A 71,889-nucleotide genomic window follows, 5' to 3' on the forward strand; every position below is an offset into this window, starting at 1 on the left:
AAAACTCTGAGGAACAGACTCCCTCAGGCCAGACCCCATCCCACCCCCAAACTGGCCCCAAATAAAATCAAACCTTCTTCCTACTCTCTTAGATAGTTTATAGTCTCATCTCCTCTGGGAGGCAGCTCATCTCATCAAACTGGTAGAAACCAGAGCGGCCGTTGATAGGGGATCTTTGAAGAAGAAAGTCAGGTCACTAAAACATCAAAGACAGTTTGGCTTCCTAGGGAACAACAAATAATGGTGACAGTGTCTCGATTCCGCTCCAGCAAGGCAGAGCTTTGGAGGTCCCCAGTGGAGGTGAAGAAGCTGCTCTTCTGGAATATAATCAGGAAAAGCATCCTCACATGACCCCATGTGATGGATCCTGTCTCTGGGATGGACCAGGAAACCGGAGTGTGGTAAGCCAGCCTCCCCGCCCCCACCTGAGGACTCCAGCCACACACACCTCACCTCTCCGCTCTCTGGACACATACCAGCAGGATCCGGGAATATCAGGATCTGGAAGACCTGAGTTTGAATTCTGGCTTATAGAGTCCTGTGAAACTGGGATAAAAATAGCTCATGGTTTCATTGTAGGGGGTTAAAGGGCAAATGTCTGTATACGTGGAACACGAGGTCTTGCAAAGAAAAACATATCCTCAGTGAATACTGCCCTCTTCTTTCCTTTTCCTGTTTATAGATGAGGCAACAAAGCCCTGAGTATTATTAAAGATGATGTTTGCTGCTCTGAAAACCAAAGCCTAGCATATAAGGGTCCCATATGACACAAGTTGATGTATTTCTCGTGTAAAGAATAAATCTCACTGATGGGTGGGTGACTCCCCCAGAGGGTGAAACTGGACCCAGGCCCCTGTCATCTTATGACTCCACCATTTTCAGCACCTGGCTTTTGAAACTGAAGTCTTCCTGCTCCTCTGTGTCAGGCTGGCAGAAAAGTTAAGAAGCTTGAACAAGGTTCTCAAGGACCTGGCATGGAAGCAGCACCTGTCTCTTCTACTCATATTCTATTGGCTAGAATGCAGTCACATGATCCCACTTACCGCAAAGGAGTCTGGGAGATGTAATATTGCTGTATACCCAGAGAGAAGAAGAACTCTATTTGATGAACACGTGGACAGTCTCTTCCACCCCGGAAAAGGTGAAATGATGTCCCAGGAGACCCAGTGGGTTAATAGCAGAACTGAAGCCCCTAAGCGTGCACCAGGGCCCCTGGATCTTCCTTTTACATGTCACACTAGAGTGAGACAGGATCACAGGACTGGCCAGTGGACCCGAGACAAAGGCCTACCCAAGCAAGGAGAAGGGAGGCCACCTTCCCTTCTTCCCAAATGGTCAACAGTTGTCTCAGTCTCCTTGCAGGAATCATGGGTGGAGGGCAGGGAGCCACAGCTCCAGGCTCTTGGCTGTGAAGTTGGTCCAGATGTAGAGTGGGCCTCAGGGCCCCCTTGGAACCCCTTTATTCAGGGACTTGGGGTTGTTGGCTTTACACATCCTTTCTGAGCCCTAAATGCATAATCCTTAATCCATGTCTCTGGCACTTTCCACACTTTGACATCCTCATAACTTGCGTTTCCCTCTCAGGGTCCTGCTCTTCAGCTGGGAAGATCTGATATAGTCAAGCTATCTTACTTGGGATGGTGCTGATTCAAGGGGTACTTTGTGTCAGGAGCTGGACTCAACAGGAAGCCCGTGAGTGGAGAGATGATCATGCAGGTCACTAGTTTCAAACCTTCCCACCAGATGGAAAAAGACACACTCAGAGACAAGATGCTTTATAAATACACATAACCTAACCCAGTGATCCACCTCTAAGAATTTAACCCTCAGGAACAATCAGAGATGTACACTGATGTCAAATATATAGAAAGTTGTTTATGATAGTGAACAACTGGGTATAAACCGCACATGTTACCACAGGAGTTAGGTGAAGTTATTTATGACACACCCATTCAATGGACAACGAGGCAATAATTCCACCATTAGAAGTGATTCTGCAGAAGATATGAGATAGCAAGGGAAGACATTTATGATATAGCAGATCAAATGAAAGATTTTAGAAGAGAAGGTAAGGATGCTCTCCTTTTCATGAGAAAAATGTAAAATATGCATGTATATACACCAATGTTTGACAGAGGTTTGACAGTACTTTGGTGATAGGATTAAGAGTGATTTTTTTTCTTTCCTTTGTATTTTCTATACTGGACATTTATAATTTTTCTAAGAGGAAAAAAATGTACTCTTATATTGAGAATCTTGGAAGTTTTCATTTTGGTACCCCTGGGAATTTATAATACCTCAGAATAAGGACTTTCCATTCTGTGACTTTAGCTCTTAGTCACCAGGAGTGTGTGAAATGGAGCCAAGTCTCCTGAGGGTCTGGTCTGGGCTTCTTTTGCCTTGGAGATCCTTAAGGTGTTTTTTTATTTCTTTATTTTTTAAAGAGTTGTTGATTTTGGCTTTCTAATGTATAATTCCATCAAGATTTGTCTTCCTGGTTATATTTGAGCACATGTGAAGCAGTTCAACAGCACTGCATTAGTCAGCTAGAACCTTGTAACAAACAGTCCCAAATCTATGGGATGTTCTGCAGCAAGCATGCATTTCTCACACATCTACAAATTGACAGCTCTAACCTACAGAGTGGGCACAGGTCTGGTCCGTGTGCCCTTCTCCCTCCTGGGACCAGTGGGCTGGACAGGACATCAGCTTTTCATGGCAATGACAGAGGTGCAGGAGGGCACACAAGACCACATGATCCCTCTATGGCCTTGACTCAGAACCGACACTATCACTTCCACATAAACCAGAAGACATGGGCTGACCCCAATGTCAAGAGGCCGAAGCTTGCTCTGCCTTCTGTGAGAGAAAGCTTGTCACGTGGCAAGTGCATGGATATATAACGCAGGACTGGAACCAGTCCCCTCACCCAGCACCACATACCCACAAATGATCACTGAAGCCAGGTTGTGGCACAAGATGGCAGGACACACCCTGAACTCTTTTAAAATAAGATAATTTCCCCACTGACTCTAAAAGTAACACATGCTTACACTGAACAAATATAAGCAGGGGAAATTAAGTTTGCCATAATTCCTTATCCTTGGATGGTCCCTGTTAGGATTTTGCTTCAATTGCCTTGCAGTAGGCACATCAGTTTACACACTCAAATAAACATATGCATATTTTTATATATAACAACAGTGGGCTCAGATTTTATTTGGTTTCGTACGCTATCTTTTTCACTTTCATTTTCTGAGCTTTGCCTTGTGTGACTGAATATTATTTTCAAACATGTTTTTCTGTTACTGTACAATATTTTAAATTGAGAGATTCTCTATCCTGCGCTATCTGCTATGGGAGCCACTAGCCACAAGTGCCTGTTGGACATTTGACACATAGCTGGGCTGAACCTGAACATGTAAGTGTAAAATATACATGGAGTTTGAACACAGAGGTACCAAAAAGAGAATGTTCCTGAGCAAACTGGAGCCCAGTGAATGTTCAGTTGACGATGTTCCTCACTCACAGTGCTGCCCCCAGCCAGGAACTTGGAAAGGGCCCCTGCCACGTGACAGGTGCCAAAGTTAAAGCCACAGGTGAACCCGTCTCTAAGTGAAGGGGATTCAGAGGTGGGGGACCACCTCTGGCTGCTGACCACTTTGGCTGCTGTGTAGGAAATGGACTATAGGGGACAGAGGAGGCAGCTGGACCATGGCTGGGTTGTCCAGGTTGTCTCCTGGTTGAGGACAGAGACGGGGATGCATGGACCCCGTGGGATGGCTGTGCAGATGGTAGAGGCAGACAGATGTCAGGAACGCTGTGTATGTGCTGACTTGGGGGAGGGGAGTTGGAGCTTCAGGGATGACGACCCAAGTGGACAGATCTTCCTTGACTTACGACGGGGTCATGTCCCAACAACCCTATCATGAAGTTGAAAATATTATAAGTGGAAAATGCACTTAATGCGCCTGACCTACTGAAGTCAAGGCTTAGACTGGCTGACCCTACACATGCTCAGAACACTCACAGTGGCCATCGGTTGGGCAACATCACCTCACAGCAAGCCTGTTTTAGAATAAAGTGCTCAATAGTACATGTAACTTAGTGGATGCTGCACCCAGTGGGATAGACAGACAGCAGGGATGTGTGGGTGCAGGATGGAAGTACCAGCTCCAGTGGTCCACCCTCAGGATAGCTGGTGCGGTGGCTCAGCATCGGGAGAGCCCCACGCTGCAGATGGCCTGCCCGGGGAAGAAAGCAACATGCAAAATTCAAAGGACAGTTTCTACCAAATACCTATCACTTTTGCAAGACAGTAAAGTTAAAAAACTGTAAGTCAAATGATCATAAGTCAGGGACCATCCGCACTAGAGTGGGTTACACAACAACGCACACTAGACTGGTTGCTCGATTCTTGTCTTTCTTCCTGGATTTTGGGAGCCAGGGCCTGCCTCGCTTCCCCTTCTTCCCCTTCACTGCCTGGATTCATCATTATGCAACTGGAGCCAGTGCCTCACCTGGGAGAGAAGAGTAAGAGCCAATGGGGACGGGGGGCGGGTAACAGACCTGTGATGTAATCACGCTTTTGCGAGATGATTGGGTGCCCAGCATTGGGAGCCAACTGGCTCCGGGAAGGACCACAAGAGACTGGGGATCCAGGAAGAGAGCCAGGCCCTGGGGACTCAGAGAAGACCTGGAGGGAGGGGAGGCACGGCCGCCCCAGAGATCAAGAGACATGGGCAACCTCACGGCTGCCAGTCATGGTTCACACCAGTCGCAGATTCCCAGCCGGAGGAGTAAGTGGCTTGGAAGCGGGCCCGCTGGTGGCAGAGAAAAAGCATCTCTTATGTGCCAGGGAATGGAGACAAGTCCTTTGTGCCCACTCATCCCATTGTTTGTGGGAGGAACAAGAAGTTTGCAAAGTTGATGTAGTGGATGTGCTGACATCTTAGAGCCGGGACTAGGAGATGGCAGCTTCTGGTGGACACTTCTGCGAGATTTGATCCTGCTGCCCTTCTCTCCTGAGCCCCTCAGCCAGGAGCACTTGGTCCCCGTGCCCATCCCGCAAGCTCCTCATCAGCTGGGTGGGATCAAGGTGGACACAGGCCCCATGACAAGAGGGGCTCTGAGCTGCCAATGATTGTCCTGAGCTGTCTGGACGATGAACTTTGGTTTGGTTAATGACGGAGGAGGGGGCCATGGAAACGCACTGCAAACAACAGTCAAGATGAAAAATAGGAGGAAATAGTCTCCCTCTTCCATCAGACAAGGGGATCCTTGAGCACCAGCCTCTGCCCTCTGCCAGGAGCCTGAAATACTCTGAAGTCAGTATGAGGGCTCTGAGAACAGGCTTTGACCGTGAGAAGGACCTGGATGTCTCTGCACTCACACATTAATCTGCTCCTTCGTTTATTCCACAGATGTTAATGAGGGCCTACTGTGTGACAGGCTTGGTTCTAGGCCCCAGTGATACTGCAATAGACAAGACAATTTTCCTGTCCTGAGGCTTAAGTTCTAAGAGGGAGAACAGATCATAAGCAAACAGAATAAAGAAGTAAACTTTATAAGCACAGGGAAGAGGAGCAAGTAAAACTAAGACATGGGGTTGAGAATACACAGGCTGAGGGCGAGACCCACGGTATTAAGTGATGTAGGAAAAGGAGGCCTGACGAGAAGGAGGCATGGAAGGAAAGACATGAAAAGTTAAGGAGGTCCGCTGTGCAGAGAGGGGATATGCCTTCCAGGCAGCAGAAACAGCCGGTGCCCGGGCCAGGGAAGAGAAAGGATGCCTCGTGGGTGAAGCGGAGGGAGCTGGGGAAGGGAGGGGAGGGGTAAGGAGGGCGATGATGCACTGATGGTCCAGAGCGGATAGCGCCTCAGGGGCCTGAGGAGTGTCCTTCTAAGGTTTTGATGCAGAGGGATGGCATCGGGTGACTTATTTAGCGGGACCACCCTTCATACTGCATTGAGTGTGGGGACAAAGAAGGAGGAAGACCAGGTATCCAGGCAAGAGGCGGTGGTGGCGTGGGCCACGGGGGTGGCAAGGCAGGTGCAGGGTGACCAATTCCAGACATGTGTTGAAATGGAGCCAGGAAGGTCTGTTGATGGGTTCCCGGTGGGATATGAGAGGAACACAGGAGTCAGGCGTGACCTTCAAGTACGAAGGATCAAATTGTCATTCACTGAGATGCAGAGGCTAACTTCTGCATGTAAATGTCCTCGAAAGGTTGGGCAGTGACCTTTTGTTAGGAACGGTTTGGGGTGGAGGTATGGACAAGGGTGTCAGTGTGCCCCAGTTCGACACGGCAGGAGCGATGGGTGAAAAAGACCCCAGGCTGAAAAGCCATGGCCACGGTCCTCCGGTCTCCTGGACACAAGCAAGACAGAGAGAGTGGGCCGGACCGCTGGGTCACAGCGCACACAGAGCCTGTGACCTGCTGTGATTTGCCGAGAACCACGCTAAATTCTTGATCCCTGAAACCTGAGAGGATGTCATGTTCTGCCTTTGGCAAAGGAAATGACATACTCGGGGTGAGGATGTTTGCAATGACAAACTCAAATTGAAGCGAAGGGGCCTCTTCTACTCAAACACGATTGGTCATCTCTTGTTCAAAAATGGGTGAGGGGGGATGGCCTAAATAGGAGATGGGCATTAAGGAGAGTTGGGATGAGCATGGGGTGTTCTATGTAAGTGATGAATCACTAAATTCTAGTCCTGAAACCATTATTACACCATATGTTAACTAGCTTGGATTTAAATAGAATTTTTAGGGGTGCCTGGGTGGCTTAGTCGGTTAAGTGTCCGACTTCGGCTCAGGTCATGATCTCATGGCTCATGAGTTCGAGCCCCGTGTCGGGCACTATGCTGACAGCTCAGAGCCTAGAGCCTGCTTTAGATTCTGTATCTCCCTCTCTCTCTGACCCTCCCCCACGCTCTCTCTCTTTTTCTCACTCTCTGTCTCACAAAAATCAATAAACATTAAAAAAACATTTTTAAATAAATACAGTTTTAAAAAAACTAAAAAGGTTACTTAAAAAAAAATCACCCAAGATTCCGAAGAAAAGTTCATATATAAGCTAGGGTAACAAAACACAAAACAAAAGAGTCAAAGAGCCAAGGGTTCCAAGAATAGTAATGATGAGAATTACAAACAGAGGCAGCTAAAAAATGAGCAGGTTTATCTTAAGGAAGAGATGGAGGGAATTAATGAAAACAGGACAAAGATGAATGCCACAAAAATCAATAAAGATGAGTAAGCACGAATGGAGATTCCATCAGGGACGCAGAAAATCAGTTTCAGGAAATTCCTCAAATCAAAATGGAAAAGAACACAGTTGTAGAAATGAATGTAGACAGTCTCCTCTCCCACCCTGCGGTGCCCAGGTTCAGGGAGGTTTCAGGGGGTCCATGCAGCAGGTCCCGCCAGGCCGTGGTGACCGTGGTGACTGCAGCAGGTTGGCCATGCTCGGACTGTCACCTGTGTGGGCTGTTACACCCCTGCGGTATTGGCTTGGGTCACTTGCAGACCCTCCTCCTCACGGCCCCTCACCCACTGACCAGATCATTTCATAGCTGGGGTGCCTGGCTCACTCAGTCGGTGGAACACGCAACTCTTGATCTCGGGGTTGTGAGTTTGAGCCCCACATTGGGTGTAGGGTTACTTAAAAATAAAATCTTTTAAGTGTTTTGTTTTGTTTTTAAAGAGTATTTCACAGCAGCACCGGGTGGCAGGTTTAACAGTCTCTGTAGCTATGGAGGCACGGCACACGCACTTCGCAGCTTTTTCGGTTGTTCTGGAACGTCTGTGCCTTGGTTTGGCTGCTCACCTAATGGAATTCTTAGAGGACATTTCAAAAGAAATGGGCCGGTTTGTTTGTTTGTTTTTAAATTGATCTCTTTGTAAGAGCTTCCAATCAAATTGCAGCCCACGTGTACAAGAAATTGACCTAACAGCACACACGTGACCGTCACTGCGTACCGCTTACCCTGCAGCAAAGATGCCTGCCGGGTGAGAAAGCTATCTCCCGGGGGCACAGAGAAGAAATCCAACACACGACTGCCTCAGCCTGAGAGGCCTGCAGACACTGAGTACCTATGGGCTGCGGTCCTTGGGGAGATGTTCCAGGTCCTTTACGGATAATCTCATTTTCCCTGGGCAATCTTTGGATGAAATAATCCTTGGATCTTAAAGTCTTCAAGAAAATGAAAATACAGGGTTGTGGGGTTTTTTTTTAATTTGCTTTTTTTTTTTTTTTTTTTTTTTTGAGAGAGAGAGACAGAGTGTGCAAGCTGGGGAAGGCAGAGAGAGGGAGAGAAAGAGAATCCCAAGCAGGCTCCTCACCACCAGCACAGAGCCTGACTCAGGGCTTGAAGTCACAAACTGCGAGACCATGACCTGAGCCGAAACCAGATGCTTAACCCACTGAGCCACCCAGATGTCCCAAGAAAATACAGGTTTTAAAATTACTCTCATTGTTTTGGGGATGGCTGAGTCAGTTAAGCATTTGACTTTGGCTCAGGTCACGATATTGCAGTTTGTGGATTCAAGCCACACGTCAGGCTCTGTGCTGATAGCTCAGAGCCTGGAGCCTGCTTCTGATTCTGTGTCTCCCTCTCTCTCTGCCCCTCCCCCACTTGCATTCTGTCTCTCTCTATCTCAAACATAAATAAACATTAAAGTTATTCTCATTGGGGCACCTTGGTGCCTCAGTTGGTTAAGTATCCAACTTCAGCTCAGGTCATGATTACACAGTTTGTGGGTTCAAGCTCTGCATCAGGCTCTGTGTTGACAGCTTGGAGCCTGGAGCCTGTTTCAGATTCTGTGTCTGCCTCTCCTCTGCTTACACTCTGTCTCTCTCTGTCTCACTCTCAAAAATAAATAAACATTAAAAAAAATAAAGTTATTCTTGGGGCGCCTGGGTGGCTTAGTCGGTTAAGCGTCCGACTTTCGCTTAGGTCATGATCTCGTGGTTCGTGGGTTCGAGCCCCACGTCGGGCTCTGTGCTGACTGCCATCTCGGAGCCTGGAGCCTGTTTCAGAGTCTGCGACTCCTTCTCTCTCTGACCCTCTCCTGCTCGCGCTGTCTCTCTCTCTCTCTCTCGTAGAAATAAATAAAACATTAAAATAAAATAAAATAAAGTTATTCTCATTGTTTCCAATTAGCAATATTGAATCTGCTAAAGCTGTTTGCTGTGATGAAAGGCAATAAAAAGGCAACTGGTTCAAAAGAAGACACTCCACTGTCATGGTTCATTAACTACACGCTAGGTGAAAAACTATATATATACACACATACTCCATATGGTTCATACACGATAATATGTACTATATATTATTATATGTACTATATACATACTATAGTATGTATATTATAGTATGTATATATATAGTATGTATATTATATATAGCATATATGTACTATATATACACTATATTATATACTATATGTGGTATGTACTATACGTACACAACATGTATATACTATACATACATGTATACACATATATATTAATGTATATATTATGTATATACAATATAGTATGTAGACCATATAGTATGTATATTATAAAGACTATATACTATATATAATTTTTTCATTGAACTATTAATTGGAGTTTTAAGATAATACATGAAATGGAATTTAAAAAATAATAACATGAAATGTATAAATCTAAGATGTATAATAAAACACACTGTGACTCTAAGGAAAAATGAATATAGACATGGAAGAAAGACTAAGGAAATCTGACACATGCCTAGTGCTGCCGAGGAGAGAACAAGGTTGGGGCAAAGCAGTGCTCAGAGAACTCCACTGTGTTCCTCTAAGTCGGGCTGCATTTACTGGCACCTGCTATATGGCAGGCACTGGGCTTGAAGCTAAGGGCACAGGATATGATTCCTGCCCTCAAGGAGATCTGGAGCCTGTGCAGACGAGAGGCAAATAAATAGATGATTAAAATACAGGGGAGAAGTTCTAGGGGCACCTGGGTGGCTCAGTCAGTTAGGCGTCTGACTTCGGCTCAGGTCATGATCTCATGGTTCGTGAGTTTGAGTCCCACATCGGGCTCTGTGCTGACAGCTCAGAGCCTGGAGCCTGCTTCATAGTCTGTGTCTCCCTCTCTCTCTGCCCCTCCCCTGCTCATGCTCTGTCTCTCAAAAATAAATAAACATTAAAAATTTTTTTTTAAAAAGCAAGGGGAGAAATTCTAGAAAAGAGGTTAGCACTGGCTGTTTGGGGGCAGGGACAGACCCTGGTTTGTTGTGGCAGGTGTCAGATCCTGGGCTTTGCCTTGCGGTCACCCTGCAGGTGGCTGGCATGGAGGAATATGTGATCACGGGGTTGAGTGTGACTTGCCCAAGGTCACAGGACTGGCAAATGATAGAACCAGGATCTGAACCCAGGAGTGCCTGCTGCCAAGTTCATCCTCTTTCACTTTGAACTTGCTGACTCCAGCCACACATCACTTCTGCACGGGAGGTAGTGGCGACGATAAATCCTGGGTGTCTCATCATAAGGGCTCGTCAAGGAGTCTGGGTCTTACTGGGGCGGGGAGGGGACCAGACTCATACCCGTGGGATGGGCACAGGTGTGTAAAGACCCTCAAGAGGTGGTTTCCAAGTCCAGGAGGCGAGGCTTAGAGGAGCCGTGAGCACAGTCTTCAGGCAAACTCTCGCTTCCACAGGCAAATGCTATTTGCAGGTTGAACACGGGAGCATCTCTCACACCACAGGCAGGGGGCCAGGATGTGCGGCAGACAGGACCACAGCCGTGGGGGCAGGCAGTGGTGAGAGGGGACAAGAGCTGGAGAAGAGGGGGAGAAATAGGTCGACCGCAGAAAGGGCAGTTTTAAGACCATCGTGTGCTGAACAGGAGGGCCCACAGACTCCGCCTCTGCCTGAAGTTGGCATGAGGGCTCCGGGCTCCTGCTCAGATGGTCTGTTGTAGCCGTGAGCAAGGAGTAGATGGTGTTGGAATGATCGTGCTGGAGCTGTGAGTGGACGTGGAGATACAATAGCTCTCTGAGTCCAGTACTGGGACCCTGGGACCCTAAGGTCTCCCTTTAGGGCTTCGTATTATTATTATTATTATTATTATTATTATTATTATTATTATTTTTAAGGCAGTTAATGTCAGTATCGTCCTGGTCTGACTTGCTTCTATGCCAGTGCCCTTGCCTGTGATCCTGACCTACAGGCTCCTAAGTCTCCTTGTCCACATCCCTGAAGCCCAGACCTGCTAGAAGGTCAAGGTGAGGGGCTATGGAACACGGTTTGGGGGCATCTTCATAGAAAAAGCAATGAAGGGAATGGAGGAGCAAAGACAGAGCAGACAGAGGGGGCCAGGGAGCACAGGGCTACGAAGGCCAAGGAGAAGGCTGGGGGCGGGGAGACCCCAGGAGCCAAAGGCACAGCCAAGGATTTGCTGATGTGGCCTCATCTCGGGGAGAGTTGCAACAGTGAAGTGGGCCGGGAGCCAATATGCAGTTAGGAAGCTTGTGGGTTGCCAAGTGAGAGTTTTGGGGATCCCAGGCCCCAGAGTTCATGGGTCAGCCCTCAAAGCCCCACTGCATGTCTCAGAGCCCCTATTCCAGTGGGACCGACCTGCTCCCGCTCCCCTGCCTCCCAGCCTTCCTTCTACCTCTGCGCTGGGCTTCCCTCCTGGGTTATGCCCCCCACCCCCATATCCCCATCTCACCACCACACCCCGCCATGGTTTTATTTTTTGAAACAATAAGGAGGTTTGGCTAGGAGTTCATTGAAATTTCTCCATCATCAGTTTACACTGAATATTGCATGTCTCATGCTTTCCTTGTTTTTTTTTTTTTTCCCTCCCAAAAATGTCAAGGTGCTCTTTTTTTAGAAGCACTGCACGGAGTAAAGGGGACTAGAGTATAATTTCATCCTATCTAAAGGCAACTTGGAACAAATGGGAGTAGAGGCCCATTTGGAGTCCGCCATCCCATCTCCCTTCTCCCTCCTGGCTCCAGCTCTCCTGCTCCTCCTTCCCACCCCTCCGAGGCTCCCCAGGCATCCCCAAACTGGAGGCGAGGTGAGGGTCTGCCTTTGGGAAGTCCTGTAAGTCTAGAATGGCCTGGGAGAGGTGGGCGTGACCTGGAAGGGCTTACAGCAACAGGGGAGTAGAAGCCTCCAGAGAACAGGACACAGGGTGGGGCCCGCTGCCCTCAGGAGGCCCAGAGTACAAGCACGTGGTCTCTGCTGCTGGGGAAGGAAGGGTCCCGGGAGAGGCTGGGTCTGACCATGTCCCCTCCCCTGAATGGGGCAAGAAGGCCTCACCCCCAGCACCCCCGACCTTTGTATCTGAGCCAGGCAGAGTACCTCACTCTTCCCCTACCAGATCCAGGGCTGGAAGCCGCAAGAGCTCATCTAATCCCACCTGCTAGCTCTTTGTCTGTGCAGGAAACTGAAGCCAGAGGTGGGGTGGGGGGGAGTTCCCAGGTAGAATAGACTTGGGGTTCAGCACCTGAACAGCGCCCCATCCACCCTTCTTCTTTGACAGTTCCTGGGAGCTTTCCCAGAAGTCTGAAATCTAGAAACAGCCTTTTGATATTGATCCTGCATCTCAGTTCTGGGACAGACATTTTAAACTTTTCAGAACAAGATGCCTCTTTCAATCAATTTAGACATTTTATGGCATCCCTCTCTTTGCTTCCTTCCCCCCTCAAAAGCTGTGGTTCAACTGTTGGGTACCTTTGGATACACAGCATCTTAGAATAAAGCAAATAGGTAAATGGGTTAATGGTGAAGAATAATTCTATTGTGAATAATGATTATTTTAGTTGGTTTCCATGTTTCCAACCCTGTGCTAAATGCTGAACTTGCTTTTTTTTTTTTTCAGTTAATCCTCTCAACACTGCAGTGAGGTGCCTCCTAGTGTACCCCATTTCACAGCTGAGAAAATTAAGTCTCAGAGTCAGAAACTGAGTCCAGTTACTTATCCATGGTCACACAGTGCGTGGTAGAGATGCCATTCTATTTAAACCCAGGCCGCATGGTTCCAGAGCCTGCACTGGACACATTACATCATTGTGTACATGTATACTCACTACCTCATTCATTCATTTATCCACTCATTCACAGATCCTTGCTGGACAATGGTGTTTTCAAGATGAATTTTGGCTTTAAAGGAGCTCACTCCTACCTTTAAGGAGCTCACTGTCTAGTGAGGGACATCAGTGTCCACTTCCTGCCCCCAAGTGTCTGCATGGCCTTCGAACAAGTAGCCTTTCCCCTGTAGGGCTCAGGGACCACCTGTTGAATGAAGGCCGGACCCTCAAAGCCTTCCCTACCCAGGTCTACTATCCACCCAGCCAGAGAGGCACCTGCTTTGAAGCAGCAGGCTTTCTTCTCCCCTCTGGTTTCCTGGAAAGGTCCAGTTCCCCGGGGACGGGCTGTGAGACAAAAAAAACACTGGACTCTTCCTGCCCACTTTGCCCGGGAGAGGCCTTTGCTATTCAAGGATGGCGTTCTCTTTCTTTGAGGCTCTGCCCCCCTCCCACTGCTGCTGCCTCTTGAGCCACTTACCCTGGGTACCAGATGGAGAGTTCCAGAAAAGGAGCACCAAGCCACCACCCCCCCATGATTTGCTGCCATGCAAATAACCAGGTGCTAACTCACTGTGTGAGGCCAAAATTCCTCATAAGGAGCTTGCACGTCACTGAAAATATCTCTGACACCGTATTGCTGGCTTCCTCCTCCATGGCTCTGTGACAAAGTAGAGACAGTAAAAGGCATTAATTTCCAGGTCTGATCTGTGAGCCCAAGATCAAGGCAGGGCAAGGGGTAGGGGCCACAATGCCAGAGGGCGGGTTCTGCGATGCCATCGTGGTCCTTGCTCTCCTGGTAACATTTCTTCTGTGCCTCCATGGCAGATGGCTCCACGTGACAGCAGATTTGTATTTCATGAGGACACTTTCGTCAAAAGATCAATGATGCTCTCGGAACCGCTCGGCTGTCCACAGGGGCAGGTGAGCCTGGTAAGAAGCCTGCAAAGGTCCAGCTAAAATTAGACAGCTGCCCACAGAGGCTGGGTTCACAATCACAGCGCATTGATTTCCAGAGTGAAGCTAAAACCAAGTGACTTTAATTGGTCTCCTTGTTCTGTCTTTGCTAAGAGAGACCTTTTGTAATGAAGTGGTTCTTCTTTTGTAATGAAGTGATTCCGTCTCTGGGGAGATGGAATTATTCGAAGGCAGGCTCTGGATTTACTAAGGTGCAGGGTGGGTGAGAGAGCAGATCACGGGGCAGTTGGCTTTGCCATTAGGTGTGTGACTGTGGGCACATTATTTCACCTCTGGGAGTCTTGTGTCCGCATTTGTGAGCTCTTGGGAGCAGCACTGAAATAGAATTATTTCATATATGCACAACATATATTATATGTGCCGTAAAGTTTATTTCTGAGATAGATAGATATATGTATGACATAAAGCCTGGCACACAGTAAGTTATCAATATATTTTTGAGTTATTCTTATAATGAGCTACAGAACCCTAGACTGAAAGGAAACAGGAGGCCAGCCCTTCTCTTAATGAAGAAGAAACCAAGTCCCAGGGAGGTTAAGTGGCTTGACCATGGTCACACAGCTCTGCAGGACTCAGGGCCTGACAGGTCAAGGCCATTTCAGGCTCTACCTCCCCACCACGTTAGGAGGGTCTACAGTGCCAAGTCCATATCTACAGATGCCTGTGGTGTTGCAGGAACTTGTCTGGACAGTAAGACACTCGTGTTCCAGGCTCATGTCCACCAACAATTTGCTATGTGACCTTGGTCAAGCCAACTGTCTTAATGTCCAGCCTGGTTCCACATGGCCGTGCTCTCGCAGGGCCAAGACACTACTCTGTCCATCTGGCTGAGCTTGGGCAAAGCCCTCTGAGGCTGCTCAGAGCAACTTCACTTCGTGCTGCCGGCAGGCACCCTGGGATCCCTGCAAGAAGGAAAGAGCTGTGGGGGTCTGGCAGAGAAGGGATCACTGAGTAATTGAGGGAAGGTGGGGGCTGGCGGTGAGCTGCAGAATACAACATGGGGAGCAAGTTCATGGTGCTGGGGGCCTTGGGGCAGGAGAAAACGATGTGTAATATGTTGTTGGAGCACCGGCTCCAGTCCCCCTTCATCCACCGGAAAACTGGGCACAGAGAGGTCAAGTGGGCTGCCTTGGTCTCCCAGGCAGTGCACAGCTTGTGACAGCTGCCTTTGCAGAGGACAAATATCAAGATGCCAGAGGAACAGGGACATCAGCACAGAGTAGATGCCGGATGAAGGCATGAGCTTAGGTCTTGTGACATCCAGTTACAGAGGGAGGAGGCAGCTTCGTGCTGACTACACACCCACCCGATGCCTCCCAGAGAGAATTTCCCTGGGATGCTTTCTCCCGCTTTCTCCTGGCCTGGGGGGAAGCGGGGACCTGGGCATCTATTTCCGCTCTCTGTAGAGCTGCTTTGGGAACAGATAAGCAGCCACCATCAGTACCCAGGGAGTCAGGAGGCCTGGTTCGCTGAGGCAGGGGTGTTAAGGCTCCTGGCACCGTGTCTGCCACAGCCTGGATAGAGCATCTCTGCATGTGGCCATCGATCTGAGACAGCGGAGTTTACAGAGGGAAAGAGCACAGGCGAGGCAGTATCACTCCCTTCTTCTGTATATCTGCAAACAGCATGTGCACACACACACACATACACACGCGCACACACACACACTCACACTGCCCAGCCCCAACCTCCCTCGGCCGTCAGTGGACTCGATGGGCAGTAGGTGACAAGCATGTGTGGTCACGGATTCTCGTTTCCGGGACCTGCAAACAGGTCTCCACAGGCCCTACGCCGCTCCCTCCTCTTCCCCTTCACACTCATCAACCTTGTCATCTGAAATGATGCCCATCGATCGCCCCGTCCACTGCGGTTTTTATCAGCGAAATTTCTTCCCACAGTTGGAGAATTCCCGATTTCGGGACACGGAGCTGGAAGCGCCATCCACGCTCTCTCCTCGCCTCCTTGGGGTGAGGTCATGTGACGACGCTCCTCCAATCAGATCCCCCAGCTCCGCGCCTGCGCTTTGGGCAGGAAGCTCAACAGGACGTGCTTCTCCCGGCCAAGCAGGTTCTGGAACACTTACCCCCTCCACACCCCGCCGTGGTCTGTGGCCGGGTGCGGCAGCAGCCCGCCCCGTCGGACGGTGGGGGTGAAGGCGGTACGAGCTGGGGGCGGGGAGGTCCGGCCTCCGTGGACTGAGCCGCTGTCCCCGGTAGGATGATGGGGGTTCTGCTTCTAGGAGCACAGCACCCGAGCCGGCTCTCCAGCTCTCTCAGCGACTCTGCAGATCACAGCTATCTATTTCATAAACTCCTGTTCTGCCTAAATCACCCAGAACTCTTGCTCGCACTAATTACCCTGGTTGAGAGGTTGCCACTGTGCGGCTCAAATACCCCCCATGGCTTAAGGGCCAAGCTGGGTGCTACCCTCTCCTGGAGGCCTCCTTTGATCCCTACAGCTACAGGTGATCACCCCACGCCTGCTTTGCTGGTGGTTTCTTCCCGTGTCGTTGTAACTCCCAAGGGCGGTGGCACAGCGTGGCCGTCTCCTCCAGCCCATGTAGAATGAAGGTTAAAGCATGAACTCAGGAACTACTGCCTGGATTTGAGTCCTTGCTTTGCTGCTACCTTGTTATGTGACCTTCGGCAAGTTACTCAAGCTCTCTGTGTCTCCTTGGTAAAACAGAGGGTGGTGGGGATAACAGCCTCAACCTTGGGGCTTCAATGAGGCTCATTCCACACGTTTATGCAGAGCACTGGGGACAGTGCCTGGCTCTTCATAAATACCACGCAGGTGTTTCTGTCACCTCCAATCGCATCGTCACCACCTTCCCCTGCGGTCGCTGGGCTGGTGACGTGCTGCCACCTCGTGTCACTCATGCCCTGCACAGACCCATCTGTCATCCCTGCTGGTGGCCTGCAGAGCACTTGACCAGTGTTACCAGCTTTTCAGCAGCACCTGAGCCCTCTGGCTGTAATCAGCTCAAGGACCCCAAGGTGTCTCAGCCCTCTGGAGGCTACCCATGCCGGCCCACTCCCTGCCGTCTCCACTGGCCATCCTGTATCCATCTGCTCCTGGACCTCCCCGAGGCCTCTCAAGTAATCTCTTTGTGACCCTCTTTGTGACCGAGTCCAGATACTTCTAAAGACCCTACTGTGGGCGAGAGAGACACACCCGCTGCACTGTGCTCGGCTCCTCCCAAACCAGCCCCATTCGCTCTTCAGCGAGGAGCCTTGGGAGTGTCCACACGGGCCTCAGGCTGGGCCCCAGCCGCCTGGTCATGAACTCTCAGCCCTCCTGTCCTCAGCAGACACGGTGGCCACAGTCTTCTGTCCTCAGCAGACATGGCGGCCGGTCATCAGAGCCTCTCGCGCCCCTGCCGGCTCCTTTCCACGGTGAAGGATGTGGAGCAGTTGGGAGAGCAAACGGGGTGGGCCTGACCCTGCGGGGAGGGCCCGGGGCGGAGGCTGATGGAGCGGCCGATGCCTGGGCCACAGGTCCACGGGCGGCATGGGCGGGGCAGGGCTTTGAGGCCATGAGCAGTGCGGGACCCCGAGACACAGGTGAGGGGAGGAAGCATCTTTGCCGACTGTGACGAGGCCCCCTGGTGGGCGCAGGCGGCCCGGAGGCAGCGGTCCTGGATGGGGTGCCAGGGAAGGGTGCGGGGCGCAGGGACTTGCAGAATCCGGGTTTGAGTCCTGCTCGGCGATCTCTCCAGATGGTCAGCCTGGGCAGGGCTCGTGGCCTCTCTGAGCCTCAGTTTCCACGCCTGGGCCGGTGTGGGAGGGGCTGCAGAAGGCAGGGCAGGAGCTGGGCTCCCAGGGCCTCAAACCCGCTCAGGTGGGCTCTTGGCTTTGGGAGCAGCTGGAGGACAGGAGGCCCCTGCCTTTCGGACAAGCCACGCAGGCCCTGTGGGCTGTGAGAACAAGAAGGGGAGACGCTGCTGGAAGCTCACCCCCCGACAGCTCAGCGCCTGCCCAGTACCGACAGCACAGGTCAGGGGGCTGTCAGCGGCTGACAGCACAGGTCAGGTCAGCGGAGACAGTGGAGCCGGACAGGCCAGCGGCTGCGGCGTCCAGATGCACCCGCCTCCCACCCATCAGAGCAGCAGCGGCTCCCGTGCGGGTGCGGAACCCGGACCTGGCACCTCACAGCCACCTCCCCACTGCGTCCTTACCATCCCTTTTCACAGAAGGAGAAACTGAGGCTCAGAAGAACCGTAGATTGGGAAGGACCTGGGAGAACTGCCCTCCAGGCCCACACCCATTTCATGGAGGGGGAAACTGAGGCTCAGAGAGCAGAGGCTTACTCACAGTGAACTGTCTGTTTGGTTCCACTCAAGAGCACTTACAAAGAAAACTACAGGCCCAAAATGGCGACACTTAGGCCAAGTCACCAAACTGGGCCTTAACGCCTAATCTAATCGCACTTTCAGCCTCCCTCACAAATGCAGTCACAGTCGGGAGTTCCCCGCTCACACCAGGGCGTCACATGCTTCCCGTCCACTCCCACAGTGGCAGATGAGGTTGTCAGGGCAAGACTTCCTGCCTTTCTCCCCAAGGGAAAGTGAGCTTGTCCAGAATAATTATTTCTTTTCTTTTACTAGTTCCTTTCTCGCCCCACTCCCCTGCCTCTAAAAACCTTCCATTTTGTCCACCTCAGAGCCGCTCTGTCCTGGCTGGGCTGGACGCCGCCCGATTCATGGATCATTTAATTAGGTCAATTAGATCTTCAAATTTACTCTGCAAGATTTTGTTTTTCTTATCAGGGCCAAACCATCCCTGGGGGTTGGGGCACCGAAATGAATCAGATAGGGCCTCTGCCCTGAAGAAGTTCCCGGCTAGCAAGGAAGGCTTCTATAACAAATTATACTTTGACACTTTACCATGAAAAGAGCAAAAAAGGAAAATGTGTGGAAGGCATGGACAATGGGGAGGAAGCAGGGGTGAGCTCCATGGAGGTTGGGGTAATCAGGGAAGGCTTCTGGGAGAAGGAGGCAGTGTCGAGAAAAAGATGGGATCCCCTCCCTGCCCACCCATGGCTCCAACCACCTCTCAGCTGACAGGTGGGGGCGGTGGCTGGGAAGGTAAACTTAGTGTGCTTTTTCTAGAGTGAAGAGGTGGGGTTTGCCCAGGTGGGCTGAGAGTACAGCACCCGTTATCCCTGTCTCTGTCCCCTGCCAGGTCCTCCCTCATCACCCCCTGCCATCTCCTCCTTCCCTTGAGTCTTTGCACGGGCACTGCCCCATGAGCTACAGTTTGGGGGCACGCCTGGCATTTCTTCACTCATTCACTTACTCCTTCATTCATCCCATATGCACAGTGTGCCAGGCCCCACGCCGGACACGGAGCAGGGCAGGAAGAAGGACTCAGCCCCTGCCCTCACGTGGCTCACAGCCGAGCCAGGGAAACGTGTCTTATAGACTCAACACTAACATCCATGTGATTTCATTTGTGGGCTTTTTTTTTTTTTTCAGAGTTTATTTATTTTTGAGAGAGAGAGACAGAGACAGAGCACGAGCAGGGGAGGGGCAGAGAGAGAGGGAGACACAGAATCTGAAGCAGGCTCCAGGGTCCGAGCTGTCAGCACAGAGCCCGACGCAGGGCTCGAACTCGGGAACAGAGAGATCACGACCTGAGCTGAAGCTGGACGCCCACCCCACTGAGCCACCCAGGCGCCCGTGTGTATTTGTGACCAAGAATGCTAGAGAGAACTCTGTGTAGCCATGAGGCACCGTCCCCGTAGACGCGGGGAGTTGAGCTAGATGAGAAGTCAGGGAGGGCTTCCCTGGAGCGGAGACCCACAGGATGAGAGAAACTGGAGCATAGGCTGCGAGGGGAAGCGTTGATGAGCAGGAAGGGACAGGCCTTACGGGCTCTAGCCAGGCCGATCGTGTCCATCCCAAGGGTGAGCCACGCGCGGCATGGTGTGGTCAGATCTGCCCTTCACGTAGGTCCCGTGGGAGCTGTCTCTCCTCCTATCTGTCCCCTGCTCCCCGGCCGGGTCTTCCCTCCATTCCAGAGAGCACAGTGGGGAACGGGGCCGAGCACACCCCAGCTGCTGCCGGGACGTGGGCTTTCCGCGGTGTATGTGTGGGTGACAATATGCAAGTAAACTAATACGAATGAGGGAAAATGAAATGGGGTAGGAGGGATGGAGAGGGATGGGGGCTGCTACATTGGGTGTGGGGGTTGGGAAAGGCATCTGAGGGGGTCAGCAAGGTGACATCTGAGCAGAGATTTCGTGAGAGATTTGAAGAAGGTGGCGGATCATCCCCACATTCTGTTCAGTGACACCAGAGTCTTGTCATCAGGGGCTGGTCCAGCGCCCCACCCTGAGAGTGCCCAGAGGTTGGCTGAATCCCTACCCAAGGTCGCAAGGAGGCACCTTGCAGAGCAGCCCCACCCCCACCCTCTCCCCTTGTCCTTGCCAGGCTTGGCATCTCATCTCTACCCCCCACTCCTCCCCCCTTCTTTGCCGGCTTTATTTTCAGAACCACAGAATCCTCCCCAAGCCTCTGACATTTACTCTTTGGAATCAGAATATTTTCCATTTCTCTTTCCCAGAGCGAGGCTGCCAGGCAAGATTTCTCTGGGGTTCCTGCCTGTCCCCCTGGAGGTGAAGTGCGGGGGGCGGAGATGGCTCATGTCAGCCCTGCATGGACTGTATCAACCAGCAATTACTAGGCACCCACTGTGTCACAGGCCCTTCCCGTGAGCTACCATACTCAGTGTTTTAAGAACCCTGTGGGGTTGGCGTTACCATCTGCGCATGTCAGGTGAATGGGGCAGGTGGGTAACAAGTCTAAGGTCACCCGGCAAGTGAGAAGAGCACGAATGAAACCACACCTCTCGGGCTCCAAAGTCCATTTCTTTTCTCTGTGCTCTGACTTCAAGGTCCACAGGTATTGGGGCCCTGAATGATGTGCCGCATTTGGGGGGACCAATAGTTTAGGGTACACACCACCTGGGCAGAGGGAACAGCAAGAGTAAAGCACAGAAGCAGAAACATTGCAGGCATGTTTGAGGGGCCCATAGGTGGGGCCGGGGCCATGCAGGTGTGGGAGAGGACAGTTCCAGAGTCAGTCTTGACCTGTGTAGTGGCAAGTGTCAGAAAATCCAGTTCGTTCTGGCTGAGCCTGGAAACGCATCGGCTCATCTGAGCGGTCAGTCCAAGGATGAAGTGGGCAGGGGGGAGGGGAGGGTCTGATCCAGAAGGAAGAAGAGCTGACCAGACAGAGAGAACACCAGACCTCCAGAATGAGCACACGCCGCGAGCTTCAGGCTCCAGGGTTCTAAGTGTTTTGCCCGTTTTCCCCTTTACCCTCACAACAATGCTATGGGTTGGACATTCTTTCTAGTTTGTACATGAGGCTATACTAAGGCTCAGAGAGGTTAAGTAACATGCTCAGCGTCGCACAGCTAGTCGGGATAGGAGGCCTGAGTTGGACTTTGGCTCCAGAGTTTGGGTGCTAACCTGGGGTGGGAAGCTTGGTTCCTGGGCCTGTTCTGAGACCCTAAGCAGATCCACTGTTGTATGAGCTGCATTACTAACTTAGCCCCATATTCTGTTTTGTTCCCTTCTTAATTATGTTTCCCGCACTTCTTTTTTTTTTTTTTTAAGATTTTTATTTATTTCTAGGAGAGAGAGAGAGATACAGCGTGAGCAGGGGAGGGTCAGAGAGAGAGGGAGTCACAGACTCTGAAACAGGCTCCAGGCTCTGAGCTGGCAGTCAGCACAGAGCCCGACGCGCGGCCCGAACCCACGAACCGCGAGATCATGACCTAAGCAAAAGTTGGACGCTTAACCGACTAAGCCACCCAGGTGCCCGTTTCCTGCACCTCTTAACCCCATGCATGACTGGTCGCTAACTCTGTCTGCCTTTTACCCCTACTCCTGTGTACCTGCAGATCGTAGGGACCTCATGGGGACCGGGCAGTAACATCTGCCTTGCGCTGTCTGATCTCACCAGGCCACAGACAGAGCCTCCTGGTCCACAAGAATGCCCACCTCCAGGCTGTTTCAAGCAGCCCCACTCAAGGGTTCCAGAAACCCCTCACCCTCCTCTCTTGTATACAAACTGCTGCGTGGCTCAGCAGGGCCCGGCAGTTCTGGGAATGACCTTCTCATTGGCCTGCCCTTCTGATAACCAAGCTTTCTTTGCTTCAGAACCGGCATCTCAGATGTCAGCTTGCTGTGACCTGGGTGCACGAACCAGCTGGAGTTTGGTAACACGCCCTCCGCACGGCTGTTATAGGCCTGGTCCTGGTGGCCTGCTCTGCGAGGCTGAGCGGCTTCCCCCAGTAAGAAATGAGGAGCCATCTGATGTCTCAGGGGTGAGGGGATACCGTCAGAGCTGGGCTCTGGAAACACACGGGGAGGGGCGTCAGGGCGGCTCAGTCAGTGGCACATCCGACTCTTGACCCTGGCTCAGGTCACCATCTCACGGTTTGTGAGATCGACCCCCGCCTCGGGCTCTGCGCTGACAGTGTGAATCTGTTTGGGATTCTCTCTCTCTCTCTCTCTGCCCCTCTCCTGCACATAGGGCGTGCATGCTTTCTCTCAAAATAAATAAACATAAAAAAGAAGATGAAGCCCACAAGGAGTCAGTGCGGGGGCAGGTAGGGGGGATGGGGGCAGGGCCCTGGTAGCAGCCAGAAAGGGCTTTACTTGGCAGAGCAGTGAGGAAGGAGAGGGGGACCCAAGTGAGACGCTCCGTGTGGTTCCCTCCGCCACTCAGCTCGCCTGGGGGAACCAGAGGTGGGTGCGGGGCAGTGGCTGGCAGAGGACCACTGGCCCGGCTCCGAAGCTGCCTCTGGGTTTGCATCCTTTTCTGGTGCCTCCCTCCCATGCCAGGCAAGAGGCAGCCAGGGTGGCCGAACACTGCCTGCTGTCAGCTCGCGGGAGTGTGCCCAGGGCCCAGCTGCTGCGAGTACATCCCCGCGGGCTCACGCCTCAGGAGCATCCCAGGTACCCAGGGCCCAGCTGCATCATGTCCCTCCCTCTCCCCCCCCCGGGGAGGAACAGGGCAGAGTACGGGTGAGGCCTGGGATTCTCTGAGGGGCTGGGACATGTCAGGGGCACAGCCTGCCTCCGCTGGGCCGGATGAGTGGACATGCTCTTCACAGAGGGAGAAGGAAACCAGAGCTGCTGCCCGGTGCCTCGCGGGGGAAGGGCAGGGCCCGGCCCCAGCGAGCAGAGGACGTTCCGTCCAGGGCCAGCGCGCAGTGCGGTGGGGTGGGCCCACTGTCCCGGTCCCTCCTCGCTGTCCCGCAGGGATTCTGTTCCTGGGAACTCCACGGGCCGACAACGCCCCTCTCCTCGGTCCCACGCGGCTCCGAGTACCTGGCTCAGCGGCGATGCAGGACTTGCTGCCTTTCCCATCATGCCTTGCTTGCCTTAGATCAGACCCATCACTGGCTTTCATCAAGTCCAGCACTGCCCGGCAGGGGGCGTCCTCCCTGCGGTGACGCCCCGGGCCCCTTCCGCCTCAGGGCTCCGCCACCCCAAGGCCTCAGGTGGCCCTGCTTCCAGCTGCAGAGGGGACAGGGAGGAGCGCGACTGCTTCCTAAGCACCTGGGCCAGGAAGTGACGCTCACATCACTTCTCCCAGCGCGCTGCCGCGAGCCCGTCACGTGTCCCGCGCCGACGCGAGGGGGGCTGGGAAGTGTCACCCCGCCTGGCGGACCCCCAGCAACCTCTGCCTGCCCCTCGCACTCAGCGCCCGCTTGTCCTCAGCACCGTCAGCGCCACAAACCTGGCGACGCCACCGCCAAGGTCACCGCCGCGGCCACCTCGGCACGGGGCTGAGGGCCTCGAGGAGCGGGAGGGTGGTTAGCGGTCCAGGCGGCTGTGGGTTCGTGTTCCGGGCCTGCTGCTCCGCTGCCGTGTGGGCCAGGCAGGTCCCGTCAGCCCAGCCTCGGGCTGTGTGTCCGTGAGCGGGGTCCTGAGGCCCAGCTCGCAGGGCTGCCGTGAGGCTGTGTCGCGGCGCCTGCTGGAAGGGGATCAGAGCAGCGCCTGGACCTCAGTGACCTTCCACCAGTGGGAGCCGCTGCCCGAGGGGACGGGGACCGACCCCCCGCGGGGAGGGGGCAAGGGGGCGCTGAGGAAGGGCGGGCGCTCAACACACGGCCTTTCCAGCCTGCCTGCCACACTGCAGGCTTTGAAATCGGATCCAAAAGCAAGCAGAAAGGCCCCCTGAGAGGGGAACGCACTAGGACAGGTGACTCGGGAGAGAACAGGCCCTGTGCGTCCTGGGAAGACATGGTTCTTGTCTGTCCCAGAAGGAAGTCCCCTCATGAAAGCAGCCCCGACGCCAACTGGGACGGAGCAGAGGAGGGAGCACCGGGCTCCCGGGTGGAAAGATGCCAGAGGTGATATGTCCGGTCGCTGTGAGTCCCAGCCGCTTGGGGACACCACCTGGGGAAGAGGGGCTCACGGTGATCACGGGGAGCCTGGGAGGAGCCGGGAGTCCTCCGACACCGACTTGCTGAGCGACCCTGGGGACGTCACTCAAGGACTCCGAGCCTCCTTCCTCACCTGCCTCCAGCAGCCACACTCACGCCCAACCTCCCTCCAGGGCACAAGGTCAAGGGCCATGGGCAGCCACTTCCCGGTGCAGAGGAAGAAGGGGCATTGGGATTGAGTGACGTGGCGAGCACCTGGGAGGTGGCTGGATGGTTCACGTCCACAGGTGTTAGCTACAGGTGCACCGCGCCCCTGCGGGAGGCCCCAGCACCCAGGGCTCTCCTCCGACATTGCCCCCTACAGGCAGCCTTCCTCCCGGCAGTGACCCAGGGCGCAGGGCTCAGGGTGGCCCCTTCCTGCCTCTTCCGGTCGGGAGTCTCACTAGGCAGACAAGAAATATTCGGCCTGCAGGGAATTTGGGGTCTCCTTTGAAGGTGCCCCCTCCTAGACAACACCCCAGAGAATTCCCTGCCCTGGCTGCCACAACCTTCAAACAGGTCTGGGCCTCAGGTTTGGGCACAAGGATCTGAAGAACAGAGGAAAGGGAAGGAAGGGAAACTTCTGGTACTGCTAATGAGGGCACGCTCGGCCCTCGGCACCAGCCTGGCGGAGTCATCAAACAAATGCAACATTTAGCAAAGAGGGTGTGGAGGGGACTTCAGCAGACACTTCCCTGAAATGCAATGGTAATAAAAGGAAAAATGGACCTGCTTGCTCCAGACACCGAGTGCCACAGAAGTAATTACATGGCTCCTTTCCTCAGCGAGGATGCCGGTGGCCGAGGCACCTGCCAGGTAATTCATCAGCCTCAGATTAATGGACTCCTCAGAGACGCCTGCACCTGTCTGTGTCCAGGGTTTTCGGGACACATCTATTTAGATGACATCAAGACTATTTTTTCTCTGTCATCCCGAGTGGGGAGGTGGGGCACCACACCAGGTGGCCCAATTGAATATTGACTGGCTGACACTTGCCCAGCAGAAAAACAGTCCACTTATGGGAACCAGTTGTTTCCAGTGGCTCAGGACCTCCTCGGGGTCTTGGTTTCCCTTGTAGCCCAGTGAGTTGCTGGTATCATATCAGGTGAGCTGAGAGTCCTGCTTATTGCAGATAAGGCTTGATCATACAGAAAAGCGCTGCAAGCCTCAGTTTTCTCATCTGAAAAATGGGAATTCTGGTAAGGGGAGCATGTAGACTGTCACTTTCTAGTATTTATATTTCTCAAACATTGGAGTTCTTTAAAATAAGCATATATTTCCCTTTAAGATGAGAAAATAAAATGCAATGGAAATGTAAATAAGTAAAATTAAGAAATGTAAATAAATAAAGTGGGGTGCCTCACTGAGGTGCTGTGATTATTTGAGGAGATGATACAGGGTCCATGGCATGCGGCCGAGTGTGTCCCGAGCACATGATGCCCGTGGCCGCCATGCCGCTCAAATCATTGTGGATAATGATAGTTACGGCTGTCGGAAATCAAGGTTTGTGTTGTGGGTGTTTGCTGTGTGACACTGGGCAAGGGTGTCTACCTCTCTGGCTTTGGCAAATTTAACTCTTAAAATTAAAATGTCGGGAACCTTCCTCAACCTAGTAAAGACATAACGAGGGAAAAACCCACAGCTAACGTCATCCTTAATGGTCAAGATTGAATGCTTCTCCCTCAACGTCAAGAACAAGGTGAGGATATACACTCTCTCCATGTCTATTCACTGCTGTCCCTCCCAGGGGCTTCAGCCAGAGGAAGTAAGCCAGAAAAAGGAATAAAAGGCATACATATTGGAAACAGAGATGTAAAATCATCCCTTTGTAAAACCACATTATCTTGAATATAGAAGATCCTAAGAAATTGTCAGAAAACCACTCTTAGAACTCATAAATGAGCTTAGCAAGATTTCAGGATAGAAGGTAAGTACACAAAAATCAGTTGTATTTCTACACGTGAGCCATGAGAAACCTGGAAATGAAATTAAGAAAAAGATTCCAGGGGCGCCTGGGTGACTCAGTCAGTTAAGCATCTGACTCTTGATTTCAGTCCTGGTCATGATCTCATGGTCATGAGATTTGAGCCCGTCAGTTGGGTTCCTCACTGAGCATGGAGTCTGCTTGGGATTCTCTCTCTCTCTCTCTCTGCCCCTCCCATTCTCTCTCTCTCTCTCTCTCAGAATAAATAAATAAACTTTAAAAAAAAGAAAAAAGAAAAAGTTTCCATTCACAACTACAACAAAAACAATAACATCTCTACAAATTAAAGTGTTTGTGATCAAGTGATTTCAACAGGGCACCAAGACAATTCAATGGACAAAGAATAGTAGTTGCCACAAATGACACTGTTACAACTGAGTAAACACATGAATGAAATTGGACGCTCACCTCACATCATGCACAAAATTTAACTCAACATCAGTAGAGGCCAAGTATAAGAGTTAAAATTATAAAACTCCTAGAAGAAAAGACAGGAGTAAATCTTTATTTATTTGTTTATTTTTGAGAGAGAGAGAGAGAGAGCACAAGTGGGGAAGGGGCAGAGAGAGAGGGGTACAGAAGATCTGAAGTGGGCTCCATGCCGAGAGCAGTGAGCCCAACGTGGGGCTTGAACTCATGAACCATGAGATCATGACCTGAGCCAAAGTTGGCCACTCAACCAACGGAGCCACCCAGTTTTAAAACTTTTTTTTTAAATGTTGACTTATTTATTTTGAGAGAGAGAGACAGTGGAGAGTACAAGTGAGGGAGAGGCAAGAAACAGAGGGAGAGAGAGAATCCCAAGCAGGCTCCACACTCAGCACAGAGCCTGACTTGGGGCTCCATTTCACCCACGATGAGATCATGACCTGAGCCAGAATCAGAAGTCAGACACTTAAACGACTGAACCACTCAGGTGCCCTAAGAATTCTTATTTATGACACAAAAAAACCCCACAAATAACCAAAAAAATAGATAAATTGACCTCACCCAAATTAAAAATATTTGTACTTCAAAGAACTCCATCAAGAAAATGAAGACAACCTACACTGTGGAAGAAAATATTATATATATCTGATAAAGAGTCATCAATCTGATGAAGCCTACTTTCTAGAATATGTAAAGAAATTTTACAAATCAAAACTAAAAAGACAAATAACCCAATTTTTCTAAAGGGCAAAGGATTTGAATCGACATTTCTCCAAAGAAGATCTATCAGTGGCCAATAATCACATGAAAAAATGTTCACCATCATTAAACATCAGGGCAATGCAAACTGAGCTAAAATGAGGTCCCCCCTCGTAACCAGGAAGGTGGCTGCCATCAAGAAGATGGATAATAACAAGTATTGGCAAAGATGTAGACCAATTGGAACCCTCACTCATTGCTAGTGGGAATGTAAAGCAGTGTGTCGCTAGTTTGAAAAGTTGTTTGGCAGGTCCTTGAGGAGTTAAACACAGAGTAACATAATGACCCAGCACTTCCACTTCTAGGTGTGTGCCCAAGAGAAGTGAAGTGTTCCTTCAAAAACATGCACATGGAAGATTTATTCATACTAGTGAAGATCTGGAAGAGACAACACCTGATGAATGGATAAACAAAATATAGCATATCCATGCAATGGAAGAGTATTCAACAAAAAAGAAAGGGAATCAACTACTAATACAGGCTGCCACGTGAATTAACTTTGAAAACTGTGCGGAAGAAACCATTCACAAGTGAGCACACTGTGTTCGGAACCTATAGTCTGAATGTTTCCCCAGCAATTCCTATGTTGAAACCGAATCCTCAAAAGGATGTTATTTCGAGGTGGAGCCCACATGATGGGGGTGGTGCCCTTATAAGAAGGGATGTGAGAGTGGCAGTGGTCTCTCTGCTCTGTGAGGACACAGCAAGAAGGTGACTGCCTGCATACCAGAAAGGGGGCTCTCCCCGGAACCAGACCGTCTGGTACCCTGACCTTGGACTTCCTGCCTCAGGAAGTGTGGGAAGTCAGCATCTGCCTTTTAAGCCCCCAGGCTGTGATATTTGTTGCAGTCAGAGCTAAAACAGTTCTTTTTTTTTAATATTTTAAATGTTTTTTTCTATTTTGTCCAGTATTTTTTTTTTAATTTTAGAGAGAGAGCACAAGTTGGGGAGAAGGACAGAGAGAGAGAGGGAGAGAATCTCAGCACGTTCCATGCTCATCATTGAGCCCAGCTTGGGACTTGATCCCGTGACCCTGGGATCATGGCCTGAGCCAAAATCAAGAGTTGGACGCTCGACTGACTGAGCCACCCAGGCGCCCTGAGACAATTCATTTATATGCAATGTGGAGAACAGACAGGTCGAGGGACAGGGGTGAAGTAGGTGAGTGGTTGCCAGGGCCTGAGGAGATAATGGGGAGTGACTGCTAAGGGGCACCTGGTTTCTTCTGAGGCAATGAAAATTCTGGAATTAGATAGCAGTGGTGGTCGTACAACTCTGCAGAAATGCTCAAAACCACTGACAGGTCCCCATTAAAAGAGTGAATTTTATGCAACTTCTGTCTCAATAAAGCTGTCTTTAAGAGTCACAGCGACAATGTCTTCCTGTCTCGGGAGAGAGGCATGGACTGAAAGACCTTTTCCTGCCATTTCCAGCCCCAGAAACCTCTTTCATGTGACAGCAGGGTTGGTGGCCTTTGATGTGAGCACTTCAGGGGGACGGGAGGTGCTGCGAGGGCCCCCCCACTCCTCCGTGGCCCCACACTGCACTCACACGTTCGTCATTCAAGCGCCCAGGAGCATTTATTTAGCACTTAACAAGCTGTGGCCCCGTCTCCTGGGAGCTCTAAGCCTGGTGGGTGAGGAACACGGGGGAGATGGGAGGTGCCGGCTGGCCTGGGGGACATGCAGGGGTGAGGGGTCTCTGAGCAGGGCTCATCTGCATGGCCTGGGGAGGGCGGCAAGCTTCCCAGAAGGGGTGACATGGAACCGAGAAGGTGGAGGGGGTGTCAGGAGGTCATGGGGAAGGGCACTCCAGTCAGGGGGAACAGCCTGTGCGGTGGCCCAGAGGCTCGAAGCATTTGGCCTGTTCAAGGAAGAGCACCTGGCCCGGAATGGCTGGTGGATGGATGTGTGTTCAAGGGGTGGAGCAGGAGGTGAGAAGGGAGGCGGGGAGCCCAGTGCCTGGGGTCCTTCTCCCTGTCCCCACGACTGACAGCCACTGCACTGCTTTCCGCATGTGAATTACAAGGGGTACTTCGATGGAACACCTGCCGCTCCCTCCATTGGGATCCCAGCTCCCTGCTGTGAGACAGAAATTCTACTAATCTTCCTCCACAGCCCTGCCCTCATCAACCTGACCCCTTCCTCCCCCCAGCCATCAGGCTAGGTGGGCCCCTCCCTCTTTGGGGTGGCTATAACCCCAATACACATCTCTGACTCATTCCTCAAGTCAACTAGCAGTTCCAAAATGGGGTAGGTGACGCTGCTATGGGGTGCAGGCCTGGTTGGTGGGGAACCAAGACTCTGAAAGGGGGCTGCTCACTCCTCCTCCGCCTTCTCTGGGTGTAAACTAGGATGTACTTTCACAAGCTTTTCCCAACTCTTTTTTACCATAGTTTCAGACCATCTTGTCAACAAGTAACCTAAAAAGCTTTATAAGAAGCTGCTTTTGTGCAGTATGTACGCTGATGGGGAGGGAGGCAGAGGAGATATTTCTTCCCCCACCCCCTGCCCCCCTTGAGCTCTCTGGAACACTCCGAAAGTCTGTAATCTGGCTTCTAAGTGGATTTGGGAACAGTGGGGAGGGGGTTTGCTAAATTACCCCTGGTCAAGCTTCTGAGAAGTTCTTTAAGAGCCTCCTCTGTGAGGGGGCTGACAGGGTCAGTTTCTCTTTGGATACCGATCTTGCCTGAGTCACTTGTGTGTCCCCACAGTGCCAAGCACAGTACCAGTGGGGACGGAGAAAATCTCTGGCTGAATTGGAAGGAACTTGAAACAAATTGAACGAGCTCTCAAGGGTGGCCTCAGAGCATGGAAAGAAACTGTTGGTAAACCCAAATCCTTCTGTTGACCTCTGGAGAGCACAGCACACAAGGAAGTCCTGGGCAAATCCGTTGGTAAAGAGCAGAATTTCTTTCTACTGCAAATAGTCCTCACTCTGGAAGCTGGATGCAGCCCTCACAAATACCTCCCCCTATCTCTCTCTCTCTGTCTGTCTCTCTCTCTCTCTGTCTTTCTGGATATCTACCTGTCTGTCTATCTATCTATCTATCTATCTATCTATCTATCTATCTATCTATCATCTCTCTACCTACCTACCTACCTACCATCCATTTCTATTCATCTATCTATCTATCTATCTATTTATCTATCTATCTATCTATCTATCTATCATCTATCTATCATCTCTCTACCTACTACCTACCTACCTGCCTACCTACTTACCTAACATCCATTTCTATTCATCTATTTATCTGTCTGTCTGTCTGTCTGTCTATGACCTATATATCCATCTATCCCTGTCTATCTATCTGTCTATTCATCTATCATCTTCATTATCTATCTATCTATCTATCTATCTATCTATCTATCTATCTATCTATCTGTCATCTTCATTATTCATAGATCCCATATTTGAAAATTTGCCTACTAGCCAAAAGTTATTCATAACCCCAACATCAATACTCAAGTTACTTTTGCAGTCATTCATGGACATGCACAAAACAGTGAAAACTTTGGGCCCCTCCAAAGGATTGTACTTTGGTATAAAGTCTAAGAACCATTCACTTAGCCTTGGATCCGTAAGTTTTCTTCCACGTTTTTTTCCTACTTTTGTCATTTCATGTTTTACATTTAAGTTGATGCTCCATTTTTCAGGTAATTTTGAGACTTGAGGTTGAGGTTCTTTTTTGTTTGTTTGTTGTTGTTTTTGTTTGTGTGTCTTGGATGTCCAATTGCTCTAGCATAATTCACTGAAAACACTGTCTTTCCTCCATTGAATTACTTATGTGCCTTTGTAAAAAACCAGTTGGTCATATATATATGCATGGGTCTATTTCTCAGTTCTCTCTTCTGTCCCACTGATATGTCCATCTGTCTACATGACACTGCTGTGATTACTGTAGGCATATGGTAAACCTTCATGTTAGGTAGAGTGATTCCTCATCCTTCATTCTTTTTAAGACTTGTTTTAGATTCACTGTGCCCCATGCTTTTCCATACAAAGTTTGGAGTGAGCTTGCCTATGCCTACAAGAAGCCTTCTTGAGAACTTATTTTATTATCTGTTTTCCTTCTTGAGATTTTAATAAGAATTGCATTAAACCTATAGATCAATTTGAGGATAACTGACATCTTGACTGTGTTGAATCTACCAGTCTGAACATTATATGTCTTTCCATTTATTTTGGTCTTTGATTTCTTTCATCCGCAGCATTTTTAATTGCCAGGATACAGAGCATATACATGTTTTGTTACATCAATACCTGAGAATCCAATTTTCTTTTGGGCAATTGTAAATTGTGTTGTGTTTTCAATTTTGGTTTCTACATTTTCATCCTTAGTATATAGAAATGTGATAGACTTTTGCGTGTTGATCTTGTTTGTATGCTGTGACCTTGTTGAACTCACTTATTAGCTATAGCAGTTGTTTTATTTTTTTAAACAACTTGTTTTTTAGAAAAGTTTTAGATTCACAGCAAAATTGGGCACAAAGTGTACAGATTTCCCATATATTCCATGTCCATATATGTGCATAGTCTCTCCAATATCAACATCCCTCACCAGTGTGGTACATTTTTTATAACTGATTAACCTGCTTCACATCAGTATCACCCAGAGTCCATTGTTTATATTTCTGTTTGCTCTTGGTCTTACACATCCTATGAGTTTGGACAAATGGTATCCGCCATTACAATGACACTGCTCCAGAAACCTTTTGTGTTCCCCTTATTCACCCTTACTCCCATCTAAACCTTGGAAATAACCCATTTTTTTTACTGTCTCCACAGTTTTACCTTTTCTGGAATATCCTATAGCTGGATCCATATTGTACATAGGCTTTTCACATTGACTTCTTTCACTCAGTAAGATGGATTCAAGTTTACTCCATGTCTTTTCATGGCTTGATAACTCATTTCTTTTTAGTGCTAAATAATAATGCCACCGTTTATTTAACCATTCACCTACTGGAGGGTATATTGCTCACTTCTAAGTTTTGGCAATAATGGATAAAGCTGCTATAAACATCTGTGTGCAGGTTTTTATGCGGACATAAATTTTCAATTACTTTGGGTAAATACCAAAGTAAATAACAAAGAGTGTGATTGTTGGATCATATGGTAGGAGCATGTTTAGTTTTGTAGAAAACTGCAAACTATCTTCCAAAGTGGCTGTGCCATTTGCATTCCACCCGCAGTGAAGGAGAGTTCCTGTTGATCCGCATTCTCATCAGCATTTGGTGTTCTTAGTGCTCTGGATTTTGGCCATTCTAACAGGTGTGTAGTGGTATCTTATTGTTGTAATGGTATCTCATTATCTCCCTGATGGCATAAGATGTGAAGTATGTTTTCATATACTTGTTTGCATCTATATATCTTCTTTGGTAAGGTCTTTGGCCTTTTTTTTTTTTAAATTGGGTTATTTGTTTTCTTATTGTTGAATTTTAAGAACTGTTTGTATATATTTGTTTAACAATACTTTATCAAATATGTCTTTTGCACAATATTTCTTCCAAGTCTATGGGCTGTATTTTCACTTTCTTAACAATATCGTTCCCAGATCTAAAAGTTTGAAATAAATTTTTTTAAAAAATTTTCAAAAATTTTAAAGAATTCCAGTTGAGGCTCCTGGGTAGTTCAGTCAGTTTTGCATCTGACTTTGGCTCAGGTCATGATCTCATGGTTCATGAGTTCGAGCCCCACACCAGGCTCTGCTGTCAGCCCAGAGCCCATTTCAGATCCCCTGTGACCTCCCTACCCTCACTACCACTCCCTCTCTTTCTCTCTCTCTAATATAAATAAACTGAAAGAAAGAAAGAAAGAAAGAAAGAAAGAAAGAAAGAAAGAAAGAAAGGAAGAAAGCTATCCATCCAAAATGGTTAGCATTTTTTAAAAAAATCAAGTTTATTAGTCCTTTTTTTCATGAATCATGCCTTTGGCATTGCATCTAAAAATCATCAGCAAACCTAAGATTATCTAGATTTTCTTCTATGTTGTATTCTAGAAGTTTTTTAGTTTTACATCTTACACTTAAGTCTGCGATTCATCTTGAGTTTATTTTGTGAAGGGTGTAAGGTCTATGTCTAGGTTCATCTTTCATCTTTCTGCATGAGGATGTCCAATTGTTCCAGTACCATATGTTGAAAGACTATCTTTTCTCCATTGTATTATCTTTGCTCCTTTGCCAAAGATCACTTGACTATATTTGAGTGGGGAGAGGGGAGTTGGATAGTGTCAGTTCTCCAACTTTGTCGTTCTCCTTCAGTACTGTGTTTGCTGTTCTGGATCTTTTGCCTCTCCTTATAAACTTTAGAATATGTTAGTCAATAGCCACAAAATAACTTGCTGAGATTTTGATTGGTATTGCATTGAATCTATAGATCAGGTTGGAAAGAAATGACATATTAACAATATTGAATATTCCTATCCATGAACATGGAATATCTCTCTATTTAGATTTTTTGATTTCCTTCATCAGAGGGTTGGGGTTTTTTTGTACATAATTTGTTAGATTTGTTCTTAAGAAGTTCCTTTGGGGGGCACAAATGTAAATAGTATTGTATTTTTTTAATTTCAAATTCCATATATTCATTGCTTGTAGATAGGAAAGTAATTGACTTTTGTGTATTAGCCTTGTATCTGGTAACCCTGCTATAATTATTTATTAGTTCTAGGAGTTTTTTGATCAACTCTTTTAGATTTTCTACATAGACAATCATATAATCCGAGAAATAAAACAATATTGTTCCTTCTTTAAAAATATGTATACCTTGGGGCACCTGGGTAGCTCAGTAGGTTAAGCGTCCAACTTCAGCTCAGGTCATGATCTCACAGTTCGTGGGGTCAGGCCCCATGTTGGGCTCTGTGCTGACGGCTAGCTCAGAGCCTGGAGCCTGTTTCAGATTCTGTGTCTCCCTCTCTCTCTGACCCTCCCCTGTTCATGCTGTCTCTCTCTCTCAGAAGTAAATAAAAAATATTTTTAAAAAATGTATACCTTTTATGTCTTTTTTTTTTTTTGTCTTACTGTACAATGTGAGACCACCAGTACAGTGTTGAAAAGCAGTGGTGAGAGGGGACATCCTTGCCTTCTTACTAGAGAAGATTTGAGTTACTCACTGTTAAGTACGATACTAGCTATAGGTTATTTTTATAGATACAGGCCTTTCTCAGCTTAAAAGGGGATTACATCAATCAACCCATTGTAAGTTGAGAGTAAAATAAGTCAAAAGTATATTTAATACACCTAACCTGCCAAACATAAGAGCTTAGCCGAGCCTACTTTTTTTTTATAATATATTTTTTAATGTTTTTTATTTATTTCTAGGAGAGAGAGAGAGAGACAGCGTGAGCAGGGGAGGGTCAGAGAGAGAGGGAGTCACAGACTGAAACAGGCTCCAGGCTCTGAGCTGGCAGTCAGCACAGAGCCCGACGCGGGGCTCGAACCCACAAACCGCGAGATCATGACCTAAGCGAAAGTCAGACGCTTAACCGACTAAGCCACCCAGGCGCCCCTAGCCGAGCCTACTTTAAATCTGCTCAGAACACTTATGTTAGCCTACAGTTGGGCAAAATCATCTAACACAAGGCTATTTTATAATAAAGTATTAACTATCTCATGTAATTTATTGAATTCTATACTCAAAGAGAAAAACAGAATGGTTTTATGGATATAGAATATTTGTAAATGTATTGGTTATTTACCTTCATGATCGTGTGGCTGACAGGGAGCTGTGGCTCACTGCTGCTGCCCAGTATCATGAGAGGGTATTATACTACATGTTACTCTCCTGGGAAAAGATCAAAATTCAATATTTGATATATAGTTTCTATTGAATGTGTATTGCTTTCACACCATCAATAAGTTGAAAAGCATAATTTGTACCATAGTAAGTCAGGGATAGTCTGTGTTCTTTATCAAATTAAGTATTTTCCCCTTTATTCCTAGTTTACTGCAAGGTTTTTTTTTTTTTTTTTTTTTATTAATGGGATGTTGGATGTTGTCAAAATGTTTTTCTCTGCACCTATTGATATGATCATGTGATTTTTCTTCTTTAGCCTGTAGATATGATAGATTATATTAATTGATTTTTAATGCTGAATCAGCTTTATGTACCTGGGATAAATCCCACTTGGTTATGGTGTATAAGTCTTTTTATATATCATTGAATTCTATTTGTTTATATTTTGTTGAGGATTTTTACATCTATGTTTATGAAAGATATTGGTCTTTAGTTTTATTTTCTTGTAATTTCTTTGTCTGGTTTTGGTATTAAGATAATTCTGGCCTCACAGAATGAGTTTGGAAGTATTCTTGTGCTTTTATCCTCTCAGTGAGAGTATAGAGAATTGGTATAATTTCTTCCTTAAATGTTTGGTAGACTTCACCAGTAAACCTTTCTGGGCCTGGTGCTTTCTGGAAGTTTTGGGAGGTTGTTATTTGTTCAATTTATTTAATAAATATCAGCCTGCTCAGATCACCTATTTCTTGTTGTGTGATTTTTGGCAGATTGTGTATTTTAATGAACTGGCCATTTCATCTAAAAGTTATCAAATTTGTGGGCATTGATTATTCTTCTAATTTCTGTGGGATCTGTAGTGATGTCCCCTCTTTATTTCTGATATTAATAATTTGCATGTACTCTTTTTTTTTTCTTTGTTAGCCTGGTTAGAGGCTGATCTATGTTATTAATCTTTTCAAAGACAAATCTTTTGGTTTCATTGATTTTTCTCTATTGATTTCCAGTTTTCAATTTCATTGATTTCTGCTCTCATTTTATTTCTATTCTTCTATTTACATTAGGTTTAATTTGCCCTCTTTCTCTAGGTTCCTCAGATGAAAACTTAGAAAATTAATTCTATATCCTCCTTCTGCAATAATATGTGCATTCAATGCTATAAATTTCTTCTAAATAATACTTTCATTTTATCTCACAAATTTTGATAAGTTATATTTTCATTTTCACTTAGTTCAAAATACTATCTACTTTATCTTGAGTTTTCTCCTTTGACTCATGTGTCATTTAGAAGTGTGCTGTTTATTATTCAAGTATTTTCAGATTCTCCAGCTACCTTTCTGTTACTGGTTTATAGTTTATTTCCACTAGGGTCTGAGAGCAAACATTGTATGAGTCCTATTTTGTTAAATGTATTAAGGTGCATTTTACAGTCCACAAGGGAGGGAGGGAGGATAAGGAGAAGAGGACCAAGGATGGAGCCCACGACACCACATGTTACCAGGTCAAGGAGCCAAGGGGGAATCTGCAAAGGAGCTGGAGTGGGACAGCAAGAAGCAGGAAAACCAGGGAGTGTGGGAGCAGAGAGGGGAGAGGGTTTCAAGGAGGAGGCAGTGACGTCCAGTAGGATGACAACCGAAAACCGCACACTGATGTGACAGTTAGAGGTCGCTGGTCAGGTCCCCAAGAGCAGCTGTGGATGGAGGGGTGGGGATGAAATCCAGAGTGTTAAGAGGAAACTGGAAGAGAGAAGTAATGTTTTCAAGGGGTTTCACTGTAAAAAATACAGCAAATAAATGTGTTGGTAACAGGAGAGTTGTTTTTTTTTTTTTTTTTAATTTACTGTATGTTTTATTCTTTGTGTAGAAACAGGCACTGGCATGTTTGCACACTGACATGAGCAATCCAGCGAAGAGAGGCACTTTGCTGACACGGGGGGAGGGGTGGGTTGCAGGGGCAACATTCCTGAGGATGACTCTAGTGCACAAGTGACCTTGGAGAGGGACAGAGGAGCCTCTGATTCATGATGAGTTTTCCCAAGGATTTCCCAACAAAACTGCACATTTATCTGGGCACCAACCAAGACGGATAGGATATTTTGGCATCACGGTGCTCATATATTTTAGCAACTTGTTTTACGTATTCAAAAATATGTTGTAAAGATCCTCCCGTGTCAGTGCAGAGAGACCAGACTCAATCTTTTTAATGGCTGCTTAGTATTCAGTAGTATGGATGCCCCATTATTTATTTAACCAATCTCCTACTGATGGACATTTAGGCTGTCTCCATGTTTTATTTGCTATTACGAATGATGCTGTAGAGAACCCTCTTGCATAAATGCAGAGCCCTGGCCTGTTCAGAATCACTAACTTCTAGAAGGGAAATTGCTGGGTGAAAAGATGGAGATGCCTTTTGAATTGTGTAGATGCAGTTCAAGCATCCCCCACAAAGACTACTTCGGAGAACACCCCACTAGCGGTGCAAGAATGTGAGAAGTCACCAGCAAATTTGCTTTAAGTAGGGTTTAACTTTCAAGTGTGGTCAGAACCGGAAGTGGTATGGGGACTGGGACGTGCCCACCAGGCTGCTCCAGGGCTGCAGATACACAGAACTGGACGTTGGGGAGGGGGCAGAGGCAGCAGCACAAAGCTGGGGAGCAGCGGGTGCCCTGGAGCAGGGCATGGGGGCTCTGGCTGGCCTTGCAAACCACTGCTGTGGTCCCCCCCCCACCAAGGGGTTGGCCTCCTCCTGCCCGATCACAATGACCAAGCCCTGCAGGTGCAGGAAGGTAACAAACAGGAAAATGAGGCTGTCAGTGTTGGAACAGCGACAGCAGGCTGCCCACTGACAGCCACCTCCCCTTCTTCCCTACTGACAGATCTCCCTCTTGTTTATGGACAATTTCCCAGCTTAAAAACCTTACAGCCCCCCACCTCCGAATCAGTCAGTCCTGTGACACAGCTCGGGGCCACCAGATGGGCCACAGGTTGCCTCTGGGCATCCGTTGATCTCCCTGCAGACCCCTCAGCCCAGGTGGAGCAGCCATTTTGTGACCTCAAGATGGTCCATGCATCGGGCGCCCAGGTGGCTCAGTCGATTGAGCGTCCGACTTCGGCTCAGGTCATGATCTCACGGTTCGTGGGCTCAAGCCCCACGTCAGGCTCTGTGCTGGCATCTCAGAGCCTGGAACTGCTTCAGATTCTCTATCTCCCTCTCTGTCTTCCCCTCTCCTGCTCACACTCTGTCTCTCTGTCTCTCAAAAATAAAATAAAATGTTAAAAAAATTAAACAAAAAAGATGGCCCATGCATTCAGAGGACACCAAGGGGAAAGAGACCCGAATTCCCATGGGTCCTATGGGACCCAGGGCATCTTGGTGCCACCTCCTTGGATGAGAAAAATAAAATAATACCTGATTTATTTAGAGCTTGTAGACCTGGTCAGGTACTGTCAGGAATGCCAGGCCTGGCTTTTCCACTGATGCCCCATGAGAACTTTCTGCCCTTGGGTGACCTCATTGGGTCTCCCTTTGTTCATATGTTCAAGTGAGGGAAGAGAACCATGCGATTTTTTTATTACTTTTTTTTTTTTTTTTGGAAGAACTTAGATTCACAGAAGAGTACGAGAAGTGCCCTTGTACCCCTCACAACATTTGTCCTCATGATGTTAGCTTCTTCCGTAACGGGAGCACTTTTGTTAGAAAGATGAAACCAACATTGACATGTCATTATTAACTACGCTCTCGATGTTACTCAGTTTTCACCAGTTTTTTCCCCAGTGTCTTTTTGCTGTTGCAGACTCTCAGCCTGGATACACTACATTTAGTCCTTACCCTCTGCCTCCACCCTCCTGCCCCCTCTGGTCTGTGAGTTTCTGTCTTTCTTGCGCCCTATGACCTTGACCGACTTGAGGAGTACTGGTCAGGTACTATGTAGGACGTTCTTTGATTCTGAGTTTGCCTGATGTTTTTCTCATGATTAGTCAGGGGTTATAGGTTTAGGGGAGGAAGAGCATGAAGGCAAAGTGCCTGTCCCCTCAGTTGAGGGGAGAGGGACATGTGCTACCTCCGTGGCTTATCACTGTGACCTTAACCTCTACCACCTGGTCAGGGTGATGTCTGCTAAGTTTCTCCACCATAGACCTCCCTCCCATGCCCATGCCCCGGCCCCTGTCCCTCCCCCCACTCTGTTCCCTGTAAGCAAGTCACTAAGTGGGGACCCACACTGGGGGCAGGGAGTTAAGTCCCACCTCTGCAAAGGGCCATGTACTTGACCCTTAACAACACGGCTTTGAACTGAGTGAGTCCACTTACACTCAGATTTTGCTTTTAAGACTTGACAGCAGAAGTCACCAGACATCCATTTGTAACTGCCCACCCTGGGCTCCCTGGGACCCAGCAGAAGGTGCCTGGTGCACAGCTTGTGCGCTCTGTCCCCTGAGTAGGGGGCAGGACCACCAGTCACTCTGGGTGCCACAAGGTGTGCCCAGCCAAGTGCCCGGGGCTGGGGACAGAGGCAGGCTGAAGCACAGGAACGGACACAAAAAGCAGGGATGGTGCTGCCCAGTGAACCCTGTGCCCTGAGTCCCCCAGGTCCATGTCCTCTGCGCAGGCTCAGGGAGATCTGCACAGGGGTGGCTGTGGGCCTCAGGGCCCTCCCATGGTGGCACCCCAGCCCTGCAGGACTCCTGCACACACATGTAGCCATGGCTGCCATGGCCACAGGCCCCTGGTGCACCTCCAGGCAGCTGGGGCAGCTGTGCCCCAAGTCCCTGTCCCCGTGGGCCACAGCTGCTGAACTGAAACAACCAGGCTGTCTTACATTATCATCCTGGGGGCTAGGCCCACCCACCCTCACTGCCACCACCACCACGCCTGTCCCGGCCCAGCCAGCCCACCGGCACCTGGGGGTTTCTCAATAAGTATGCCCCATATTATAAATGTAGCTTCTCTTCCTTATGATTTCCTTAACATTTTCTTCTCTAGCTTACGTTCTTTTTAGAATACAGCGTATAATACACATAAAAAATACATGGTTTATATATGGTTTCTTTGATCGGTAAGGCTATTGGTAGCTAAAATGTGGGAGAGTCAAAATTATACACAGGTTTTTGACTGCACGGGGCAAGGTGCTCCGAACTCCCCATTGTTCGAGAGTCAATCGTAGAGATTATTGAAATGCTTCTGTAGGGAAGATCGGTCTCTTCTCCCCTATTCATTTATTTATTCAATGATTTATATCAGTGTGGATTCATGGCTGTTTCTTTAAAAAATTTTTTTTAAATATTTATTTATTTTTGAGGGGGGGGGTGCACAAACAGGGGAGGGGCAGAGAGGAAGGGAGACACAGAATCGGAAGCAGCTCCAGGCTCCGAGCTGTCAGCACAGAGCCTGACACGGGGCTCGAACTCATGAGCCTTGGAGTCACGAGATCATGACCTGAGCCCAAGTCCGCGCCCAACCGACTGAGCCACCCAGGCAGCCCAGGAATTTTTTTTTCCAATACTTTGGGTTACATTCCAGCCCTGCATTATTTTGTTACCCCAATTGTCCTGGCTTTGGGAGCACTTCCAGGTGCCCGAGTACCTTTGCCACGGCCCGTGAGCCTGGCTTTCCAGCACTTTCTTTCAGGCATTACCTGGTGCTCCAGCCTCATCATATGCATTCCCTTCCTCAGCCCTATAATCAGTCATTTCTCTAAGGGGCTGTGGTTCCTTTTACTGGAGAATAGTATTAAAAATCAAGATCTGGGCACCCGGCTTAAAGGTGCTTCCAACTTTAAAATTAAAGGATTCTGGGCTGAGGATAAAAGTAGTCCCGAAGCCATTACACACTGGGAGGTGAAATGAAATCTGCCGTGTTACGTAAGGATTGAAGGGGTATTTTTTCCTCTTCTCTTTGGATTCTAATTATATTTGTTTTTCTTGCCGCCACCCCTACCCCAATTCAGAAGAAGACACCTGTGAGGTTTTGCCACCCAAAACCTTGTACCCTTGCACCTGTAATGTAATACCCAGGAATTCGCACGTGGATCCCCCTGCCTCAGCCACTATGGCTTGGATAGGGTTAACTCCACCCCTACCTCGAAAAATGAACACTGATTGGCTTAAGCCGGTCAGCGCAGTCCACCCCTGGGGCCTCTGCGATTGGTGCAAGGATGGGGATGTGCCCCTGCAGCCAATGGCATCGGGTGTCCCGAACCTGGTCCAGAGAGTGCTCTGAACCAACAGTTCCTTGCTCCACCTGTTTGGGGAGAGCTGCGAACCACGAACCACGTGCTTTTCTGCTGCAGGGCTTCTCAGCACTTTTAATGCAGTCAGGTCTGTGTGGTTTCTGGTCCCACTCCCCTTCAGCAAGCTACCTAACCTCGGTGTGCCTCAGTTCCCTCCTCTATAAAATGGGACAATGATGGAACCCACTCACAGGGCTGTTGTGAAGGGAAATGAGTCCGTTAAGAAGGAACAGTGCCTGACACTTAAGGAGACATCTTGGGGCGCCTGGGTGGCTCAGTTGGTTAAGCATCCGACTTTGGCTCAGGTCATGATCTCATGGTTCGTGGGTTTGAGCCCCGCATCAGGCTCTGTGCTGACAGCTAGCTCAGAGCCTGGAGCCTGTTTCCGATTCTGTTTCTCCCTCTCTCTCTGATCCTCACCCTGCTCATGCTGTCTCTCTCTCTCTCTCCTAGGAATAAATAAAAAATATTAAAAAAAAAAAAAAAGGAGACATCTTGGCGCTATTGCCATGCCCATCTCCATCATCATGACCCCCCGCGGGGCAGGGACAGGCTCCTGCTTCGCTCCTGAGACCACACCCCCGAAGCCAGCCAACTTTGCCTGGCACCGGGTCCCCTGACTTGGATCCCAGCCTTGCTCCTGCGGGGCCCGCTCTTCCCTTCACACCTCCATCTCGGCCTCCCCGGATGCAGACCCTGCAGCAAGACACTGAGGGTGAGGCCCGTATTTGGGGAAAGGAAGGAAGCCCATAAAAAGTGCATTACTGAGCAACTGACTTCTGCGGTAGTCTCCGTCCCAGGGGCGCCATCTGGGAGGCGGTGCAGAAGTGTCTCAGAGCTGCCCCCTTGGAGGTGAGGAAGGGGAGCGGTCACCTCCAACCCTCCCCTTCCCCGGCTGAGGCTGATCCCAGCCTCCTCCTTGAAGTCCCCCGGGTCCCCATGATGGGTGCAGCAAGGCACCTCTCTGCTATCTGCAAGGCACACCCGCGTCCTTCCCGTTGCTGGACAGGTGGCCCGGCCCATGCATCTACGTGAGAACTTGTCACCAGATTCTGTAAATGTTGGGTTCGATTTCACATTCCCTGTGCTCAGGGCTCCCGCCACCTCATCCCCACATCTGAAAACGTTCTGCGTGTTATCCAGACCCTTGTTCTTCCAAATGTTGTCCATCTCAAGGTCACCCCACCCTCCTGCTGTAGCGTAGAGCCCCTTACGTGATCAGCGATGGATGGTGAGGGCTGGAAGCCAGGGCCCCACATCACCCCCCCCCCAGCTCAGCGCATCATCTGTGCCCCCAACTCACATCAACAGCCACTTCCTTCTCTGAGCACCTACTGTGCGCTGGCCCCTCTGGCCCCACTTAGTTTCCCCTAACACCCCACCCCACCCACACCCCGACCCTCCAGGCTCCTCTCAGGGGGGGGCTTATCTTCTCTGCTTCTGGGCGGAGACACTGAGATCTGAGAGGTCAAGTCACTGCCCCAAGCTCACCCACCTGACCCTAAGGAACCCTGAGGGGGACCGGCTCTCGTCCCGCCCTCCCACTGCCCTGGCTGCTGTCTGCGTCTGTGCCGGATGTGGTTTTCAGTAACCTCCAGGCACCAAGCCACACAGTGAAGCCCTTTCCTAAGTCCTTCCTGCCCATTTCTTAGAAGAAGCCCAGAGCTCCGCCTGAGTACATGTCAGAGATGGGGTCCCAGAGCCCAAGTCTGGGTGCCCAGCAGCAGACAAAGACGGTGCACTTTCCGACTGTGACTTCCTTACAACAGTAATTTGTTCTTTATGTCCAAAGTACATCTTATTCCTCTTGAGGCTTCACAGTGATTACAGGGTGGTATGTGATTCAAAATGACGCGTGGAAATGAAGAGCTTTGGATGAAGACATCAGTGGCAAGACTGCTGGGTGTTGGAGAACTTGCCGGAGCTCACAGGATAGATCTACACCCGGGACCTGCAGCTGGCTCTGCCCCCAGCCGTGACTTTCACACACATAGCTGCTTCGGTCCTGGGCATCCTTCTGTGAAGCTTTTGGGGCTCATGTCCATCCTCCCTCATCCCCCCCCACCAAGAGGGAAAGGCTGAAGGAATCACTCTCTCCCATCTATAGATGAGGAAACAGAGGCCCAGAGAGGGGAGGCAACTTGCCCAAAGTCACACAGCACAGAAGTAGGGGAGCCCTGTGTGCCTGACTCCTCTTCCAGGGCTCCCCCTTCTGCTCCCCCCACCCCCAGCCTTCCTCAGGGAGAGTGCAGAGATAAGACTTGGGTCCCTTCTCCCCATGAGAGGCAGCCGGGGCCACCCTGAGAGCCAGGCCCTTCTAGGCCTCCACCACTCCTCCCTGCTTCCCCTCCAGAGAGGCCAGAGCACACCTGCTTTTATCATTACCTTTAAGGAGAGAATCCAGGTGAACATAAAAGCCTTGACTCTGGTAGCTGAAGGTATCGGGTCTCCCTAGGAGGCAAATAGAGGCCTCACTGCAGGCCCCACACTAAACGCCATTAGCCTAAACCCTGTGCCCCAGGGCGCGGGCACAGTACCACACAGTGGTTATCATACAGACTCAGGGGGCTCCTTTACATGGCGAGCCACCCCTCCCTAGAGGTGAGACCTAAGGCACCAGCCTCCCTCGATCCCACTCCCTCGCCTGTGGGATGGCAACGAGACTTCCCTTCTTTGGAACTCAGTTTTCCCCTCAACCAGCTAGAGAAATAAGTTCAATTGTTTGTAAGCTTAGCAAGGACCTAGGCATTGGGTGGCTCTCTTCCGGCACTTAGCAAGTCATAGGATGTCAATAAATGTGCAAACCCCGCCCACCCACCTTCTGTGCCCTCCTGTCGCTGGGTCAGTGGGGAGTGGCTTCCACGCAGGACCGACACACTCTGCCCCAGGGCTGGGGACCTCCCCAGGAATGGGGAGCGTGTTGAGTGTTTCCTCTCCTGTAAAATCACCTCCAAGTCCCCCCACCCAGCTCCTCATGCCCCCGGCCAGGCCCCTTTGCCTTCACAGAGCCCATGGGGACAGCAGGTGGAGGGAGCACACCACCCTATAGGGAGCTAGAGGCCGCATGCCAGCATGGGGCGGGGCAGGTGCTGCTCCAAAGTCTCCTGACTCCCGGCCCGGGGTCTGGGGGTCCTCCACACACACAGGCCAGCTTCCCTAGAAGGTGAGGTGGGGGGGCCTGTGTCAGGATGACACGGGTTTCCTCACCTCCTGTCCCCACACCGGGAACACGGACTTGGATCCAAAAGCACCCAGAATCCACTGTGCAAATAAGAACGCTGGGTCTCGGAGACACTGAGTCATGTCCCCAGAAGCCTCCAGGCCCTACAGGTAGGACGGGCGGGGCAGGGTCAAACCCAGGTCTTGGTGGCTACAGAAGCCAAGCTCTTGGCAACGGAGCCTGGGCCCTGGCCATGGCCTGCTCCCTCCGGGATCTAGGGAGCCCAGGCAGGGCTTAGACATCCCTCTCGGATCCTAGCCTGGACTGTGGGAGTGAGTCACTGTCTCTGCCCAGAGTGTTTGCAGCACAGAAGCCCAGCAGCTCCACTCACCCCTGCGGCTGGGCGGGGCTGCGGCTGGGCGGGGCTGAGGCTGGCCGTGGCTGTGGCCGTGTGGGTCCGCGTGGCCTGGCAGCGGTGCGAGGGCACTTGTGCCTCTGGTGGGGGCTGGGCTGACCTTGGTCATGGGGGGGTGGGGCTTGCTGTCTCTGATCCCTGGGCGCTCCTGCGCTGGGGGCTCTTAGTGTTGCAGACCCCGTGGGTGCCCCGCCCATGTCCCCAGCCAGTCACCCTCACGCCCCGAGGAAGGCTGCCCACGGAGGACACCTGGGACTCTCCGTGCCCCATGTGCCTCCATCAGAGCACATCCAAAGACAGTCCCAAAACAGCGTCCACTACGTGCCGGGAGCTGTTCCAAGTACGGGACAAAGGCCCACCCTCATGCAACTGACGTCTGGTGGGGTGACAGACATTGACAGACGCAGCTGTCTCTGGGTCAGTTGGTGACATGTGCTAAGGGGACACCAAGCAGGATGAGGGGACAGAGGTGGCAGCGTGCTGGGTGGAGGCTGGTGTGACCTCACGGCGTGCAGAGGGAGGGTAGAGACCAGGGCTAGTCCAGCCGGAATCTCCAGCCCAGGCGCAGAGCGGACACGGGCTGGCCCTCAGCCGGCACTGGCTAACTGGACATCTAAGTGAACAGAGCCCCCCCCCCCACTCCAGGGCCCTTGTCCGGGAAGCGGAGGGCTGATCCCACTTCTCCCGTCTCTGGTGAGATGTCTCCACATGCCCACACCCCTAGAGAACTGGGGGCCCTGCACCCCCTCTTCCCAGTGTCTCCAGGGTTCCTTCCCCAGCAGATGGGAAGTGGGAGGGATTGAGGAGAAAGCAGGACCCCTTCCCACCTCCCTTCTCCAGGCAAAGCCGGAACCCCCTCCCAAACACACACCAGACGGGAGGGAGTGACCCAGACACCCTCTCCCTGTGGGGGCAGAGCCGGATGGGGAAGGGATCAGAAAATGCCACCTCCTGTGACTAAGAAAATGACCCAGGGCATCACGCTCCCCTGGAAGAGGCGCACACGGCCCCCTCCTCGCCTAGCAGCCGGGAAGCCCTCCTTCTCCTTGTAGCTCATGTCTCAAGCACCTTGTTTTCCCCTCTTGATAAAGTGTAATGGGTTTAAGGCTCTCTGACGGCGATTTCATGTCTCCAAAGCATACTTTTCACGGGCAGATCAATTGCAGGAAAACACCTAGAGCCTGTGGAAATTAAATCTATTAACAAGTGAGCAGTGGCCAGCGGCTCACGGAGAGGCCTCTGATGAGGCAAGGAGATGTGAGGCTGGCCCCCTGCCCGGAGCCCTCGGGTGAAATTCACGCAGCGGTTTTATGAGTCTTAACATTTTAGTTTTTCTCAGTGGCTGAAATGAAATTTCATTTCTGAGTCTGCAGAGGACAATTCCAGAAGTCTCAGGGAGCAAATCAGCTCTGTGTGGAGGATGGAGGGGCCCCTCCCAGGCCACAAACCCCGTGAATGTCGGGAACAGCTTCTGGTTCCCATGCACCACCACCCCCCGCCATGGTTTGAATGCCACGAAACCTCACATGAGTGCGGTCGGTGGGAAGAGGGGAGACCGGAAATGCTGCCTCACACCACAGTCCATCAGGAAACGGAAGCCAGGCAGGGACTCTGGACCAGCAGAGACCATTGCTGATGGCTGTGAGGGAGAGGCGCAAGGGGAGGGAGAGACAGGGGAGGGAGGGACGCTCCCCTACTGCTAGAACAGCTGCAAAAAGCGGTAATTTCCAAAGATCCTGAGTGCTGGAATGGGCGAAGTTCCAAAGCCTCAAATGATGCCAGAATCCCCACAATAAAAATTACGCATCGACCTGAGGAGTAAGACCAGCTCCCCGCCACTGGCAGCCTCTTATGTGCCCAGCTCTGGGCTACATGCTTTCCATGTATCACTTCACTCAAACCACACAACCTAATAACATAATAATGTGGTAAATAGCATTCTTATCCCCACTTTACAGGAGAGGAAACTGAGGCTCAACAAGGCAAATAAAGTCATGGGCTTTGAAGCGCACAAAGGCTGTATTATGTTTCCAACCTAAGCTGTCCTCATAGTATGCCTCCCAACAAGTAGTCATCCAACTCCTTCTTGCATACCCCCAAGGACGGGAAGCTCACCACCTATTGAGGCAATCTGTTTCATCTCCATCTTAGGATTGCTTTGACTGGTGTACCATCCTTCAGGCTGCACCAAGGACACTTACTCCCTCTTCCATGTGACAGCCCTTCCTGTGTTGGACGACAACTCTTGTCTGCACAGGGATGTTCATCTCCGGGTTCTATGGTCCCGTTACTTTTCGTCTTTCCTCATCATAACGTCCTTCATGAAGCTCGCTCTCCCAGTCAAGCTTGAGTTTCTCGGCTCCTCTTACATTATCAGACAAAGCTGATATTTCTCCAAGGAAGAACATACAGAGGAGAACGGCAGTAGGCTCATAACTGCAGAAATTATTACAGCGAAATTAAACACAACATGGCACTGTTCGGCACACCTGAGGTGTGCAGCCATGAGGCTCAGTCAGCACGCTCGGAGCCCACCTTCCGAAAGAGCAGGTGCTCACAGTGAGGGGGACTCTCAGCCATCGGGGAACAGCGGGGCCCACACTGCAAGGCGGGGGCACCAGTTCTTAATCGGGGCCCACGGGCTTGTGCTGATGCACGGTGCCCTGGCCTGTCTCTCTGTAGGCAAGGCTGGGGAGAGTTCATGGCCCTTCATGTCTCCAGGCATGAGACCCGTCCTGCCTTAGAGCCAGATTAGGAGGGGAGGGAGGCCAGCAGCAGGCATTGCCCAGATGTCTGTAGTTAGCAGGAAGGTGAGAGGCACCGTGGCCAGTGGGGAAACGTGGTCCTTGGGGTCAGGAAGCCCTGGGTGTAAAAGCTCTCTCTTACAGGCTGTGTAACCCTGGCCAGTGTCTCAACATCTCTGGGCCAGTTTCCTCACCTGAAAAGTGGCACCAATAATGGCCACCTCTCAGGGATGGTTTTATTTTTAGAATCAAATGAGATCTTCACTCAGATGCCTGCCTAGCCGATGGCCATTCCCTTGTCAATCAATGGTGAGGAAGAGGAGGGTCAGCTACGAGATGTGATGCCTATAAATATGAATTTCTATATTTTCCCCTCTTACCCAACCTTGGACCGAGCCTCTAGCTGAACAGGCCCTTTATACAGAACTCTCTCCTCCAGCTCAGACACCACTTCCATGCTGTCTCCCAGATTTTCCCCGGGCCAGGCCCGGCAGCCCCACCTCTGTCTCCAGTCCCTTCCCACTTGTCCCTGTCTCCACCTTTGGGACTGGACTGTCTCTGTAGGAAAGGTGGCTCTGCCCCCCTGCTTTCCACCTGCCCAGACCTTCACCAATGATCAAATTCAGTTGGGGGCACCAGGAGCCTACCCACGACAGGGGCCTGCCTTCCTGAGCACCTGCCATGTGTCAGGACTTCCGTTCAGAGCACTCCGTTGGTCCAAGGCTCATGGCTGGTGCTCCTGAGACATATGTAAATCAAGATCTATCTAGCTCCTAAGCCTTGTGATTTGCTGCACATCCCGTTCTCTTCTGCAATTGCAGAGATCTCTTCTGTAATAAGGAATGACAGAATTCCGGAGGATGGAGTCAGGAGGGCTTTGGAGACAGACCACCAGGAGGGAGAGGCCATGGGGCTGGGAGAGGAAACCTCCACCGGGGTCAGGCAGCCTCAGCTCTCCTGCCCCACGCCGGTGACCTTGGGCAAGCCCCTTAGCTGCTCTGAGCCTCAATTTCCCCATCTGTAACCCTAGGCCAAAAGCACCCGTCTCCCTGGGAGCCTGTGAGGGTTGCCTGAGTGTAACACACGTGGAAATGCCTAGCACTGTGCTCGACTCAGTAAAGATGGGCTGGAACCGAACCTTGTCTGCTGTGCTGGGGACGAGACCCGGGACTAGACCCCGAGGCTCTGATGCCCAAACTCCAGCTGGGCTGCCCTCCAGCTTGTAGCAGAGGCTAAACCACTGTCCTCCTCAGGGACCCAGCAATGAGTCATACCACACACGGCACCTCCCTTGGCCATGCACCCTTCACCACATGCGAAGGTGCCAGAACTCACGGGGCAGCCCTCCCGGGGAACCTCCCTCCCCACCGCAGCTCCTGGCCAGCTTCCCTCCCTCCCTCCATGATTCCACATCCACCGTCCACCATCCAAGGGAAGATAGCTGAGAGCATCTGCAGACAAATGCTAGGGGCTAGACAATCACTCAGAGGACTACTGTGCATTCCCTGTAATGACATTCATTAGTCTGTCTGACATCAACACTGTTCTCAGGTTAATATGTTTAACTTAATGAGGCATTATTTTCAGTTAGAAAAGTCCTGAAGAAGCATGTTTTCTCCTGATGAGCTCAGCTGATGAGTAGATTAATCCTAGACTTGAACAAGCTGACTAAGAAAATGAAACCTAACCAGGTCCTTTTTCTTCTTTAGTTACGGGCTGAGCTTAAATTAATTTGCATAAAACTTGTCATTTCTTAGGGGAAGAAATAGGGAGAAGATCCCCACTTGGCTCTGTGATTCAGCCTCCAAGTGCCGTTTCTGTCCCTCCCCCAGCCCAGCCCCAGGTCCAAGGACATGAAAACATGGAGGACCCATATATGATGGTGTGGGGGTAGGGGGCTGCCTGACACTGAGCAGCAGGAGGGGCCAGTGCTCGAAAGGGGAGTCTCATGTGGTGACCGAGATGCCAACCACAGTGGACAGAGCTTGTGGTCCATCAGGCTCATCTCTATCGCTGCCAGCTCTGAGGGGTTCACTGTGCCCAGTACTTGGTAGGCGCTCTAGAGATGTTTGTTGAATGAGTGCCATCAATGCTCAACAGACGGCTTCTATTTATTCAAGGAATCTCATGATCTCGAGACAAAGAAGGTGCTTGATGTTCCAGACACATCTGGTGGGTGAGCCAGTGTTCATGACTCCTGGTGCTGGGGCCAAGGATGACCCAGAGATCCATGACTTGCCCAGTGGACATTCCCATCCCTCTCCCCATGAGGGCTTGGAGCCACTGCCACCTGTGAGATGCTTTCCTTCCTCCAAAACAATTCACTGTCTGCCCCTGCTCCTAAAGTTAGAGGACAGGGGCTGCGGGAGAGGCGGAGGGTGGGCAGCACATTTTGCCCCCAACCTGCTTGCTCAGTGACCAGCCTTCACTCTGGAATCGAGACTGGCTGAGTTTCATATGTGTATAGACACCGATGGGGTGGGATCCACAAGCAGACAGAGCCACAGAGCCAGAGAGAGACCACTGGGGCAGCTGGGCAGCAATCCAGAGACAAGACAAGGCGGGGGGTTGCATAAAGAAGCCTCCCCTTGGCAGGGCTGCTGCGAAGTTTGTGGAAAGCACCAGGGACAGCGCCTGGGGGCCAGGAGCTCCAGAGAAGGTAACTATTATTAGGAGTGCATGGATGGAGCACAGTATCTGAAATGGAATCTCCTGGCTGCCCAGCCTCGGGTCTCGGGGCCCAGGATGTGTCCAGCCTCTCCAAGGAGTGGGAAACAGACTCCCAGGCTGCAGGGAAAATCTGCACACGGTAAGTTGCAGGAAGGCGTTTTTAGTGCAGGAGGTAAGTCCCTTGTACCAGGAATGTCCCTTGTGCAGGAGGGTCAGGATTTGGTGGCGATGGAGAGAGAGGGGAGGGCCAGATTAGACAAGTGACCAACACTAACCTTTCACACGGCCAGCATGTGCCCGCGCGACCCAGACCCAGACCATTTTGAAAAGGAAGGGGTACCTTCAAAGGCTACATCCTTTCTCAATTTAAATGAAGTATGTTTAGGCATAGAAGTGCGTGTATAGTGATTGAATTCTCTGGGGTCAAACCCTTTCCTCCTGTAATCTATCCTCCAGATGGGATTTTAACTGGATACAATTACATCAATAGCATGCCATTTTCACATGGGTGAGCGATCACACACATTTCTTTTGAAGGGAGACTGGCGTCCACCATAGAAAAGCAAATGTGGCTATTGAGTGAGCATGTTTGGGGAGGGTGGAGGTTCTAAAAAGCAGAGATGGCCCCGGGGCAAATCAGTCTCTGGCTTTTCAAAGACGGCTGCTCCCCTTTCTTGGCTTTGTTCTCTAAGAATGTTTCTGGCAGAATTCTCTGAATTCAGTGAGGAAGTCGGACCCTCAGCGGGGCTGGGCCATCCCGCAAGCTCCTGGGTGATCTGGAACCTATTGCTTCCCTTCTCTGGCCTTAGTTTCCCCAATATGTAAACTACAGCCATTGGCCAATTGGTTTCAAAGGGTCCTTCTGACTGGAACATGCCAGTAAGTCCAAGCGAGGCCTGAATGGAGGATGCTAAATGAGCAGGGAGTGTAGGATGTTGGGAAGGATGACCCTAATTAACATGCCAGTTTAAAGCACATTAAAGCTGGGGGGGCCTGGGTGGCTCATTCAGTTAAGCATCCAACTTTAGCTCAGGTTGTGATCTCACTGCTCATGAGTTCAAGCCCCGCGTCGGGCTCTGTGCTGACAGCTCAGATCCTATTCAGCTTCTGTCTGCCCCTCCCCTCTCACTCTCTCTCTCTCTCTCTCTCTCTCTCACTGAAAAATAAATAAATAAAGACCTCCCTTTACCACTTCAATCTGGAACCAACCTCCAACCACCTGCCCCTGCATGTACCCGAGGGGCTTTCTCTGGCCACCCAATCCTGCTCTGACGCCATGTGTGGCAGAACTTGACTGTCTGGGCATTAGTGTCCCTGCCTTGGGAAGATCCCTCAAGCAGGGATGAGGCAGGTGGTATAAAAATATCCATCTCCTGATGCACCTGGGTGGCTCAGTCAGTTTAAGTGTCCAGCTCTTGATTTCAGCTCAGTTCATGATCTCACGGTTTTGTGAGTTCAAGCCCCACATCAGGCTCTGCCCATTAACAGCTCAGAGCCTGCTTGGGTGTCTCTGTCTCCCTCCCTCTCTCTCTGCCCCTCCCCTGCTCATGCACACACTCTCTCCTTCTCTTTCTTTCTCTCTCAACATTAATAAACTTTAAAAAAATTACCCATCTTTTTCCGTTTACTGGGTAGCTCTGTACCCTGTGTGAGGGACACTATCTTCTGTCCCCCATCTGATCCAGTCTTGAGCCCCGCCATGGTCACTGAATTGATAACGCAGCCTCAACGGAGGACTTCCTCTCCCTGCCTCCCTTCCCCACTGCCCTCCGGTGTTTCCTTTTCCCCCAGCTGAATCACAGGTATAAACCCTTATCTAAGTTTCCAACAACAGGGGACCCAAAATAAAACAATGGCCGAGAAATGGGGACAGACCTGGGGGTCCCTGGGGGTGGGTGCTGGTGCCCGGCGCTCAGCGACTGGGAGTTCTCGGGGCTCTGCTCAGCACATGTGTCCCTCCCTCTGCGTGTTTCACAGTGTCCAGCCAGAATAAAAAGTGCGACCCCCACCACCACGGAAAGAACAGGGCTCTTTTCACCGCGATGCCCAGAACTTGCTGGCAGGGTGGGAGTGGCGGGAAACCCATTGGACACACACTGAACACACAGCCCACACCACCTGAGAAGGCAGTTTTGTCAATGTGTGGATGGATGGATTGATTAGAAAACACATGAGCTACAGAGCAGACGCAGGAGCGAGCACGTCCAGGGACGAGTGAAGGAAGGAGCCAACACGAGGGGGGTGAGAGAGAGGAAGGCCCTGTGACCTTGAGGAGCTGACTGTGCGGGCTGGCGGCGGAAGGAAGGATGGACCGGCGGACGCGAGGTGGCCGTTGGAGGACCGGACTGCAGAGTGAAGCCAGAAAGGAATTAGCACAATACACCACCGAGAGAAAAACCCGAATGGTGAGGGAAGGAATGACAGGTGGGAAACAGAAGAAACAAGCAGGTGAGGAAGGTGCACGCTTCAGGGGGCACGGGGCTCCAGGCGTCCTGGCTGCATGGGGCGGGGGAGGGAGTGGTCTGCAGAGCAGAAAAGCCTCAGTCTGAGGAAGGCTAGTCCACTCAGGCGCCTGGGGCCAGGAAACCCAGCGCGACCCTCCTCCAGAAGCTTCCTAAAGTGACTTCGGCATGGATTTAATAAAAACACTATTAAGCAAGTATCAATGATGCCACGGGGTGGCCCACGCCCGGGGACTAACTCTGGCCTCCGTGCAAAAGGCTAAATGGAAACCACCACATCCTCTTCGCAATTAGGTCGCAGATAAGTACCTCTTATATAGAAAAACCCCCAGCATGATTTTAATAATCACTACTTAAATAACACATTTTCACCATCTCCTTACAAATTAACCTCCGGGAGGTGTAATTAACGTCAGCGTGGGAGAGTTGGCAGAGGGGCCTGGGGATGAGCAGAGTCGCAAGCGCTGCAATGGTCTGCAGACCCCCGGGTCAAGGGATGCTGTGGACAGAGGTCAGGTTCGGGAGAACCTGGGGCCAGGACGGCAGGCACGTCACGCCCCCACCTGGGCCTCACTCACCGGTCCCGTGAGGTGGAGACGGTTCTCCAAACCCCCACCCTCGCTGGGGGCCGGAGGCTCTCACCAGAGACCCCGCTCAGGGTCAGAGTCAGGCACCACCCCTGACCCCCAGCGGGGGGCTCATCCTCAGCACCGGAAACGGGGGCTCCTAGGACCCGGCTTCTCCCCCATCACACCAAGGGTGGGACCCGCTGCCCTCAGTGGGTGCTCAGCACACAGCGGGGGGCCTGCACACAGTAGGTGCTCAGCAAACGCTGGTGGGAGGAACAGCGGATTCCACGTGTAGCGGGGGTTTAGAAACGTCCCTTTTAGGACAAGGAGGTTTGATAAGCAGACGGCTCCTCCCCGCTGTCCTCAGGGAGCCTGTCTCTGAGGCTGGTGCAGGGGTCACTGGTTCCCTTTACTCCTCTGCCATCAGCCTGTCTGGGCCCCTCTGCCCCCCACCCCCACCTCCGTGCGTCCCTTCTAACATCTGGGGCCTGAGAAGGAGGGACTGTGCAGGACGACCTCATGACTGTGCCTGGTCTCTGTGAGCACAGGGGCTCTGACCAGGGGCAGCGGGGCTCTGCCCTGAGGAGGAGCAACCAGGGAGCACATTGCCTCCTGTCCCCACAGCCCCCACCCGCCAGTGACCGAGGTCGGCTAGTGGGTCTGGAGGAGCTGGAAGGGGACTCCCGGCCAGCAGGCTCAGTGCCTCCCTGCTGCTGGTGCGCACTGAGAGCTGTATCTGCATGTGGGAGTGTGGAGTTTCTGCTTGCTTCCAGAAGTCCACCTTCCTAAATAGCCAAGCTCTCTCCCACTGTCTTCTCTCTAAGGCACTGGAAATCACACCTAGCTGGGTCCCTCCTTCAGATGTAAAGGACAGCCCAGCCTCCCCTTGTCTGTGTCTGCCCCGCCCCCCCACCCCTGACCATTTGGGTGAAGTCACAGCCAACCCCCTCCTCCAATTAGCAATGGGAGGGGTGAGGAGTGGGGAGAAGACCAGCCTAGGAGAGTATTGGGAGCTGATCACAAAGGGGCTGAGCACTGTGCAGATAGTGGGCTCCATCCCGAAGCAGCAAGGAGCAGGCGAGGGAGCACGCAGTCAGCTCTGTGTGGCCAAGCTGAACACGCATATCCACAGGCTCAGGAACCTGGAGCTGACCCCTTGGGTTCCCAGGGAATCACATGACCATGAGTTAGCTTGGGGTCCATCACCTGGAGGACCCTCCACCAGTTCTGGAACCTTCCTGCCTCCCGTCTCAGCCGATGGTGTCGGGCATAGAGACCAAGGGACCATCCCAGCCGGTCACCTGCTCGGCTCTGCCCAGCGGGGCCATCCTGGCTCAGAACCCTCTGCGCCCTCCGCTCTCCTGGAGCAAGCCCAGCCTCCCAGGGGGCAGCCCCAGCAAGGTCACCAGGAGCTGGATCAAGGGACCCCCGCTCCCCTTCTCGGGGCAGCCAAGGACACCCCCGAGGACACAGGTGGCTGGCCAGACAGCAGGGGATCCTCTTATGCATTTGCCTCGTTCACCAGAAACTGCCCATAGAAACAGAGGAAGAACTTATAAAAATTAAAGAAGGAGGAGGCAGTAGTGGCTCCTATGAAATGAGACCCAGTTTCCTTCGACACAATTAAACACGAGTGTTTACATGTCCCTGCCCCAGGCCGCCCGGACTCCTGCAAGGCAGAGACTGATAATGACCCAGCTGGGGGTTCTGAGTATATTTAAGGAACAAAGGACAGGGCTTCGGAGTCAGACGGACCTGGGTTTGAGTCTGAGCTCAGCCACTTCTGTGGGCAGGTTGCACTTCACCTTCCAAACCTCCAGAGCGGGAGGGGGCTTTTCTCTCACAGGAGGGAGTGCAAGAGCATGGGTGCAACTCAGAGCCCTAAACTTTCCGGACGTGCTGCCTCAGTGATGGACTATGAAGAGCAGAGATAAAGCAGAGGTTGTGGTGGGAGTGACCCATCCGGCCTCTTGATCCCTTTGGAAGTGTCCGCAGCCTGAGCCAGTGTGATCGTCTCTTATTCCTCTGACGAAACAAAGCTTGACCATGGAAAGAACGGGACATAAAAGACGCTCCCCCTGCACTGTTCATAAAATCCGCTTCTTACACAAGGTCCCTGGTTGCAAAGAGGCGAGGGAGGTCACTCGCCCCCCATGTGCCGCCCCACACCGTGGGCCAGATGGACAGTCTCGTTGCACCCCACAGCGACTGCAAGGGGGTGCTAACTTCCCACTGGGCACATGGGGAAATCGAGTCTCCGAGCAGTGATATCTCACTTCAACAGCCCAACAAACATCACTGAGCACCAACCAGAAGAGCTTGCAGTGAACAAAGTCCTTGGTCCCATGGAGGTGGTGCTGTGCTCGGGGATGCAGAGTGCAAGGGATGAAGACGTGAAATGTATCAGGCAGTGACAAGTGGGAGAGGAAAACAGGGCCGAATGTTAGGTGGCCTCCTTTGTCCTGAAGGAAGGCTTGCCTGTGTCTGTGTCCACAAGGCTTCTCAGAGTCACTTCCTGCTACGGAAGACCCTGGGCATGAAGAACACTCTATGGGTGGGGCGCCTGGGTGGCTTAGTCGGTTAAGCGTCCGACTTTCGCTTAGGTCATGATCTCGCGGTTCATGGTTTGAGCCCCGCGTCGGGCTCTGTGCTGACAGCCAGCTCAGAGCCTGGAGCCTGTTTCAGTCTGTGACTCCCTCTCTCTCTGACCCTCCCCTGCTCACACTGTCTCTCTCTCTCTCTCTCCTAGAAATAAATAAAAACATTAAAAAAAATTAAAAAAAAAAAAAAGAACACTCTATGGGTATAATGAGAGGAGGACCCAAGAATACTTCCTGTGTTCGTTCATTCATTCATTCATTCATTCATTATTTGTTCATTCATTCCCCAGGCCTGGCCCTGGATGTAAATCAGTGAAACAGGCAGACAAGTTCTCCCTCCCAGAGCTCCTAATCCAGCCCAGAACCTGATGTCCACAAGTCAGCACAGATCAGTGAGGCCTTTGGCCTTGACCTTGGGCTGCCTAAGCCTTGGGCTCCTTGTCCACATGACGCAGGTGATAACAGCGTCCACCGAGGGGTCATCCTGTGGCGGGTGTGGTGCTGAGGGCTCCCAGGCTTCATCCCTGCAGCCTCATGACCTCCCTGTGCACCCACTATCTGCAGACGAGGAAATCAAGGCCCAGAAAGGTGCGGTCAGCAATGCCGAGGCACAGTGCACCAGTGGCTTTAGGGTCAGGGGACTCGAGTTCACGTCTAGACTCGGCCGTTCCCGGCCCACCATGTGAGCTGAGGAAGGTTCTCCCCCCTGAGCCTGTGTCCTTATCAGTAAGGTGACGATGACAGGGACACCTGTCTCGCAGGGCTGTCTGGAGTGCTGGGATGGTGCCTGGCACAGTGGTAACAGCAGCCCCTCCCCCGCGAGGCTCACCATCCTGATCCTCCCGGAAGCCCCTCCCTGGAACGTGCTGCTGGAACTTTAGCAAACTTCGCTCTCGTCTCCAGTTCGCAGATGCGGAAGCCATTCTTGTGATTTAGATTCTTTCTGTCATGTCTTTATTTGAAGCGTGCTCATGTTAGACTTTCCCCTGGAATCATTCGATTACTTAATCTTCCTATTTTGGTTTGTCTGCTTCCTCTCGAGTAGAATATTCCATTTCTTTTGGACTTTCGGTTTTCAAGCTCCTCTTCACGGGGGCTTCTCCGTGGGAATCTCATATAGCGTGAGTGGAGGGCGTGGGCGTACTGAACTATTCTAGACTGGCTTCTTCAGATGATCCAGAAGCACCGTCAACCTGGATCCAATCACGAATTAGTTCCTTGGCATCTCTGTTCAGAAGTCAGACTTACGAGGTGAATTATGACTCTGAGCCCAAGGAGCGTGCTGGCCTGTGCTTCCAAATTCCCAAGAGAACTTTGTGTTGTTCGAGCTCTACGCCGAGTCAAGAGACAGACAAGTTTCCCTGCAATGTCCTATGTCTTCCCAACTGAATATGTTTCTAATACACACTTTTCACTGAAGATGTGGCATTTGGAAACTCCTGGCTCAGTGTGGGGACCAAATACCCAACTTCCAGGCTCCCATGGACACAAGACCTCATTTGTCCCTGTGAGAACGTTAAGCCCAAGCCATAGAGTCACCAAAATCCACAGTCTCACTCCCAGCCCAACATGGCACTTAACCCCCAGCTTGTCATTTCCTCTTCACCCTGGGGATGATCCTGTTTTTTTTCTCTGTATTTGATCAAATATTTCTAGAGCTTGTAGGGAAAAGGTTTTCAGAAGCGGGAGTTAGAACCCAGCATCTAGGTTGGGTCCGTCTCCTGCCCCACCCACCCCAGGCCCATCTGGGGTCACTGAGTCTGAGGACCCATGGACCCTCCAAGGACAAGGGCCCAGGAGGCGGCTGGAAATAGGGATAGGGGCTCAGTAAGCCTGCCTGGAGAGTAGACACAGATGTGCAGCATCCACAAGGATGTGTCTGAGTATTCTGTTCCTACTTGCAAGCTTGTGTGGGAAAGCTGTGAACTTCCGTGCCTGCGGCCTGGGTCAATGACAAACATGGTGGGAACTCATGGGCACCAGGCCTTGCTGACTTGAGGAGAGGAACAATCTGGATTCACATGATCCGAATGTGGAAAGGAGGCAGCCTCGGGCTATATCTGTAGCCTAGGATTTGGGGTTGGCCAGACCCAGGTCTCCACCTGGGCTCTGGCACTTTCTACACATATAACTTTGAGCAAGTCAGTCCTCCTCCCTGGGCTCTAGCTGGAAAATAGAGATAACACAGCCCACCCTGAGGGTGATGTGAATACTGAGATCACGCAGGCCGGTGTGCTGAGCTGGGCACACAGTGCTGCCTTCGGAAGTAGGTCGAGAACCTCTGTCTTGGGCTCGGGTGGGGCAGACAGACCTGGGCTCAAGGTGGGCCTCAGAACACTGAATTTCCTGAGGTGAGAAATGGAGGGAAAGGCTCTCCAGGCAAGGGAGCCAGTACGCCCAAAGCCTGGAGATGTGAAGGGGTATGGAATGTTCTGGGAGCAGTGAGTTCTGTGGAGCTGGTATGATGGGGGAGAATGGAAGCGGCATAAATTCCAAGGGTCTCGGGGAAAACTAGGGGAAAGAAACGGGGACGAAAATGCCCCAGCGGGTCATGATTGGCACAGCTGAGTGCGGGTCTGAGAAATGACTAGCTTTATGACGGCAGTGGGAGATACTGAGCCTGTTTGTCCTCAGAGGACCCAGACCTTTGAGACTCGGGAAGCAATTCCTTTCCCACACTCAGCATCATATAGTTCCTTTCAGGTTCCCTCATAAATGGGTGCTGGGGACCTGGACAGAGTCCCACAGGGATTCAGCGACAGCGACGGGGGTTCAGAGCCAATGGCCTGTGGTTGGAGGGAAAACGTTAGCCTGGTATATCTGTACACAACTGATATGGTGGTTAATATTAATTATTTGTATAATAATAATGGACTGGTAATAACATCAGTATTTTGTTGATATGATTTTTATATGATTAATAATAATAATTAATATGCATTATAGTTAACCTGTGTTAAGGGCCAGGCACTATTCTTAAAGCAGTTGGTTTAAATACATATATATGTTATATATGTGTTTATATACATTTATATCAGCTTATTTCCTCCTCAAACATCCTCATAAGGAGAATGCTCACATTACTCCCACTTACAGATGAGGAAACTGCAGCAAGAAAGGTCAAGTTCACTAGAGAAACGGAGACTGGGGTCCGAGTCAGGCAGGTCAGAGCTCACGCCTCCTTCTGCCCCCTCACCAGCTATGTGGCCTTGAGCAAATGACCCCACCTTTCTGAGCCTCAGTTTCCTCCCTGTCACGTGAGAGACGGGCCAGGCGCCCCGCCGGATCAAAGCCTGGCAAGATCTTCAGGGGCAGGGGAGTCCCCTCTCCCTGAAATTACAGCCGGTGCCAAGTCCCTGCTTGGGTACAAGGTCACCGGGGGCTGGGACACCCAGAGGAGAGGACTGTCCCAAGGGAGAGAGGAGCCAGCTGAGCCTCCTTCTGGGACTTTCCCAGGGTCTGTGGGTCCCAGAAAGCCCAGGGTATGAAACACCAGTGCCACCTCTGGTGTCCAGGCCCCACCTGCAGGGAGCAGGGACCCTCAAGGCCACCTCCGCAGCTGTGGGCACAGGGAGGGGCTTAGCCTCACATGGGAGGCTGGACTCACCAGGCAAAGCTGTCTTTGATTACCGTTTTATGAAAAACAGCCTGAAATTATATTGTCAGCAGTTAATTATCACTTGTTAAACAAGTGCGTGCCCAGATTGCGGGTTTTATTTCCATGAAGGTTTGCAAAAACTTCCTTTCTGTTATTTATGAGGGCTCTTGGAAATACACTCATTGTTAGAAGTGAGCTTTATTTTTTAATGCAGATTTTAAAAATAAACAGGTTTCCTTGGCATGGAGTCAGGGCTCCTTGTAAGTAACAGGAAAACTCTCCATCCAGTTTAAGCAAAAAGGAATGGGGGTGGGGACTAGCTCAGGGGGTCTTAAGGAACTTGAATCTGCCCCGGCTGCCTTGGCCATCCCCCTCTCTTTCAAGTTTCATCCTGGCTTCTCTGCTCTTCTGTCTCCTGCTTCCTTCTGCCACCAGATTTCTCAGCTTCTCTGTTCACCTTGTAGATAGATATGACCCTCCTGCCTTTCTTGAAATCACCCATCCTTGCATGTGAGGCTAGCAGAGGTGATGGGGTCAAGTCCTGGCTCGGCCCCTGGCTTGCTGGAGCACTGGGCAAATCCTTAGCCTTGAAGAGTAAAGATTCCCATCTGTCTCCAGAGCCGAGTCTTGCCCTGCAAGGTTACTGTGTGTGAACGGGAGCAGGTGCACGGTGCCAGCCAGTCACACAGCAGCGGGGTCTGAAAGAAAGTGTAGCCATGGCTGTTGTTAGGACAATCAGAGCAGTGGCAATCAAAATACTGTCCACTGAGAGCAGAGCGGGAGCCCCATCCAGGTAGGACAGACCTGGATAAGAGGTGTCACTCTCTGATCGACCCTCACTGGGTGCCCACGAGACCCAAAACAGATGCTGTGTGACCTCAGCCTGAACCACGAGGCTCACTTCCCTGACAGTCGGAAGGGATCACTGGAGAGGTAAACCGAGATCATGGAGGCTCAGTAAACACTAGTTTGCTTTCCACCACGGTGTCTTGGCTACGGTAAGGTTTGGTAAATGTCCAGTGAACGGAGAAGAGAATATATAAATGATACGTAGGGTGAATAAGGCACTTTTAATTTAAAGTACTCGATTCAGCATCTGGGACTTACCACGTTCTCAGTAGACATTACATATTATGATTACGAGCTTTCTGAGGTTCAGCGTGAAGCATAGGGTTGTGTCAGGGAGGGGAGACCGTGGGCTGTGAGGCTGGGGGGAAGGAATGAAGAGGACAGCTGGGGAGACGGGGGGTGGGCCCCTTGTTTGGACCCCCTTTTGCCCCAGGCCACCTCTCCCCCATCCCCAGCGGTAACTGACTCTAACAGTGTTCTAGTTTCTAATCTTTTTTTTTTTTCCTGCAATTTGCAAAATGGTTTCTTTGGTTCCCGTGAAGGAAGCCATGGGGTCAGCTTTGCTGGGTCTCTGCCTATCTTTCCCTGAAAATCTTCAGGAAGATGATGTTGTATAAATGCCATCTCCTGTTAAGCATTTGGAAGAATAAGAGATTGGGGAAAGCAGCGTCATGAACAGGGGAGGCTGGGAGAGAAAAGGAAGCAAGAGTCCATGAGCTGATCACACAGAGAAGAAATGGGAGTCATTTAGCCAAATTGCATTTTAGTGAAGTTACTTCCATTTACTTTGTAAAGGATCATTTTCATTAACTCTCTGCTGTGAGAGTTTTTCCTTAGGATTTTACCATCCAGCCCTGGGGCCCGAGGCCCCCAAGATCCCAGTCTAAGAAAAAGGGGCCAATACCAGCAAAAAATCAGAGACCATTTAGTACAAAGCCAGAGCTGCTCAGAGGCACCTTCCGTTCAGGCAGTGAGCAGAGATGCAAGCCTTGGCCAAGCTGAGGGTGGGGCCAGATTGTCCCTAATGCTCTGGGAAGGGGTAGGAGACTGGGGTCAGAGTGACTCTGAAGTTTAGCCAACAGAGCATCTGCGGGGGACGTTCCCGTGGCCCGGCCATGTGAGGAGGGCTTGGGACCTGATTAGTCACAACTGTGTGTGCCAGACCTCATCTGCACCCTTCCGGGTATGCACCGAGGTGCACCTACCAGCGCCGCCCCTGCCCTCGTAGTGTCTGAGTGGTTCTTGGTTCTTAGGGCCCAATGCAGGGGCTAGGCCCCCGGCTAAGCGGACAGGTCCTGGGTCCCCAGTGGGGAAGAGGAAGCTGAAGGGTGCAGGAGCCAACCTGGAGAGAAGGGCAGATCCCCGGCTGTCAGGGAGTGTCCTGGCCTCCCCATCTGTGCAGCCCCAGGGCCGACCCGCTCAGAGCCCAGCGTCAGCAGAAGGGGGTGCAAAGGGACTTCAGCAGGTTCCCTTCCTCCCCAGCAAATGAGCAAGTATCCCACGATCATGTTCCTGGAACCCTCCGGAACAGCATCCCACCTGCTGCCAGCCCCGCCCTGGGCCTTCGAGGGGCCTGACCCCCGCCCCCGCCCCTGGGCCCCGTGAAGCCCGCAGGTCTCGAGCCAGGCCACCTGCTTCCTCCCTGGAGAATAGCCATGTCACTAGTAGGTTCTTCCCGGCTGTTGGAAGAAGCAGGGGACAGCATCTCACACGGGACAGCCCAGAACGTGGGGCGTGGCCAGCATTCCATGTCCACGAGGTCCACTGTGGGGAGTGCTCCCCGGGCTCCGAGGAGAAAGCCCCGATTCTAGAAAGAGGAGCCTCGCCAACATGACCGGTGAGCTGCAGAGAGCGGAAGTCAGGCAAGAGCTGGAGGAAAAGGAAGCAGGGGAGGGCGGTAGAGGGTTCTAGAAGTACAGTCACAGTTGTAAACGGGGTCAGGGAAGACCTGTCAGAGCAGGTGACGCCGCATCAAAGACCTGAAGCGGGGGGGGGCAGGGGGCGGGCAGGCTGGTGAGGAGGCTGCCACTGGAGGGAAGGGCAAGGGCTGCACCCTTGAGGCTGAGGGTGCAGAGGCCTCCTGTCCCAGGGAAGAGCCGGAGGACCTGTTATGGAGGGAGGGTCGTCTGGGGGTTGGAGACCTCGGGGTCCCAGGGTCCGCTGTCTGGGTGGACTGTGCCTGAGTGAGGCAGGGGCCTGGGGGATGTGGGACAGGGCAGGGACCACTGGGCCCTGAGTGTCAGGGGGTCACCCTGATGCAGAGTGCCGGGAGGGGGCCAGGACAGAGGCAGGGTCAGGCAGGGGCCCTGCACAAGCCCAGGCGTAGTGGTGGCGGGACCAGGGTGGAACCTAGAGAGCTGGAGAAGGTCCCAGGTCTGGGGTCACATGAAGACCACGCAAACAGGACTTGAGGATTATTTAGTCCATGAATATTCGGTGTTAATGCGTTTTTAAAACTATACTATTTTGTTAGGTATCTCCTAATAGGAGAAAAGTTCAAGAGTGAAATCTGTAGCAATGTTATTTGTGAGAGTTAATTCTGATCATCATGACTTTAAAATGGGAGTTTAGTTAAATAAAGTATGGGATATTAGGGGCGCCTGGGTAGCTCAGTTGGTTAAGCATCCAACTTTGGCTCAGATCATGATCTCATGGTTCGTGAGTTAGACCCAGTGTGCGGCTCTGTGCTGACAGCTCAGAGCCTGGAGCCTGCTTTGGATTCTATCTCCCTCTCCCTCTGCTCCTCCTCTGCTTGCACTCTGTATCTCTGTCTCTCAAAAAATAAATAAACATTGAAAAAAAATTTTTTTAATTTATGGAACATTAATTAAATGGACTATTTCCAAGAATATAACAATCATTAAAACTAAAAGACAACCTACTGAATTGGAGAAGATATTTGCAAATGACATAACCAATAAAGAGTTAGTATCCAAAATGTATGAAGAGCTGATACAACTCAATGCCCAAAAAACAAATAATCCAATTTAAAAATGGGCAGAAGACCTTAAAAGGTATTTCTCCAAGAAGACATACAGATGGCCAACAGACACATGAAAAGATGCTCAACACCACTCTTCATCAGGGAAATGCAAATCAAATCTTCTGGGAGAAGACAAGAGCCCCAATTAAGGGTCCCTGCTCTGTTTTTATTAGGATCAGAAGGCTTACAAACATGATGGACAGACATGCACAAAGAGACAATGAATCTGTGAATGTTAACTCATGGGCATGAGGGAAAGGGGGTTTTGAAGATATATGATGTTAGTGGTTTGGGTCAATATAAAACAAAATCCTGGCACTGGGCAGGTAGTTGTTAACAGCAGACATGAGGCGCCCTGTCTGTTTATCTTAGCCAGCGTAGGGGATAAGACAGGTAGAAACTGCAACCTCTGGGTCAGCAAGGCACCTTTCTTTAGCTAATTAGCTCCGCTCTAGGCAACTTCATCCCTCAGTGGCCTATAGCCCTATTTACCTGTTTACCTAATTTGGTCCTTCCTTCTTGTGAAAGCAGCTTTCTGCTAGGGTACTAAATTGGGGGACGTTTTTGCCCTGAATACCTAATCTTGTTTATTTCATATAACTTCATATTGGGGCCTTTGCCCCGCCCCCTCTATCCTGGGGCCTTTGCCCCGCCCTCTCTATCCTGGGGCCTTTGCCCCGCCCTCTCTATCCTGGAGCCTTTGCCCCGCCCTCTCTATCCAGGGGCCTTTGCCCTGCCCTCTCTATCCAGGGGCCTTTGCCCCGCCCTCTCTATCCTGGGGCCTTTGCCCCGCCCTCTCTATCCTGGGGCCTTTGCCCCGCCCTCTCTATCCTGGAGCCTTTGCCCCGCCCTCTCTATCCTGGAGCCTTTGCCCCGCCCTCTCTATCCAGGGGCCTTTGTCCCGCCCTCTCTATCCAGGGGCCTTTGCCTCGCCCTCTCTATCCTTATATGCCTAATCTTGTTTACCCAATCTTGGGTGTGAGCATCCAATGGCTTTGTAATTCTTTAAACCTTGTTAACCCATTGGTGCCAGCCCAGGGAATTCCTAAACTTATTCCCCACACACTACAATCCATTAATTGCACCACTGGGTATTTACCCAAAAGTACAAAAACACTAAATCAAAGGGATGCATGCACCCCAATGTTTACAGCAGCATTATCTACAGCAGCCAAACGATGGGAACAGCCCAAGTGTCCATTACATATATATATATGTGTGTGTGTGTGTATACATACACGCACATAATGGAATATTATTCAGCCATTAAAAAGAATGAAATCTTGCCATTTGCAATGAAATGTTTGGATCTAAAGAGCATAAGGGCAAATGAAGTAAGTCAGTCAGAGAAAGACAAGTACTATATGATTTTTCTCATATGTGGAATTTAAGAAACAAAACAAATGAGCAAAAAAAAAAAAAAAGGAAGTCACACCAAGAAACAGACTCTTTTTTTTTTTCTAAATGTTTTATTTATTTCTAGGAGAGAGAGAGAGAGAGAGAGAGCGTGAGCAGGGGAGGGTCAGAGAGAGAGGGAGCCACAGACTTTGAAACAGTCTCCAAGCTCTGAGCTGGCAGTCAGCACAGAGCCCGACACGGGGCTCGAACCCACGAACCGCGAGATCATGACTTAAGCGAAAGTCGGACGCTTAACCGACTAAGCCCCAAGAAACAGACTCTTAACTATATAGAAGAAACTGATGTTACGAGAGGGGACATCGGTGGGGGGATGGGTTAAATAGGTGATAGGGACTAAGGAGTGCACATATTATGATGAAAATAATTAATTAATTGATTAATTAATTAATTGAAAAAAGAATACATAATAAGATGGAAACCCGGTCAGACCGGAGTGTCAGGTAAGGACCCCGATCTGAGTGTGCAGTGTGAGGAGGACGTGGCTGGGGTTCACTGAGACCCAGGTGTCCTTCCGGCGGCCCCCCCTCCCCAGAACAGCCATGTGTCCCCATGGCATACGAGGCAGGGTGCCCGTGAGACCTGCTTTAGCCAAGAAGCTAGAATAGAGGCGGGGAGAGAACCTTCCAGGAGGGAGCATGTAAGGGTCACAGCTCATTTCTCCTGTCTGTTCCTCCCCATCACCATGACCGAGAAGCTCAAGGGGACATACTGACACTCTAGGATGGTGGCACCCCATCGGCGTGGCCCCAGGGTGTCTGAGGGGAGCAGCGCCCTCCCACTGACCACAGTGACGTATGACAGGAGCAAGAAATGACCTTTGTTGCTTTAGGGGAGGGAGGAGGTTACCCCATCGTACACCAGCTCGTCCTGATAATGTGCGTCGTAAGCCCTAAATTTCACATGTTGCCTTGACAGCCCTGAACCTCACAGGACCTCACAGTCCTGACCCAAACCTCGCCTGCTCCTGCCAGACTCGCCCCCACCCAGTGACTTCCCTTGTCCGCCTGGACCTCCGCTGAGGGGTCCCAGCCATCCTCCCGTGAGGAATCACTCCCACAAGCCAATCACACCGTCCCTCGGGAACCAGACGCACATCACCCTCTTGTCACTGCCCAGCCTGCCTCCACAGCCCCTGCGGGTCCCCTTGCTCCTCCGGAGTGTGGCCCTGACCAGCAGGAGGCAGCTCCTCCCCCAGGCTGTGAGGAAATGTGACCAATGCGATGGTCAGTCGTGTCTGTCCAGTGACAGGTGTTGTTTCATTCTGTCCAGGACGGGAGGTCCCTCCCTCAGCAGTGAAATGAACAAGAAGTGATCACAACACAGTCACATCAATAGGAAATCGATTAGAAAAATATGCACTTGTCTGTAAATCAAAAATGAATAAAGAAAGGCATTAGCTCATCTTTGCTGGTGAGAGGTCAGCGCCTTACGTACATTTTGCATATTCCAAGTGTTTTACAATAAGTATTCGTTACTTAATTAAAAGAAAACTCATTGTCATTGCGGAGACCGCGGCCACCAGGCCGGCCCCGCCCCGGGCCGCGGGCGCCTCTCCCTCACCTCCGCCTCCGCACACGGAGCCTCTGTCCCGCCCAATTAGCTCTTTATTACAGATCATTTCGTTCTCTAAGTGTCCGCCCTGCATAATTTAGCACGGCGTACACTGTCCTGTCCCCAGTCGTCTAATCTGGGTCCCTCAGCCTGGGCTTCCCATCCGTCAGCACAGTGGTGACAGAAAGGAAGAACTTTTCCGGCGCTCAGCGCCGCGCTCCCTAGGGGCCTGGAATGAGAAGAGCTCATGCCGAGGGCCAGGCACTGTGCTGAGCACTTGACGTGCATTAATCCACTTAATTACTCCAACAGTCCTGCGGTGCAGATGCTGTTCCCCATTTTACAGATGCAGATTCTGTAGCTCAGAGAGTTTTAGAAACCCGTCCAAGGTCACACAGCTGCAAAGTGGTGGAGCTGGGCCTTGAACCCGGGTGGCCTGCTCCCCAGTCCCTGCTCTTGCTCTACTGGTGTCAGATATTTCTATGCCCGGGCCTGTGCCGGGGGCTTCTTGCTCAATGACAGCCCGGGGGCATTTCCCTAACAGCTGAATAAGGATGCTGATAACACCCGTGGTGACGCCAGGTACCGCGTCGCAGGCTCGCCCTGCAGCGCATGTAACATACGTGAGGGCGCAGAGCCTGCACGATGTCCTGCACACTAGACATGGCGGCGGTCCCCACAGTACCGAGGAGGAGCCAGGACACTGAGCCCCTAGGCGCCCAGAGCGACCCCCCAAATGCTGCCCGCACGTGTCACGTGAGCCCAGGAATCTGTCTCCAGTGCTTTGTCAAATTCTTACAAGAATCAGATGTATCAGTATAAAGGTGCCCATTTTACAGAGGGGAAAACTAAGGAGGCTCAGAGAGGCTGAGTAACTTGCCCTCTGTCTCGCAGGGAGGCAGTGGCAGAGTCCAGAATGGAAACCACAGTCATCCAGAGCCGGTGGCCTAACCCCTGGGCCACACTGCCTCCCTCCACTATGCTGGGGGCTCAGGACCATTAACAGACTGAGCCTCCAGTGTTGGGGTTTAGAATCTGAGCGCACAACACTGTCAGGAGAGGCCCCAGCAGAGCTACTGTCCTGAGAGCAGGGAGGGGAGAGTGCTGGAGGCTCCAGCAGGGAAGGGGGGTGCTGGACCCCAAACAACCAACAAAACCCTGCCCTGTGGGGGGGAGAGGGACTCTCTGCAGGGGCCCCCTTGACACAGGGCAGCCAGACAGGGGCAGAGTCACTCTGTGACTGCAGAGGCCTGTCAGGTGGATGGTGGCTGCCGGGCTCAAGAAACTCACTGTCAGTCCTAAATCCTGCACTAGTTTATGGCCGGGCGTAATTGTCTAATTGCCATTATCATGGCCAATAACATTTTGTGACAGCCATAAACTCAGAGTGTCTGAAGTGGGCCCTGGAGAAGGGAGCAGATGAAGATGGCTTGGATGTGAATCAAAGGGAAGCAGGAGGGCTCAGGGTGGGGGCCGGCTGTGCTTGCTGGGGACAGAGCGGCTTCTCATAGATTCACTGAAAGCTACACCCATCAAAGATTAGAATCGGAGCATGTTAAGCAACATTGGATAATGAAATGTTAAAATCATTTGGAAATTATAAACTCAGAGCTTCAGATCATTGTCACAATCATAAAGGAAGGATTATAGAACAAGACAGTCAGATGTAAGAACGAGACTCTTTTGGACCCCTGGACCCAGGGGGCAACATGGCGGTGACTCCAGCACAGAGGGGTGGAAGTGGTGAGAGATGGAGCCCAGGGCAGAGGCCTGGTCTTAGTCTTACTCTGCTGCTCATCAGCTCTGGCATCACTCATGTCATCTAGAAAGTTGGGATACTGGAGTCTTCCATCATGAGGGTGAGTCCTAAGTGGTGTGATGGGTGAGCGGTGCAGGGCACAGTGTGGTCCTGTGACTGATAGATGTGGGTGCAGATGTGGGTGGGTGGATGCGGGGGGGTGAGAGGTGATAGGGAGATAGTTGGGTAGATAGATAGACAGACAGATGATAGTAGATAGATGAATAATGAGAATAGATAAGTAATATATTGATAGATGATAGGTAGATAGATATATAGATGAATAATGAAGATAGGTAGATAGATGATAGACAGATGATGAATAATGAAGATGATATAGATAGATAAGTACATAGATAGATGGTAGATAGATAACGGATAATGAGGATGATAGATAGCTGACAGCTGATGAATAATAAAGATGATAGATAGATAATGGATAGATAGATAATAAGTAGATTGATAGACAATAGGTAGGTAGATACATAGATAGGTAATTGGTAGATAGATAGATAGATAGATAGATAGATAGATAGATAGATAGATAATTGGTACATAGATAGATCATAGATAGATAGATATTGGTAGGTAGGGAGGTAGATCAATAGATAGACAGATATTAGGTAGATAATAGGTAGATAGATAATTGGTAGATAGATAGATAATAGATAGATAGATAGATAGATAGATAGATAGATGATAGGTAGGTAGGTAGGTAGGTAGACAGTCTGCCTGGGGGAATCCTGAGGACTCTGGAGCAAGCCCGTGGCGGCCCCCCACCAGCAGGCAAGGCCAGGTCTGGCACTCAGCACCCTTGGCGCCCAGGACTGGGCTCAGATCCCAGGCACGGTAGACACTGGAATGCGTGAACAGATGCATAAAGAACGAAGCTCTGGTGGGGACAGGGCAGCTGAATCTTCGCCCTGGGACTCCTGGGCCCCGTTTCTCCCGCTCTAACAGGGGTGGGGCCGGGCTGCTGCCGGCCTCGGGGAGGACTGTGAATCCTCAGCGAGCCGGCACAGGCCTGGTGCGGGCTGGCTCTGAAGTGAGCCTTCTGGTTCGTCTCCACTGGTCTCTGGTCCTTTGCACCCAGGCAGGGGCGCTGACAGGCCGCGGGGGAGATGCAGGCTGGGTGAGTTGAGGCAGGTCCAGGACCCGAAACAGAGCAACCGCGTAGCCAACAGGACTTGGGGTCCCCCAGCAGGCTGTAGGGGGCCCTCAGGCAGCCCTGAGCAGGGTGGGCCTGGAGAGCTGCTCCCACACGTGAATGAGCCGCAGACCCTCAGGCCGCGTGGTGGACGTCGGCTGGCTGGCTGACCCACCCAGGCCAGTGCTGGTCCTGGAAGGGCACCTCCAGGTGATTCCGGTGACCGCCTGGGGCTAACTTGCGAGAACTCTCTCCCGTGAGACAGAGCTGCACTCCGCCCTGCCCCGCACTCCCTGCTCCTTTGGCTCACACCCTAGAACAGTGCTCTCTGCCCAGAAGCCGGAGCCCCCCGCCCACTCCTCCCCTACTTAGCTCATCTTTCCATTCATTCTCTGCCTGCCCCTCTGTCCTCACAGCTAGTCTCAGGCCCTCCCGGTCCTCCCTCTGGAGCAGCCAGACCCCCGGGCACCTGGGCACAGGCCCTGGGCAGCCAGAGACATGGACACTTACAGAATCTGGGGTTGGGGCACGGGGCAGGCGTCGGAAGGCCCCGGGGTCCCACTAACGGGTCCAAAACCTTGGGTTCCAATCTTGATCTTGACCCCTCTGGATGTGGGGCCTTCACACACAGTGGCCCTGTGCCTCCCAGAGCTGTACTTTCCTCACCCATAGATAGAGCCACTGACCCTGCCCTGCACTCTGCAGGGGTCAAGGTGAATGTTAGGAAGCCAGCCCTGTGATGTGCCTCCCAAAAGACGGTGTCCTGAAGCACCACGCACTGGCCCTCCACTGGGCACGCCCTCCCCATCTCCTTCCAAATGAACCCTACTTACTCGTCCCTCATGACTCCTCTGTGTCTCCATCTCTGTGGCCACCTCTCACCCCCCCACCCCCACCCCCAGGCCTCCTGGCTGTGGCATGTGCTGCCTGATGAAGCCAACATACTAACTAAGCACCCAGGATGTGTCAGGTGCTACGGCCCCACTCACAGACTGCGGAGACCTGGGGCCAGATCCGCCTCCCTCTGCTTCCTCCCCTGTAGCAGGGGAGTGAGGGTAACAGTACTCACCTTCCGCAGGGCTGGGATGGTAAAATGAGGTCACCTGCATCTGCAAGCAAGCAGGTGCCATCATCGGCTGCCGCACGTCGCCAAGACATTTTGGTTGCAAGTGACGGAAGCTCAGGGGGAACCAGAAGCTACCTAGGCAACGCCCGGATGGCCGTAACTGTCACACTTCCCTCCCTCCTCCTCCCCTTCCAGCTCTGGGTCCATGATTCTGTCTGTGAGTTCAACTCCTTCTAAAGAGCAATGAGGCTGAGAGGGGGGAAGGGAGGAGGCTTCTTAGATCTTTGCCGCCCAGAAGGAAGGGAAAGCAGCTTTCTGCCGGTGCCAGAGCTACAGTCCCAGGGAGAATTCCAACTGGGCTTGGGCACCCAAGGCGCCCTCTCCAATCACTGATTGGTCCCCGGAGGCCACTATAAAAGTGACATAGAAGGAGCAGCTGGTGTCAGGGGGACAGTTCACAGAAAGAAGGGGAGTCAGGACTGGGAGGGACAGGAGACACTCACCATGTGTGGCCCTTCAGCTTATGGTCCGGGGGGGGGGGTCCACACTGCCATGGGGAAGACATGAACATCCAAGCTCCCCATTGTATAGATGGGGAAACTGAGGCTGGAGATCTGAAGAAGGAAGCCTCAACATCAGGACAGAACCCGAGCATCCACCCCGCGCTGCCTCTGCATCTCCCAGCTCCTGGGACATCCCCCTGTCATGGCCCCGACCGCCCCTGAGGAGACCCTGGAGACAGGACGCTCCCTGCCCTTTGTGCTCCCCTCACCCTCGGCATGGTACCTCGCAAGGGACCAAGAGTTGTCAGTGTTTGCTGAACCCCAGAGTGGGGACAGGGACGCCCTCCCTGGGCAGGCTCAGTTCCCCACCCCACATGCCTTTGCACATGTTGTCTGGGATGCATGCTTCTGCCTCACCTCTGTCACTTCTCCACTGATGTCACCTGCTTCCTGGAACCCCAGTTCCACTCCCTTCCCACACTCCCTTGAGGCCTCCTTTCAGTGCCCATCACCACCCGGCATTGTCCCCTGTGTCACCCCCAAACAGCAGCAGCTGAATCCCCGGGTCTAGAGCAGAGCCTAGGGCACATCAGGCACTCTGCACACTGCTGGGTGAGAGAGTGAATGAGTGAGTGGGCCTCAGTTTTCCCAGCTGGAAAAGGGGGACATCATCATCTGTGGTCTCTCCCCGGCCCATCCTCCACGGGCTCTATCTCTCTGGGAAGCCAGGACAGGG

Source organism: Hyaena hyaena, unplaced genomic scaffold (assembly GCF_003009895.1).
Source record: "Hyaena hyaena isolate Hyena2069 unplaced genomic scaffold, ASM300989v1 scaffold_3, whole genome shotgun sequence".
In the NCBI taxonomy this organism is placed as follows: Eukaryota; Metazoa; Chordata; class Mammalia; order Carnivora; family Hyaenidae; genus Hyaena; species Hyaena hyaena.